Raw genomic sequence first — 71,423 nt, 5'->3', positions numbered from 1 at the left:
CACTGAAACTCTCAGGTCAGCAAGATGAGGCCAGAAGCCTCAGTTTCCAGGATTTCTCACTGACACCTTAAAAGTATTCCATTTGAGAACAGTCTGTTTCACATAGCTCTAATATCTAACCTTTTCCACACTCCAGATATTACAAAAAAAATAGTTGAGGAAATATTTAACTTCCAGTAATCCCTAATAAGTGGCTTAATTCAACCTGTTTGAGACAGAGCGACCTCCTATTTTAGCCAAATAAAATAAGTGATCACCTTGTGCTACACAGAGGGAACGTATTTCTTGCTAACAGAAGAAATGGGAGAGAATTCTCATACTTATTCCCATCCCTGTTATTTAACAGTAAATTTAAGATTAAATATAAATAAGGGAGAGAGGGATCCCTCTAGGAGGAAGGATCTCATTGGTCCTCACCTGAAATACCACACGAGACTTCTCCAGCAGGTACTGGGAGATGGATGTTCCCACCACGACGCCACTGAGCATAAGACAATAACAGATCCTGTCAGAAGCTAGTGACAGGTTTTCTGTAGATCCACTTCTCTGAGGATTTAGCAGAGGGAATTGTTGCTTAGAAACAAGGATATGACCTGACCAACTTGGTCTGAATTTTGAAGCTTTCCAGCACTGGTGTTTTATTACAGAGAAAGCAGCTATAAGACATACAGATTCAAGTTTGGGTTCTGAACAGCCTCCGGAGTACAAAGGAGCTGGGACTTGAATGATCCTCACAGAATGTGTCCTGAAAACAGTCCAGGGAACATGCCATGCCTCTTCCCTTCAGCCATATCTGATTGCTGTTGCATTATGACTCCCCCATCTGACCTTACCCCACCATTTCATATGTCATGTTGATAGCCTGTGGGGACAGGGACTACTTTTTTGTTTTGCAATTTAGTTGTATCTTGCACAAAGTGATCCTGGAACAAAACCAGGATGTCCAACTACTACAGCAATAGTGGGCCATGCAGCCAGCAGCCTGGAGTTAAGCTGCGTGCAAGGATCTATAGGCCTTTAAGCCTGTTTTGTCCCCCATGCAGATTAGGCAGGTGGGTAACAAAGGGCTGGATTAGTGGCCACCTGAATATATACAATGATTTGAGAAGAGACAATATGGCTTCTGTAAAAGGAGATCCTGCCTCACGAATCCCCTGGAGTCATTTGAAGGGGATGACAATTTTGCAGATAAGAATGATCTGAGGGATATAGTCTACATGAATTTCAAAAAGGTTTTGACAAAGTTGTGATAGTTTTAAGGAAACCAAGCAACCACAGCATAAGAGGGAAGGTCCTGACGTGGGTAGGAGTAAATGGCTAATCCTTTTAACAGTGGGAGGCAACCACTAGAGTTCCACAAAATGTCTGTCCTCTGACCTATGAGCATTGCTCAAGGTTTTATGAGTGACCTAAAAGAGGAGCTGAACAGCAATGTGACAAAACTTCCTGATTTTATGAAATTATTCAAGGCAGTGAGGATGAAGGCCAACTGTGAATAAAAGCAGACAGACCTCACAATACAGAATGAGCAAGAAAATGGCACATGAAATTTACTGTAGATAAACGTGAAGTGATGCATACAGACTGAAACAATTCCAGCTTCATGCATAAATTGACAGGCTCCAAGTTAACCATTACTGCTTAGGACTGAGACCTTGGGGTTATGATAGACAGTTCCATGAAAATATCAGCTCAGTGCTTGGCAACAGTAAATAAACCCAAACAAACAAAACAACACCAAAAAACCAGAAGTTAGAAAGGAGGCAGGATCAAAACAAAAAAGGTATTTTTCACGGAACTGGTTAGACCTGTAGAACACCTGCCAAATACTATTGCAGAGGCATGAAGCTTATATGAATCCAAGAGGAAACTGGAAAACCACAAGAGTCTCAGAAAAACTCCTGAGCTGCTGCAAATGGTTAAGAGCTAACAGAGTGTTAGAGAAAAGCATTATGGGTATTTGGCCTGTTCTTACTGTTGCCTCAGTGAATGCTTGTGGCCAGTGTTGGAGACACAACATTGTATTAGGTAGCTCCTTGGTATAAACGAGTTCAGCCATTCTTATGTTCTTAATTTATCACCCATCTTGAGAGGTGAAGTTCTACTCTTTTGTGGAGGAAACCTAAAAGCAAAATAGGGGTGTGAACTCACCCTCGACCTATCCTGATGATAACAAGAGTGTAGGGGAGGAAGGGCTATTTTATGAGCTCTAGGCACTGCTAGACCTTTTCTCACGCAAGCACCCCTTGACAACTGGGAAGGAGAGCAATCCAAGATGTTCCTTTAACTCACTGTCGCAGGTGGACATTCAGAAGCTTTCCAAAACGGCTTGAGTTGTCATTGAGGATGGTTCTGGCATTCCCAAAACTCTCCAGGATGGGTAAGACATTGCAGGGCTTGAAGAAAAGAGGGAGAGAACACTTCAGTAGCAATCATGGGTTTTAAAACCCCAAAAGGACTTAAGTAACTGTTAGCTTGAAAATCCAAGAAAAATGGGGCTTCACTGAAATAATTCTTGCCTGACTAGAGAGTCTCCTCTTAAATTTATCTTGGTGAGTTGCCATTGGTGAGTTGCTCTATGAGCTCTTTACCTTCACTGCTATGATCTTTCACTTCTGCTCTGTGTTTGTTCAGATTCACCTCCCAGACATTACTATAACGTCTCTAAGGCAGGTATCACCTCTCTGTTCAAACAGATACAGCACTCTATACAGCATCAGGGCTCCCAGATACTAAAATACAGAACAACAAATACATCAGCTGTCCTCCTGTCTTTATGGAAGCTTCACCTTGAACCACAAGCCATCCAAAGTTCGGGTCAGTTAAACAGGAACAAAGAAATAACAAATAATATGGCTTCTTTACCCTATCTTTGGCTTCTACTTCTTGCCTGACCATCACAGCTTAAAGTCAACCTCAGTGCCTCTTACCTGCCTGATCCTGTGGCTGTCTGTTCTCTGGTACAGCATGGTCAGGTATTGCACAATTGCTTTGGCAGCTTCTGTTTTACCTGATCCACTGTGTCCACTGGAGGAACAAGAGGTAAGGAAGCTGGCATCAAAACAGAATTACCTAATTTAGACATATCAGAGGACCCGTTACAGTAAATGAGTGGAGCTGTACTGATTTACAACAAATGAAGATCTGTCACATATTGCTTGAAACTTTGAGACAACTTGACAAAATAGGCCTACTCCTCCAAACTGATGTGATGCTAAATTCAAACTGTATTTGTACAGAGTGAAATAAAAATCCATCTTATTCATGTTCTCTACTGACAGCCTTCACACAAGAGCCAGAATGATAAACTCAAGGACCGTGAAATATAAAGATAAAAGTCCTACATAAATAAATTAACAAGCCTTTGAACAAGTACCTTTATTTCCTACCTGATGATGACACACTGGTCTTGCTCTGATGACTGGGATAGCGTGTAGGCCATTTCTGCTATGGCAAAGATATGTCTAGATGTACAGAAAGAAAACCTCGGTTAACTGACCTCACAAATACAGCACCAAAAGGTTACTCATCAGTGATCTATATTAGAGATTGGCCAGTATTTTGGTCTGAGAAATGTGAGGAAGCAGTGAAATCAGAACTTTGTTCTTTGCTGACATCACATTAATATCACTGTTACAAGCTATTGCAAAGTTCAGGTTCCTCCAGGACCTCTTCAGCCTAACCTCAGTAATGCTCTACCATGGTGTTTAATGTAAGGGACACCAGCAGTATTATCTACACTAGAGGAACCTGCCTACATTGCTAGCTCTGGTGGGGCTGTACCAGCATTAGCAGTGGGGAGCACACACTGCCAGAACTCCTGAACGGGCACATCTAACAGTCCCAGCAGGCGTTGAATTCAGGAGCTTCAAGCAATACCTAAGAAAATCGATCTGAAGAGTTTAGCTCTGTAGCATTACAGGTCCAAGCAACTGCCATTTTGCCACATGGATTGTTCACTTCTTCCTGATCTGTCAGACAACTGGAGGGAAATCAAATACTTTCTGGAGCACAAATGGAACAGAGTTTGGGAAGTTAATTGAGAAAGAGAAACATACGGGGCATTTTTTGAGAGAGTCCCTTGGTGGTACCGGATAGCCACATCTTCAGAGTAGATACTGAGGTCTTTGAAAGGATTCACAGAAATCAAAATGTGCCCAATGTAAGTCTAGGACAAAAATAAGAAAGGGGAAAAAAAGTTAGTGGCTTCTTAGAATTTTCTCAATAAGGAATACATCAGAACACATAGATTAATACAAAGATTAAAATTACCTTTAAAGGAATACTGTCTATTCTGACTATACTGCCAGCTTATTCAGGGCATAGCATAATTTTTCAGTGGTCATTTTCAAAGCTCTGCCATTAATATTTTGGACAAGTGGGTACTCACTGGTCCATGGTCATCTTCATTGGTCACTGTCTATTCTTCAAGCTTCATGGGAAATTACGGGCACAGGTTTGAACACCTGAGCCAGTAAGTGAAAAAGAGAACAATTAGCCGTCCAAAATTAGCTCTGGACTGCAACACTGTGAAATGTTTGCAGAAACTCTGATGTTTCTTCTCAAGATCCACAATTTTTACTCAGAACTGCTTTGTTAAGACAGGAGGATTCCACTAGGAGTAGCTGAGGCTAAAACTGAACCTAAGTATACTCATGGGTTGACAACAAATAACAAAATTAGAAAGAAACTCTGGGACTTCTGGATTTTACTGCAAATATTTCATGCTACCGATTTTCTGAGCAAAAGCAGTGAGTATCCTTCTTATCACTGTTCCCAGTAATGAGTGAGCTCTTGAGCTAGTTGATGCATTATTAAAGCTTGATGGAATAAAAGAAATTATTTTCTCTTAAAGGTCAAAATGAATAAGCACTGAAGAAAAAACAAAACAAACCACTACCCATACATAAATAAGATTGCGATGGAACCTCTTCTTCAGACACAGCAGAACTGAGCTCTCGCAGACTTCCCTAAAAACAGAGGAAAAGACTTGTTAGCCATAAGCTTCCCTTGCATGTGTTAATATTAACCTTTCTGCCTTCCCAAGGATTTTGTAGGAGGCTGGGATCTGAAACTATTCACTGCCTTCGCATGGTTCCAACGTGTCTAGGATTAAACATACCAGAGAATAGAGCAGCCAAAGCTCAGAATATCCAGCCTGTCCATCTCTGTGTGCTCACACCTCCTTGCACACAGCCGTTACAGTTATTATCTCAACAGGATGGCAAGGGTAGAGGGTGCAGGACAGCGTGTGAGTTAGGTGCTTCTCTTTCAACAGCAGCAGTGAACCCACGATTTAAAAACTGTTAAAGATGTAGGGCCTCAGTTTGCCATAGCTGAAGGCAACGGGAGTCACTAAAGCCAGGTGCCAGTGTCAGTAGACAAACAACACAGAAACGTGCCCTCTCATCCTGAAAGTCTTCCTGACTTACCACTCACTTCATGTAACAAGAATGGTATGTCAAATTCCCAGTTCTGTCCCTCTGCAACACCACAAAAGTCACATCAGCCTCTAAACCTTGTTTCCCCTACCCATAAAATATACTTGGGGTTTTTAGAACCCATTTCAGGACTGGGAACCATTTAAAAGGGGAGGTAGAGTTCCCTGGATGCATCTGTAAGAAAGTCTGCTAACTAAGATGAGCTGCTCTCTCTGGTGCATGACTCAGAGATTCAATGCGCACTCTCTGCAGCAGAGCTTGGGGACACGCTATACACAACAGTCAGGAGTTCCCTCTGCAGCTGTGCTCCTCCGCATGTGATTCAGTGTAGGTCCATAATGTAAATAATGCAACTCAATCTTTTACTTAGCTTTACTGAGGAGCATCAGTTACTCAGCTATGATATGCTCAAATTAAGGCTATTTTCTCACATGGTAGTCAGGGATCTATAACGTGCTTTCTGTTGTTGAGCCAACAGTAGCTTCAAAGGATAACAAGCAAGCCCCTGTGACCTTGAATTAGCTGCAGAATACCACTGACAACACATACTCCAGTCTGGTTAGATCTTCAGTCTCCTCAACTTCTACACAGTGGTCTTCACACACGTACACCTGAAATGCACAGATATATTACTGAAAATCAGGAGCAGTTCAGCTTCACTCCAACACTGGAGACAACACCTGTACCTGTTTCTGCATGAATTCCATCTCTAGTATACTGTCAGTGATGTCTTCTGCCTCCCACTGATCCTTGCAGACCTTCATCACATGGCTATTGGCCAGATGTGGGTCCTTGTAGATGGCCCATTTGCTTAGGTTCTCAATGGTTAGTCGTGGGAGCAGCAATTCAGAGTTCAGCCATGCTGCAGGATCACATTCCTGAGCCTGCTGCTGAGACCAGTGAATACAAGGTGTGACTATGGATCCTGTAGTCTCAAGGACACCTGAACCCTCTTTGACATCTACCTCACTGGAATAATTTGATGTACGTATTGGATCCTCTTCTTGATGTGAAAGGAAGCCCTGGTCACTGTTTCTCTGAGGGCTTTGATCCATCAAAGGTCTGGGAAGGTCACATTTGAATCTGCAACCCTGTTGCACAGGCATCACAGATTTTCTGTCTGATAGACATCCGAGTTTCTCTAGGGAATAACCCCTGGATAAGGAGCTCTTTGTCTTAACCATGCTGTGGACTCTGGGGAATACTATAGCAAACTTGGCATCAGTAGCACTGTTCTTCTCCTCATCCAAGCTAAGTAAGTATGGAAAGGAACTGGTTCCATGAAGAGCGGAATCACCAGAAGGCAAATCAATCTGCCCCACTTCCTCTGCCATTTTAGGACCATCCTTCCCCTCCACTAATGGAGGAGAAGATTCTTTGTCACCCAACTCAGCCCTCCCCAGCTCTCTGGCTGCACCAGGGAAGGCTTTACCTGATCGACCAACCCACCCAGCAGTGCTTACAATCCGGATTGCCACTCTACTTCTGAATCTAAAAGGTTTCCTGCTCCTCTTCCTCTTCCCAAATTTTTTCAAGAGCCATCTTGAAATACCAATTGCACGTGCCACGCTCAGAAGACGAGCTTTCAGGCTTGCTTTCTTGGCAGGTTTTTGACCAAGCTGTCTGGTGACTTTTCTAAAAGCAGAATGGGTATGCAAGTACTTGGATCCTTTCCCATCATGCACATTTTCTTTTTCAGAAGGTGCATCTGCAATCGCTTCTTCTGTTTTCTCTTTTTTTGCCTCTAAAGTGTGGTCTGAACTCAGTTTAACTTTTCCAATAACTTTTCCAACTTTCTTGTTCTTGCCAAGGAGCTGCTTATCAGATGATTTTTTTGTAATAGTGGAGCAACTTGAAGTATTTGAAAGATTTAATCTTTTCTCTCCAAAACTCTGAGCAATGTTGGGTTTTTTCGGTATACTGTGGGTTTCTAGAGTTGTAGGTTTTGAACAGACGCTTTCAACATTTTTCAGGTCAGAATTGGTTTCCAAAGCCATCTGGACAGGATTTGGTTTACAGCTTGTTAATAGTTTGGTCTCAGCATTTTTATGTTTGTTTTTCAGATTGAGAAGGATTTGAGATTGAGAAGAACATTTCTTTGTAAGCATTGTCGCTGCTAACTCCTGCTTGCTGCAGTCTGATGAACTGTCCCTCTGTATATGTCCTACCACTTTACCTTGTTCTGTAATCTCACACCTGCTGGGTTTGTCTTTCAATGTCATCTGTTGCTTGGAGAGCAAAGGGCTATCTTCCCGTGCAATGCCTTCATCATTCACCTTCTTTTCCTGTCCAGTTCCTTGAAGTACTTCGCTAAGGCGAGCATGGAGTTTTGCTTTCACAGCACTACGCAGTGGTTGTTTCATTGCATTTTCTTTTCCTTTGTCAATGCTCTTTTCAGTACCGTTCTCCCCATTGCTGTCAGAATTATCATCTTCATCTTTTGATATATCTTGAACTTCATCATTTTCTAATATATTTACCTGTCCTCCTCCATTATTGCCATTTTCTCTGTTCTTAAGAGTTTTAAGTTGGAATCCTGAAATGCTTACATTATCATCTTCCTCACTGCTCTCAGCTAGAATAGATTTTGGTTGTCTTGGCATGTCATCTTGCTTCTTCATTTTCTCCTTTGCCTCCAATCCTGCAAAGTCAGTGCCTTCATCCTCAGATTCTTTCCTTCCATCTGTGGTCACCTGCTCCCTTTCAGTTTCGTTAGATGCTTCATTGCTTTGATCAAGCAGTTCCTTGTAGTCTTTTCCTTCAGCCACAGGAGGATCTTCCAGCATGGCTTCTTTCTCACTGACACCATCTTCCTCTGAAGAACTGCTCTTCTCTTCACTGTTTGCAATGCTGTCCACTACAGTCTCTTTTGTACCTTTTTGAGTCCAATGGCCTCCATTGCTGGAGTCAGAACAGGAGTTAGCTGAGGTTTCCAGGATATTTTCTTCTGCACTTTTGGTGACAATAAACCTAGTATGTTTTCCAACTTGCTTTTTCCCAGTTCTCTCACCTTTTCCTGGTGCCATACTACCTTGGGATTGAGAACCTGACTTCTGCTCAGAAGCTTTCTTAAAGCCATGATTCTCACTGTGCTTTTCCCTATGCCTGGCATTATGTGCCTTCTGCAGCAAGTCATGTTTCTGAAAAGAGCCTTCAGCTCTTTGAATTGCAATTGACTTTACAGACTCTGACTCGGTGACTTTTTCACTAACAGCAGGATGCTTTCCATACATCTTTTTAAAACTGTGTTTCTTGCTGCTTGTGGTGGTCTTTTCCTCCTTATCACTACTGTCCTCACTTTCTTGTCCTGATGTCATTTCCTGTTTCTTGCAGGCCTTTCCTTTTTTCCCCTCCACCTTGAACACTAATTGTTCTCCGTGTTTCCTCCCCAAACCAGATTCTCTTTTATCATTTCTCTTGTAGGCTCTTTTCCCCCGGAATAACTTTTTGTGGCCATTTTCTTTGCTTCCCTGAAGCCTCACCAACCTCTGGCTTTTTAAGGGGTCCTCTTCAAGGGTGTCATCTTGCTTGGGCAATGACTCTTTGCCCTTCAGCTGGCCTTTACTCTTACCTTCCCACTGTCTCTCACAGTGGATCTTTGAATTTCCTGGGGAGCTTGCCTTTTTCTCACAATTCAACACTTTCTCTTTTTCAACCTTCCTGTGCTGAGTCTTAGATCGGGAAGGAGGCATTTCACCAGTGTTTAGGAGTACCTGAGGGCTTATCTCAATTCACCTGTGAAAGGAAATATTGTGCATTTTGCTGTGAAATAAGCTACAAAGAGAGGCTAGATTGTCCTACGTGGCAATTTACCTCATTTCTATAGAGCCAAACAAACTTTTGCAGAACCATACCTGTGCAGCTGAGGAGTGCCAAACCAACTGTCCTGTTCCAGGTTAATCTCTGTTTTATTTTGTCATGCATCACTGTTATTTTCTTTTTTTATTAAGACTCTTGCCAGAGGCCAACCATTACAGGCAACTGAACAAATGTCCGTGGTTTTCCACAGTTAACAAAGGTTTGGCCACACTGTAGTTTAAGAAATAATGATTATATTATTTTAGTTTTTGCTTCTCCAATAACCTTCTTTGTGATCCAGAGGAACACATCTAATGATCTACATCAAATGAATGAACAGTAAATAGTTAATTCAGTTTCCTACGTATCTAGAATCACATTTGGACCTATATAAATAACACTGGCTTGCAGGTTGAAAATACACAATACTGGGTAGACACTGTATTGCTGAGTAGAAGTGAAAAGACCACAACTGATAGTTAATCACAACAAAAATTAACTCAAATGTACAAGCTGAATTGATACTGCAGGTCTAGAATCTGTACAAGCTGAGCTGATACGAAATTAAGTAGAAAGGATGCAAAAATATAAGCCACATATTTTGTGTTTATTATTCTTCTCCCTTTTATTTCAGCACTTGTCTCTTAACAAGCAAATAAGTACTCAGTAAATTTAAATATATATACGAACTACAGTTAAATGGTATCTGGTTTTCCAGGGGATAACATTTTAAATTTTCTGCAGTGCAGGAGAATGACATTAATGAACAGATCATACTCAAGATTTGACCTGTCATGAAAACAGTTTAGCCCAAATAGCAAAATTTATTGGAAACCACCTCTTGTAGCAAATCATGTCTGTCCCTGAACAGCTCTCTTGCAGTCCTATTGGAGAGAAGGGAATTAATGAGGAATGGGAAAAAGAGAGAAGCAATAAAGTGGTAGAAAAATAAATATAATAGAGTGGACAACAACAATAATCCAATGATGTAAACTGATAATGTCTGCAGGAAAAGGCAGTTGAAACTAAGCAGGTTAGTTTGTAACAGAAGTCTACACTTCAGAATTGCTTCTGAAGACATAAAATACTGACAGAAGATTGCCTTTTCTCTCTCTCTTTTTTTTTTTTTTTTTTTTTTTAAGGCTAGTGTACATTAGTTGCCCACAGCAAGAAGATTTTCAAATCAATATAACTGATTCTTCATCAGGATTTTTGTTGATACATAAGTTTACTGCAAAAACACATTGCATAAATCCTGGCAAGTGTTTGTACGCCAAAGAAAACTCCTAATACAGACCCTGTGCATGAAATTGCCTGATGCCATCTTTCCTTTTAGCATGATGGGGCTGGATTTGAATGATCTGTTCCATGAACAAGTGTTCAATGCCTTCCAGGATCTGACTAAACTAAGCAAGAAGTCAGAGGCAAATGTACATAATGGCATTGCCACACATCTCCTGAGTGCACTGCTATTAGCTGACAGTCTAGGAAATGTCCAGTATTCTAAGTGCTAATCATCACTACTTATCTCTTTACCTTTCCTCTAATCATAAGCAGGAAATAAAGGATGCAAAAGTGCCCAAAGGATTAGTCCTGACCTTTCAGCCTGCTGGAAAATATCACTTCTATCCTTTCCAGTTATAAAGATCCTTTATTTTATGAGTCAAACTCTTGCTGCTGCAGGCAGACCAAAATACCACTTGGGCTCCAGACTCCACTTCTACCCATTTGTCTGAATGAAGTGCTAATGGCAGAGCCTGGTTTTGATTCCCCAGTTGCTAAACACTTCAAGGCAAAGGTCCAAACCAGAAAACTATAAGGGCATAACTCAAAGGAAATGATGGACCGGAGAAAGGAAAACTTGGAGGTGAATAGAAGAGGAGAATGGGACTAAGGAAAAAAATCTTACAGCAAGGAAACCAAACAGTATGCAGCATCTTTCCACAGGAAAAAAGGTAAAAAGCCTCCTGTTAGGAGCATTTGTAACTATCTTAGATATTGCATTAGCCAGTGATGGGCAAGGAACAAACCAGGACACAGGGAAATTTTCTTTCATATTTTCCTCTCTCACCTCTTTCTCTGTAAAAATTCTTCTCTCCCTTTGTTCCTTCTTTCTCTTTGTTTTTCAACCAACTCCATAGATTCTCTGTAGGCAGAAGAGAAGCTTCCACCCATCAATTTCTCTCAATAGGTAGCAGATGATCTAGCAGTCAAGATTTTGTTACTAATTCCTACCATCATCATAACTCCCAAAGTGTTCACTTATTTATTTAAAGGCTGAAACACAGTGTCTGGATGCCTTCAGTCAGATGTCGGACTATTATGGGATGCTGGCAACATACTTACCTGTCTTACAGCTCTGAACCCTGTATCTCAGTGATTATGGTTGCAGTGTACAAGCTCCAACAGCCATACCCAACAGCAATGGGAACTGCAAAGACACACAAGGGCTGGTGGGGAATTCTCAAGAGATGGGAATGAGCTGGAAGGATTGGCTATACTATATGGTACAAATGTTTTCTTCCCCATAATGAAAAGTTAACCATTGCTGGTTACTGTACACACACTGCGAGCCCAAAAGAGTTCTGGCCAAGCTTTGTTGAAACTTGCTTCCATCCACAGGCCTCTTCTTGCCCTAGGGTAGGGGCATGGGGGAAGAGTACACAGTCAAGATTGCAATTCAGCATAAAGCTTTAAGTCTTCGAAGCTACTATAAAGTATGACAAGGAATGAGAATTTTTAACATTCAATACCTCAAGAAGGCAGCCTACTCTTCTGGATAGAGATCCATCCACTCTCCAGAATACCTTATGACATGCTTGCAGACTAAAACATGTCCAAGCATCCTTACAAGTTAAAAAAAAAGGGGGGCGGCCATTAAAAAAATACATTCCAGTGCTCTGGGAACAAACTAGCAAAGAACAACTCCGTGAATCAAAGCTTGCCTCACCTCAATCATCCCAAGGAGGGCAGCAAAACCATATTTGAGATTTACACAGTCCAGGAGGGCTGATGCTCTAAAAAAAGCACACTAGGCATATGAAAAGGATATGGGTTTATTGCAAATGTTCTTTTGTGTAATACCAATTTCCTACTCTTCTGCATGACAGAACAATCTTCTGCAACTGGAAAAAACAGTATCTCCATTTTCCCCAGTTGCAATGACACTCTGCAGAAAGTTGCTGCCCTGAAAGCACTGTGACGTACAGTTTAGGGTTCCTCAACAATCAGTGTCTTTAGTGTTCCCTCTGAACTTGCTTTTTTGCTCTGGTCTAGAGTTGACACAATTCAAAACATCTTGGATACGTATGTTCCGTAGTACAGAGTTTATCTCTTAACATCAAAGCCTCCTCTTTTATCCCTCTCTTTAAACAGTACTCTCTATAATATGTAGGTGTCTGGCCACCTTATTTCAATCCCCTCCTCCCCGCTTAGTTCACCAATACTAGTGGCCTAGATCTCTAAATCCTGCAACAAGACTTTTGTTACTGAGATTAATGGTAGCTGAATTAGACCCTAAATCCCCAGTACAGAATAGTTGTTAATATTCTATCCTCCTGGCGGCTTAAAGTTGATACTGCTTCTCTACAATGCCAAATGCAGTAGAAAAAAAGAAAAATTTCAAAGTCTGCATTTATGCACTACTGCTATATAGTAATGTGTCTGGAAAGCTAAAGCCTTCTGCAGAACAAAACCACAGCAATACTTGGATGAGGAAGACCAGGAACAGTGCCCAATTTTGTAGGGAGCTTACACACAGGACTTCACTTTGACTCATTGTAAAGACAGGACCCCAGACTCTGAATCTAGGTTAGAATGTGAAAACCTAGAGTTCACAATTCTTCTGAGACAGGGTTTTAGAGCAGATTGTTTTGTAACACCACTGTTATTACTTGGAATAGTAAGATGAATCATCGCTTATATAAACAATTCCTTTGACATCAGACCTGCTTTGATTAATTGCCCTGGACCATCTGCTTCCTGGACACACTGGAACAGGTGAAAGATCCTGCTCATCAGTTTTTCAACTCCTCTCACTACATCAACTTCATCTAAATCACTACGGGAAAAAGAACAATTCATTTTTCTTCTTCCTTTTTAGAAGAAATAAGAATACTTTATATCACAGAAAGGAGAACCTCAGTGCTATTAGGAAACACAGCATGCACCTACAGACAAAGAGAAAAGCAGATAGATCATGCTGTTATTTTAAGACCAGTGGAGAAGTGAGTCTCATCTTCCCTGAACACAGTGGTTTCTTCCAACTCAGAGGAAAAAGTACAGTCATTAAAGGGAAATATTTGGAACTTAATTCTTAACAGTTTCTATTTTCATTCACATGTATAAATTGCTCAAGCTCCTTCTTTATCACTCTGCACAGTAACTTTTTCAACATACCTACGCTGTGTGTCCTGATTCCAGCAAGCTTCTCAGTTCCACGTATCATAGGTCATATTCATGTATATGGTAACATATTCACGCTCCTGTGCCTTGTTTCCATACAGCCTGGAGTCTGTTCCAGCGTCCTTGCAAGCCTGCCCAGCTGTGGAGTCTAACATCAATTCTGGCTGGGCTGTGCCCAAACAGCAGATGATTACAGGCATATGGAAGGAAAGTGGCATCAATAATTCAAGCTTTCTCATGGTGCCTTTGAACTTTTCAACTAGCAACATCACCAGCTGGTTGGCAGAGTTTTGGAGAAGAGGTGGGATTTCACCTGGGTGTGAGTCAGGCTCAGGCATGGTATGACTAGTTACATCTCCAAAGACAGACAGAAAAGGAGAGGTCAATTCCAATACCAAAACATGTCTTATGATCCAAGAGGCTACCAGACAAGGTACAGTGAATACTATCTAAATAAGAGCTAAGGCTAGTGAAAAGGATTAAATCATAGGCTTCTTTCTTCTGCATCCCTGGAGTTTTATTTCAGGGAGCCAAGCATGGATAGCTCAGCCTCTGCCCTCTTCTCCTTGCCAATACTAAGCTCTCTGCTGACAACAGGAAAGTAGTTTCCAGCTCAGCACTGAAAAGACAGCAAAACTGGCACCATTTTTGTCCTCAGAACTCAGTGCCTGTGCCTAAATCTCAGTCCAAATGAAGCAGAATGACTAAATCTCCTTTCAACTTGAATTTCCAAATAAAGCCATGGTTCCCTTTAAACAAAGCTTTTGCAGACAGGTCGCGGTTACTCGCAGCAGATGATTATGTCCATGCAACATTGCTGTCTAATTCAGTGATGGTTTTCCCTTTCCTAGGTTTTTCTCAAGAAAGCAGGTAACAGGGCAAGCAGAAATGCATACAGTCTAGTCTGTATATGCAGTCTCCCTCTGCACTCACCAGGTTGTGAAGTGACAGGATAGTTAGTGCAGGATTTAACTACTCTGAGGATGACCCTGGTTCTTTAAGGCAAAGTTCCCTTCTATCCCCTACCTCCTCCCAAAAAGGCTTTCCAGAGGAGCTGGAGATTGAACAAGATAAACGCAGGTGTGGCCAGCAACCAGAACAAGTGACCCTAACATAAAATGTGATGAGTGCTGTTAAGATAAGATATTAGATGCTTAGCAGCATTAGTTTGGGTGGGGTCTGTTTTCCTATCTCCTTCCAAGAACCCCCTGGCTGTTATGTACTGTACTTTGAGGGCTCTTCCATCAAGAGGCAAAAATAAAACCTGGATGCTGAGCTGGAGAACTTAAGAAACGCACTTTACTAAAGCTTTCTGCAACTGGATGGTCCTCTTCTCTTAGCTCATAAGAACGAGGCTGTAGCAAAAGATTAGTTAACTATTTCATCATGTTTTATTATTCATTATTTAGAAATAAGTCTCTGTCCTTCTATGCAGAGAAGAGAGATCCCTTTTGTAAAGCCCAGAATGACTGATGTCATCTGGATCATGAATTCCTTATCCAGACTTGGAAAAAAGCCTCGGGGCTCTTAGCTCTAAACTTCTAATGTGTGCGTGGCAGGGGCAGAAACTTGTCTGAAAAACCTAGCTCTTCACAGTTCCTGAGGAGGAAGTGGCTCTGACAAATTCTATGTTGTTATCAGCTGGAGCCTCTTCAAGGCTCTGTATGTCCAAGGCAGAACTAGAGCCCTCTGTTTCTTTGATTTCTTTGTCAGAAGTCTCAGATGGTATGATTGGGTTTTGTCTGAGGAGGATGGACAAGATGAAGGTGCTGATCATGTTCACTGTCTTATCAGACTGCTATCTGCTTTGAGCTACACTGAGATGAGAAAGGCTAAATTGATGCTATGCAAATATGCCCTCTCCATTGCAGTTTCAAGCCTATCTGCCTCAGCACCTCTAACCTGAATTCTTTGCACAGGCTAAACACTGCATTTGTTGGCTTTTTGAAGTGCTCCAAACAAGATGCTGGCAGTTTGTTCATATCTTTTTAAGGGAAGGGGAGGTAAGCAGCAGGAAAGATAAAACATTTCCAGATTTCAGCTCCAGATTCCTGACCAGTCTGGACAGTGGAGTTTGTGCCCCAAGACTTGGGTTCAATGCCCACCTCCACCACTGATTTACCATGTAGTTTTGCCCAAGCCATTGCTTCAATGACAAGACAGATTCACTGCAGACAAGAGTATGAATACCAATACAACTTGCCCTTATGTACAGCACCCTTAACACGGTACATGCTATGACAACTGAGTCATCTTTTGAACTCTTGTTTGCACTTTCCCAGTTTCCCTGCTCTTCTCTCCTCTGCCCATTTCTGTCTAGACACAAAGGGCTGAGAAGGCAATGCTGGCTGTAGGTAAGGAGCTAGGAAGAACATTGTCTTTGCCAGCTATGTGCTACCCAGGGATACCAGTACCAAGAGAAATTTCCAGCTGGCCAGCTCCTTTGAGTTAAAAGCATTTTTACCTTGGAGAAACTTCTTTGACTGGAGAATCCAGCAGCAGATGGAAGGAACAGAAGGCATTAAGAGGCTACATTCCTTGAGAAAGTACATGGCTTCCCAGTTTCCTAAAGATTCCTTCATTTATGCAAAATATTAGGTCTTTTCAGCTAGTATTCAGCCACTATTATTTTCAAATGTTATTAGAGAGTGATAACACATAAGACCCACCTTTTCACTGCAAATTCTTCTTAAGTCAACTACATAAAATAAAAGCATTGATGCCATTGCAGAAAAGAGAGCTAAGGAGGTAACTCAATTTAAAAAAAAATAATGGTTCAATCACATGAATAAAAGAGCAGAAAGTGGTCATGACTGATCAGAGAAATCACACTGTATACATTCAGAACAACCTTGTTTGTTTAGTAGTAGTCTGGGTAAGGGGGCTAGTCAATGCTGTTCCATTTTTAAGATGAAGCTTGATAAATATACAAATAGGGTCTCCTCTTGGTTTCATTCTATAACAAGCAGAATTGACAATCCAGTCAGGAACCTGCAGCCTACAAGGCTGTTTAAAAATATCTTCCTCTTTTTTGTGGGTTTCACACACACACAGGTTTCATTGTCTTAATATAAAATACCATTAATATAAAATATCTACTTTGTTCTTTCTATATCAGATGCTGCCTCATATTGACAGAAAACATTCTCCCTTGAGCCTGTACTCCAGGCTATTGAGAGAGAATTCCTGGCCTCTCACTGCTTCAAACCAGTAAGGCCTCTACTCCCTTCTTCCGCCTATTTTAAGGCAAGCTAGAAGGTCTCCAAGGTCCTCTTCCCCAGCAATAACCTGAGGAAGCCAAATAAAGTATTCATTACTGCAAGAAGAAACCAAAACAATTAAGTTACATACGTTTGAAAACAGGCTCCTTGAATATTTCAGGAGCACTTTGTTGCCCAATTGTCTGCCATTCAATGAGGCTGGATGATCCTGTTACACTGGAAGCCAGCGTCCCATGGCCTCTACTCAGAGGTCAGCCAAAACAACAGACCAACACACTGAACAGATGGTATTACACCCTACTAGAGGGATGGACTTTGTCTGGGTCTGAGCCGAAAGACTCTGCACTATGCTAAGACACAGCTTGGGCTTCCTCCTTTTAATCCCCTAACCTACCTCTGTAGTTAGTGTCTAAAAAGAGCAAACTGAAGATGCAAGGCCAGGCAATCTTCCTGGTTTTGTAAGCAGAGCAGGTACTCTTCACTGTTTTTAATGACAACAGCAGGAACTGCTGAGAGCTACAAAGATGATGAGGGGACTGGAGCATCTCTCGCATGAGGAAAGGCTGAGAGAGCTGGGTCTGTTTAGCTTGGAAAAGACTGAGAGGAGATCTGATCAATATTTATAAATATCTAAAGGGTGGATGTCAAGAGGATTCCCCTTTTCTGCATAGCTGGAAACCATGGGTTTGACACGGAACTCAGTTGAGACACTGAAATCCCCTGAATTTGAACTGGTTTTTAAACCAATTATACATGAACGCAAGAGACTTTCCAATTGTATGGCCTACAGCCCTGGTGCATGGCTGCCCACAGGGCTTGTTCTCCCATGAGAAATGACTTCTCTACAGAAAGCATCACAGGCCCTGAAGTATATATCAAAGGATCAAAGTGGAAAGTTAGATTGTCCAGACTGAAATGATTACACCCAGGTATCTGAAAATACCCAGCAGATGCTAATAAGCTCACAGAGATAAAAGTAGAAGGAATCATGCAGCTATGGGTGAGCGTTCATATTACAGCTAAAATGACTTTATGACTGCTATCTGAAAGGGGCCGCTCCTTCCTTCTAGTGTCTTCTGTATTCCTCAGCTGATTCCTTGCACCAGTTCTGGTGGTCATCTTGGTGCAATTTGACCTTACAGGTAAGTTGATCTAATGGTGAGCTTCCTCTTAAATGAGTGGGCCTACTTGCCTGCAATTGCTCTTGCTGGTTATTTCCTTACTCCAGATCATAAGGCAAGATCATAAGGCATTGGTGCAGTTGACTGATACAGCAAAATTTTAACACAGTTAAAAATAAAATTGAAAAGCACAAGTATGTACTAGGAGAAGAAATAGAGCAAGAACTAACACAGGAGGGCAGAACAGCTCTTAGCAGCAACACCATAGATGTGAAACGCTTTTAGGACTCCTAAGCTCTAGGAGGGAAAGAGGAAGAGAGTACAGGGATGTTATAATACCTAGAAGAAGGCTTGGTTTTGAACCTTTGACAGATGCTCTGTCTAAAGCAGATTATTCTATAGTGGAACAACAGAAACTTTAGTGTGGTATTTGGCCATTCATGCTTTTTGTGCCCTGTTATGTTGTCTTTACAGTTTTGCAAGAACAGGCACTCTTACTGTGCTTTGCTACCAAATACCTGGGGCAAACTGGGAGTGGTTTGCCTAGCCAGGCATTATAAGACACACTCAAGACTCTTCTCAAGGGGAGCACCTCCAAAACTTGCCATTTATTTTATAGGATGATGAACATTTTCTCTCATTTAACATTAACAAGCCTGTCAGTATCTTGTGCTCTATTCCACCGCAGATATTTAATTTCCTGTAGATATATCCCTATTCACTTTATGAGAGGTCTCATCACTCCCCTATACACAGGAGATATCCTCAGAAGAAATAAATATGTCTCAATAGATATCCCTTTAACAAGAAAATAGTTTATAGAATTTGAGTCTCTTCCATGCTGTATACATTCCAATGGAAAATTCCCTTTCTGTGCCTAAGCAGTCCTAAGACACCAGCGAGCAACCTAAGATGCTGAACCAAATCTGTTCAGCCTTATGAAACAAGAAAAGATCACAGCTACTATCTGCTGCTTCTCATCAAAGACAACATACCAATGTTAATTCGTTATTAACTAATTAGTTAATAACTAATTAGTTAATTAACTAATGAGCACATGGAACTCTGGTACATTCATTCATGACTGTGATGCGAGCTACTGAGAAATTAGCATTTTTCTTGTGCACTAAAAAACCCCTGCTAGATGAAGATCTTATCCTCAAACAGGGTTTTCTAATGGTTTAACAAACCAACCTCTAAGTAACAATTGAATGGGCACAGAGAACAGTAGGGAGGAATCTGCCTATGCAACATCATTAAACAGAGTTGAAATAGAGTAGGAATGATATCCGTCCAACCCAAGGTTAGAGTGTTTGAAAGTGCAATCCACTTCAGAGAGATGACATGATAGTATTTCACTTTGAAATTCTTATGTCCCACTTACCATACTCAAAACAACCCTTTTTAAGGATGGATCGTTAAATGTGGCACAGCAGAAGGCATAGAGCTTGGACTCTCCAAGTAAAGGCTCTCGGTGCTTCCTGAGCCTTTAGGACTGAGGTGTTGCCACCTGCTGTGGAGTCTCCAGCAAGTCAACTAAGTATAAAATTAAACCAGTCTTTTTTTTTTTTTTAAAGGTTAATTCCATAGTAGGTGACTACTACTTAGTGCTTAAATTTTATTATTTCCAGAAACTGTGCCTCATGGGCCTAACTTGACAGAACTGAATTTCCTTGAGGTAGATTTTAAAGTCCTCATTACTGTTTATTTGCATTCAAAATATCTTAATATACTGAAAGTACAGGCAAAAGTCTAAACACTGAGCAAACTGGCATAGCCATCAAGCCAATTGAGCCTTTGGTCACAAGCCTGCATTTCATCTGCACTTACCTGTGTCAGAATAAAGACAGGAGGATGTACTTGTCTGTAGAACAACCACACCTCTTCTAAATTCCACTCCTGTGGCTAACAAGACAGACACACTTCCAAATCCAATAATCTTTACAGTTTGGAATAAAGCTCCCTCAGCAACAGCTTAAACTGCTTTCAACTCAATATACCACCTAAGCTAGCAGGTTCTCCTAAAATAAGGCTACGCCTTTACTGAACATGCCATATTCTCTGCTTCCTTGGACTCTTACCTCCATCAGGACTTGAGCTGTAACATCTGACTTTGGGGTGGCATTCAGCAGCTCAGAGATGTCCTTGTGTAGCAGATCTGGATTTTTTTTTTAAGAGCTCAGCCTGTTTTTCAAGGGCTCAGCACAGCAATCTGATAAAGCTAAGTTCCTTTCAAGGAAGGAGAGTGTGAGCAGAATCCAAGCTTCATTTTTTGAAGTCCCTGCCCTAAGCACAAGCAGAGAACAGGAGACTGACTTTAAGCAAATGAATGACATTCAGAGTCTCTTTAGGAATAAGCACCTAATATACAGACTCATTTGCCACAGGAGCATACAGGAAGAAAAGATCCATATCTTTGGAAGGAAAGTCAGTGACAGGCTGGGCTCTGCCCGTGGACATACAGATCCTTCCTATCTAGGTGACTCTCCCTGACTGCTGTCAGCACATGTTTAGCACCATCCATCTTAAAGAGAGCTTCCTCATCAAAAAGCCATTTTAAAATATAACTTAGCTCTAGACACAAAAGCTATGCCACGAAGAGCTGGAGAGCAGCAGCCTCTATGCATTTAGCTGGGGAAGAGGTGTGCAGTGGCAACAGACACACAAAGTACCTTTTTAGCTACTTTCTTCTTTACTGAAACAGGCCACAAGTGGAAGGAGCCTTTTAGCTCTCCTGTCTGCTGTGTTCCCAGCAACTCTCCTCCTGCCATTCCCACTGTTCAGTCAAAATTTATAAAAAGTGAATCTTCGTGAGATTCAAGAGGAAAATGAGGAGCTTGTTTACACAACAGTTTCATTACAAGAAAATCAGTCCCTCTGGAGTCCCTGGCAGAGCTGACTGACATTGCAGGGTATGACTTCCCCCAGCACCAGAGCAGTCTCCTTTTCTGCTCAGAGCTGGTGATGGAAGAGACCGCACGCTTGAATTTCCCATCTCCCACTTTCGTTGCTAACTTTTGCAGTCCTATTTCAGGCAGCAAAAGCAGAGGCTGCTAGCAAAGGCAGTATAAGGAACAGCATTGCTGACCCTCTGCTCAGCAGGGGATAGACATTCGGGCCCAGTCTGAAGGTAAAGTATTTTATGCATCTACATCATGCTCGGAAGGCATTCAATGGTGGCAGAGATGAACGGCATCTAAACCTCAACCAGGACACTTCAGCGTGGTTCTAAGGGACAAGGAAAAAAACTTTTCCCTAGTATACCTCTGGGGGCGGCAGTGCCTGGGCTAGCATGCCCGGAGCATCTGTCCTACGGGCGGGGTCTTCCTTTGAGCCGCCTGACAGGAGCAGCCATTGCGGCCGCGCCCTCTGCCACCCCCGCGAGACATGCGAAAGGGCGGGAAAAGGCGCCGCGTTCCGCTGTGGTGAGGGAAGAGGGCGGCAGGGAGCAGGGCGGGCAGCACTCAAGGCGAAGGGTTTTTCCTAAGCACCGCCAGACCTCCTACCTCATGGCTGTCACGGCTCAGAGGCAAAGCAGCAGGAGAGGGCTGAGACCCTGCAATAGCTGTAAGGGCAGGTTCAGCCCTTCCACTCTGGAAACACAGAGGTGGAAAATGAAAATTCACCTCTCAGGAGGCTGTGGAGCACCCAGCTAGGAAGGGAAGAAACTCACCCCTCTCCTGATCCCCCAGCCATGGCCTTTCCCAACATGTAAGCCTTTGCAGTCTTGCAGCTACACGCAGCCAGTCAGTGGAAGATGACCACTTGCACTGAGAAGAGCATTTACTTCAGTTGTTTACTTCCCACACCATGGGGAAGACTAACTAAAGGATAAACCAGTTAAGCAGAGAAAGCAATCCCCTTTCCCTGCAACCATTTACTATTATCATCGTACAGCTTGCAACTGCCACCAGTTGCCACCTTAGCCTACCCATCTCCATGGGCACAGCACAAAGAAAAGGCCCTTCCCTTGACCAGAAACCACTACCCAGACATGTTTGGCAAGGGGCTCTGCTCGAGAGGGACCATTTCTACCCAAGCAACAGTTGGAACAAATTAATCAACAGCAGAACAATCTCAAGGACCATCCCACCAGCCTTTTCACATAGGATTTTGCTGGTACTCTTGTAACTTGTGCCTAATCTGGAAAGCTTGTCAAACACCCCATCATCATCATGAAGAGGTCAATGTGGAAATAATCCAAGCACTTGGGGCTTGTGGCTGTTAGTGAACGTATCAAGTTTTCTGTGACCAAGGGCTTGTGGCAGCTATTGAAGGAATCAGTCTTCTCCACCTGGTTTACCTCAGGGAATCAGCTACAGTTGCAACAGAACCTTGGCCTTTACTTGGGAGAGATGACTAAGTCAAATAATGTGGCTTAGTAAGGACTGTTGGGCTTTAGAAGAAAACTTCCACTGAAGTCTGTGTCATTCTTCAGCTATGCCAATTCAACACCAGATCCCATGTCTTTAATAAAAGACATCCCAATTCATGAGGCCACACAGGCAGTGACGTGCTTTGCAGGCTGAATTAAGGACTACAGTCCAGGCACGCATTTATTCTAGCTGCAATAGATACAAACCATATTCCAAGAACAGATGAATTAAGCTGCAAAAAAATTTCATTCTCTCACTAACCAGACATGCCCCAGGCCTTATGACTAAGATGAAAAGTACTTTTCCTTCCAACATTATGTTGTTCTAATAGAATTGTTAGACAAATTCAGCAAATATTCAGTTGCTAAACATCTGAGGAAAGCTTGCATTACCATTAAAAAAAAGCCTCAGGCCAAGCTTTTGTAGGACTAGAGAATTTTGGCACCAAATATGCAAACCCTAAAAGAGCTCACATTACAAGAAAGCATTTGACCTAAAATTCAGGCCACTATAAAACAGCATCTCATATTAGGTACCCAATATGTGTATTCAGATGTGGAAAAATTGGGCTGTTCTTTAGTTGTAATCCAAGACTTTCCCCTCTGCAGAGAAACAGGTCTGCAAAGGGTTAGGGAACATAGTGCCAGCATAACTGTAAGAAAGGATTATTTTTTTTTCAAGCAGTGGCAGCCAGTGCTCACAGCAGTTCAGCTCCTGCAGCAAAGGGGCACTTCACAGTGCCAGACCCCAATGAGACTGCATAAAGCAGGAGAAGGGGAGAGCACTGCCAAAGCCTGACTGGCAATAACGTTAATAAGGGCCAATGAGCCCTCAGAGTGCTTCCAAGCATTAAGCATTAGCTCTTAGAGACAGCAAGCTTCTATTAGATCCCAGACAAGGGGAGTTCAAGTGAAAAGTAGAGGTAGGCACAAAACTCAAGGAGTTTGGCAGCAGCTGAATCCTCTGATCAGAAACAGGCTATTATTGTTAGTGTCAGCTGATGGGCAGACCAAGGGTAAGGGCAAGGCTCAGAAAGCAATTCCTGAAAGGGAGAGATGCAGGGGGATTTTTTCCCATTACATTCAAAAGCCAATTACAGACATTCATTGAAGACTCCATGCTTCATGGACACCTCATCCCATCACTGATTTTTACTCACTAGTGGATTTCTGACAGCACAAAAAAAAAAATAAATACAGCCTAGTTCTGAATGTCAGGAGCCTTTCCATCCACTCCTGCTTAGCTCAGAATATAACTGAAAGCACAACACAAGTTCCAGTCCTTCCTCTGCTTTGCCCCTTTGCTATTTCTCCTGTATTTTAGGCATGGCAGCTCTAAAAGGATTCTTACTGCCTCTCTTCACAACAATAAGCTTACTCCAGTGAATGCTTCAGGTTTAGGTTTCAAAGCACTGCTAGTAAAAATCTGCCATGTATCACCACACATCCTAAACTGCTCAATCCCATTAATAGTCTGGCTTGTGTTTTCAGCAAAATAGGAAGCAGCCTAGATAAAGTTTTTTGTTTGTTTTTACATCTAAATTAAGGTGTATGAATTATGATAGCATTTTTGTGACTTGTCTCTTTCAGTGGACCTATTGGATTTTTTAAGTTATGTGGGTGAAAATGGGGAGAAGTTATAAATTGCTTCTGCCCTTTCCAACCAGGACTGCCGTCACTTACTCCAAACCTGACAGTAAATGAAATACTCAGAAAAGGCATCAGAATCCGTCCATCTGCAAGGAGCAGGAAAGAAGCAGCTGGGTGCACCAGGATGATGCACATACACAGGATCACACCAGCTCAGGAGCTGCTGATTAAACCATAACTTCCTGTAAATTTGCAGCATCAGTGCCTGGCACAAGAGGTGGAAAAACAGCAGGCCACCTTTCTGTTAGCCTCAACCCTGCAGCAATAGAAACAAGGAAATAATGAAGCTAGTAGAAATAATGAAATGGAAACTAGTTTGTCAGACCACACTGAGTAGGAGAGAAGGCTCTCTAAACCCTCATTAGCAATAAATTAGGTCTCAAAGGAGATACTAATACTTCTAGGAGGAAGGGTGCCTGAAATGCCACCGGAGCAACAGCAACTCTGCAACCATATTCTCCTGCAGAATAGGAAGTGCCACCCTCAGGAAAAAAAGGATCCCTCTGCCTCGCTCAGGAAGATAAAGACAGAGCTCAAAACAAAAGGGCTTGCAAAGAAAGGTTTCCAAAGCATGCCAAGGATGACAGCTCAGCACCCAGTCTGGGAGGATTTAGTTCTCTCTCACTGACTCTCATACAAGCAAGTTACAGGAGAGAAATTGGAGAATACTCTGTTCTTTTTCTTAGCTGGAAAAGAAGAAAGTGGTATTAGGGACAAAAGAACCAAACAGTTTAAAGAGTAACAAACTGCTCTACGCAGAGTTTCACCAGTTTCAATCAAAAATCCATTGGCTGACAAGTAAGCAGCATTGCCAGATCAACTGTTTCTCCTTTCAGTGTGTTATCACCCAAGCTATTTCAGGATAAGCTAGCAGATGACCTTCTGGGAACCATATTCTGAAACAGTGCCCTTTCCTGGCAACACGATGCATGGATTGCAGGAGTGATACAATCAGTTTGCTTGCCACGTGCGTCTTCTCCAAACCACCACCTTGCTTAACAAGGCCACTTAATCTCCAGGAGCGCTCTTTGCCTTTACAGCTCGGAGAGGGACAGCTTCATCTTCAAGGGGTAAGTGGGCATGAGCCTGTTGCCAATGTGAATGAAGCTGCTGATGAAAAGAATAGATATGAGAACAGACAAGGATCACAAAAGGGAATTCAGAGTTTTATTTCCAAAAAAGAGCAATGCAGTGTTGAAACAAAAATCAAGTTCAATTAGTTTTCCTCTGATTTGAATGGCTACAAAAATAGATTCTACCCAAATCCATAAAGCCAGTTAACAGTACCATAACAAACAAAAACCAAAATTACTCATTCAGGTACCATATACAGCAGTCACAGGAATCTAGCATATATTATTTAATGTTTCTTTTTAAAAAGTAAATTTCTAAAATGTTTCTGTTAAAACTGAAATACCCATATGATTTTAAAAAATTGTACAAAAAATAATTTTAAACCAGTTGGAGGTAACAGTGTGCGTTTATTAAAATCCTGCACCAAGGCAGTAACATTTATAATTTAAAACCCAGCCCAGTAGAAAAGAGAAATGTGCAAACATTTAAAAGTTAGATGTACTCAGAGGCTTTTGGTGCATCAGACCTGGCGATCCACTTCTGTCCTAATGCAAGGCGGGCTCCAAGAGGAGATGTCTCTAATGAGGCACTAAAAGGGGAGGCAGAGCAGACGTGCATGCACATTGCAGCTCATAGCGTGCAATGCAGGAAGCAGTGGTGTCCTCTCCCCTGGGACGGTTTGCCCAATCAGTAGTGTTATGGCACTCAATCCGACACGAGAAAGTCCTTTGATGAATTCTGGTCAATCTGCTTTGGGATAAAAGAATGCAAAAGCCATTTTAGAAAACAGAAAGTTGAAAGCTAATGAGAGCTAGTGAGTTGATATACTCAACAGATTATTGCTATGAGCTTTGGCTACCTCTCCAGCTTGCTTTATGGTAAGGTTAAGAGTTAGGCAGGAGCCTTCAAAGCATTTTTAGCTCTTCCTTTAAAACTGATGCAGTATATTTACTCGTGTGGTACATAAGGTGCTGACCAGTGCTAGTACATCACTCAGCCAGCAGATTCCCATCCTAAAAATTCAGATCAGAGATCTGCACTATCAGAAACCATTTAAATAAGCTGAATTTTATAAACTCCGTTCTACTTTCTGCTTCCTTTGGCTACTTCACTGGGCCTGAAATATCTTTAGCCTCACCTACCTCCTCCGTTACTTAGTCCATGTCCTAATGGACTTCTTGCCAAATTTCTTTCTGCATAGCTCCTGCAATGACACAAGAAAAGATTCATTACTGCAATGCAGCATCATCCCATCCACTCCCAGCTGCTGACAGAAGACCAGGATTAGGTAGTGTCCAGAGGAAGCGCGCAGAGCAGAGCATGTCAGGCAGTCACTTATCCTTACACACCAGCAGTTACCAATCCCACCAAGCTTCCTGCATCCGTTGCAAACAGTAGTCCTTTGTCTACACTTCCGTAGCCCCTGTCACCTGAACATCAGTATTCTAGGGAGACAAGATAAAGCCCCGCACCCATGGTGGTAGTTTAGCTCTATTGTATAGACAGAATGGGAGCAGAGATACTAAACACGTCCAAGTAACAGTGTCAAGCCAGGATTAAAAAACTCCAGAGTCCCATCCTTGACCAACTAAGCCCATGTGGCCTGCCCTTAGATCAGTATGGGTTGACACAAATAGAAACCTGTATGCGAATACTCAGAGTCCTGTTCCTTTGGGATGTGGGAATGTGATCTCTCCTGCTTTTCGGAGAGAAAGAGACAAAGCATTATTCATAAAAAACGTCAAGGGACAACATGTGAAAGAGAACCTGCCTCTCTCTTACTATTGCCCTTTGGTAGTTTGTGGGACACATACGTGACCAGATTCCAGCACAAGGATCCCTGCCATCGTGTTGGGCATCCCCCTGCTTTCAACTAGAAATGCCCTCCCTTGCCAGCCCCACCCATTAGGAGCAGAAGTTGGTTGATACTCACCCTCTGCCCCCCTCCAGAGTACTCTGGATCTCCTTCAGGACTTCTGGAAAGCAGAGGGTTAAAGCAGTGAGTCAAACCAGTGGAGATCTGCTTTCAGGTAGCAGCCTAGCCACATTCCAACTCCCCTCAAACAGCCTTTAAAACCTGCCTCCCACAACCCAGAGGTCAGACCTTATAATATCATTGCCAGTACTACATTTATACTGAACAGGCTGGCATAAAGGACCAAAGCAGTCATTTGCCAGAGGAAATGTTGCCAGTCCCAGTATGCCAGAGCCCCAAAGGAACAGTCTGTTCGAGCTGTCATTTTAAACAAGTCCTGTTGGAAAGTAAAGATCCTTCTCTTATCACAGCAGTGATTGCAGCTATGTGGAACAATGCCTGCCTGAAGGACTATCTGCCCAACCCCTCACTTCTACTGATTCATGAAAACCCAATATTTCTACCAGTCTTGTGCAATTGCAGATCCCTTGGAACTGAGCACTGGAGCCCACAAAATTCCCAGCAGTTTCTTCTTTTCCCACCCAGAAAGGCACCTGTCCTGTCTGTAGCAAGACTTCATTTCACTCACTTTCGTCATTGAGTAAGGCATGTTCCATCAGCCTCCCAGACTTCCTTTCTGGAAAAAAAAAAAAAATAGGAAAACAGCTGTTACCTAACAATATTTTCCCCTTTTCATGAAATATGTACAGTTTTGAAAACCCACAACAGAACTGGATTATTTTTTTTCCTCTTAAGTACCTTTTGACTTTACTGAATGCTTCACAACTAATCCTTAAAGCCTCTCATATACTGAATTGTATTTTCCAGCAATACTAGTTTGGCTAACAGAGGATCTCATCTGTAATTTCAGTCCTGGTCTTCCCACAGTCTCTTCCTTCCAGCAGAAATTACATTCTATCCTTTCAAGGCAATCTTGCCACATGCAACTTGCTTCAGAGCTAGCAACTACTGTGTCCATGCAGGTCACAGTGTTTCCCTTGCATCCCTCCTTACCTTCCCCTTTCTTAGGCAGAAAATATCAACTGTAGCAACAGAAAAGATACTTCAGGGTTTACACATCACTGTGCTACATTTAGTACAATTATTTTTTGCTTACCATCTTCTCCATAGTCACCTGAACTCCTTCCCGATCCCCTAGAAAAGGAAAGCAGGCAGAAAAAAAACCATCACTGACTCTGAGGCATAGGGGTGCAGAGAATTCATATATACTCTTGGCAGCTCTGAGAAGCTCCAGTGCATGCTAACTAAATGGGTTGTTGAGCAAGAATGTAGGAAGGGCTTCATCACATGTTGGTGATGCAGAACATTTCTAAACTTTTGGAATAAAATTCCTACGGGATCTCCATGAGTGTCAGATCTACTGTTATTTGTTGATGTTCTAAGAGGAGAAGGAGGAACACTGGATTTCCCTTCACAGAGCAACAGTTCAGCCTCATCAGTAGCACACAGCCCCTGAAATATGCAAGAGTCAAGTGTCAGTCAGACACATCATTAGGGAACAAGTAAAGCAATCCAGAGCTTACAGGTTATGGCTCTGTCTTAGGGTTACCAATTTCCAATGCTTCACTACTTTGTCCCACCAGCTGTACTGCAAGTAGGAAAACCATCAGGGAGAAGGTTACATTTCCTCATGCCAATCTGTCTAGGAATGATGTTAACAGACTTCAAAGTCGTCTTTTTTTTTTTTTTTTTTAAAGACTACATACTCTATAAAATACAAAACTTTGTTGGAAACAGTTGACTAGATGTCACTACTCAGACACAGTCAGTGCGCAAGAGTTTTACAGACTTTACCTGGATTTTCTTGCAGCATTCTCCATGCCAGATTTGTTGTGTACGTGATTGTTGCTTGTAACTTCTGGCATGTCCACAATGCACCGGGGCTCTACCAACCATTTGGTAGAAAGGGAAAACCTCTCAAACTCCGATGGTGAGATCAGATAGAAACCTACAGATGATTGGGAATTCATAAGCAATTCTCAAGTCCAAGAATAGAGTTCCAGAACTAAAGGTGATCCAAACAAGCACAGATCTAAGCATTGTCTATGTTTGGCAGAAAGGGTTTGCATTTCATCTTATCTAAATCAGGAGGAATCATTGAGGAAGATATTACCCCAGTTTCCCAAGGACTGGTTAGCCTAGAGACTGGGCAATTTCAGATTATGCTAAGAGGTAATTGTACTGTCCTGTGTTGTCACTTATGACAAGCAGCATAGAAAGATGTAAAAACTGAACTGCAAAGCAGCGATTTCCCCACTGCCTGCTGCTTAGAGAGCCATCCTCTTGACTCCAGACAAGAGGAGGGCAGTCAGATGGAAGCTACCATCCAACCTGTCAACCAAAGACCCCTGTGTTCATTAACAATGATGGAATAAACTCACTTCTGCTTCTACTAATTCACGTCAGTACATGTTGGCAACTGGTACTGGCCAGAAACATATAATGGACTTATTTATGTAATATTCACATGTATACACAGCCAGTTCTTAACACTAAGCCCTAAAATCCCTTTTCCATTGTCTCAAACGCACAACAGAGGTAGATGATTTGGGAGAAGCACACCTTACCTTGGCCATATTTGGTGAAGACGCAGGATGCAATGCCGCTCACATCCTCTTTACGGATGCAAGGGTAGCGGATCTGTAACTTGAGGAAGGGCAGTGAGATGATCTGAATGTCTCCCAGGTTAGTCAGAACAGCCAGGTCGTTTTCACTGTAATCGTCAGTCTTGCAGCTGCCAAAGTTTGCAACTGTCACCTTTCGTACCCTACAGCCTTCCAGGGCCGTCAGCTTGAGCTTCAGTTTCGAGCTAACCTTGGGTAATGTGAATACCTGTCAATAGAAACAAGACACTGACAGCTCTTTCCTGCACAATGGCAGCACGCAAGCCACAGGGCATCTGCTGCTCCCTTCTTTAACAATGTTTTTATTCACACCAAATACACACAGGTGTAATCCGAGTCAACCTGGCCCCCTGCTCATGGGACAAGTAGTAATCAGCCATAGTCAGTGTTAGAATCTGTTTCTGTTCTGACATCAAGCAGTTTTACCCTTCAGGCTGCAAACTGCATTTCTCCCCTAGTTCTTTCAAAACCCCTCCATACCTGGCTACAAATCATTACAGAAAGAGAACAGGGTTTACACTAACTGTGTGCTCTTCCGCATTAAAAAGCCATGGCCAGCCTACAGCAAGCTACATTAAGTCTTCTCTTTTATGCTGACTAGGTTAGTGTGCAAAACAAGAAGCTTTTTAGTTGCTTCGCAGAAATGCCTACCAATTCCTGCTTCTGTACTAACCACAGCAAAAGGTCTGTCCCAAAAGCAGAAGCAGCCTTGTCCAAAGAATATAATGTAATATAGGAATAAAATTGTGTTCAGCATGGGCATCGCTATGCTGAATACCCAATTTGTCAGCACACACCTGATTTATGGACTGCACCAAACAGAAATGCTGTCCCAGGGGTGTTATTCAGACACAGAAGAACAAGCACTCCCAAGAGTTATCCTTCCACTGAGCACGGCTCTAGCAGATTTTATGTGCAGTCCATATGCACCTCCTGGTTGATACTTACCTTAAATTGCTCTTCAGACACCACCAACAGCTGATGGCTGCCTTGCATATCAGGACTCTTAGAAAGATCATGTGCTACTTCTAGAGGTTCTGGGAGGGGAGTACTGCGTCCATCCAAGACAAGTATACCCACAACAGGAGCCCTGTGCATCAGCTGAATCTCTTTGGCTAGACAAGCAAGATGAGGAGAATAAACAATCAGAAAAACCAAACAGGTGTCCAGTCAGAGACACTGTGTTAGCGCCTCACTCGCATCCCCTCAGAGCTGGAGACCTACACAGTGTGGCTGTAGAAACCCTGCCTAAAATGATTTAGTAGTTAAAGGGTATTTTGACTGAACTGGTTCATGTTAAACAGTAACTATTATTACATAAAGATAACAGGTCCAGCCGTCAGAATAAGGTACATGTGCACTGAGGCTTGACGGTAAACTTCAGTGACAGCTGATGCAAATTTAGATTTCTGAAGTCAGTAGGAAATGAGACTAAGGGATGTGAGGCAGTGCTGGAGCTCACTCACTCTTCACTTCAGTTGCTGCAGTTAGCATGGCTTAGCTCAGACACTGCTAAATTTAGCTCCACTCACTGATAAACAGCAGCAATTGAGCTACCTTACTTTTCTGTACATAACTCTTGGATATACGAAGGATAGCTCAGATCCATTAGGTCCTTGCTTTCACAAGGCATACTTACCCTGCTCTGCCCTGACAGGTTCATCCATCCTCCTCTCTGCTGGAGGAACACGTAAACAGAAGGCGTAGACTGTCCCTCCATTGGTGCCTGCCCACAAGGACGGGCAGTGGCGGGAGCCTGGAGCAATAAGAAGGCTCATGAGCAAGGCACCACCCGTAACATCCTGGGATGACTGCTTTCCACTAGCTATACACATCCTCCCTCTGTTTGCATCCTAAATATCTTCTTATTAGGGCAGAGGTGCCAGGGAAACTACAGGTTCTTAGCACTTCTTTTCCCAATATGCATCCATCAGCAGCCCTGATAAAGGACATGGCAGATGAATAAAGAGAACAGAGTGCTGTTTCCATTAGACACCACAATTGCTGCATCCAGTTTTCACATATTTATATTCCGTATGAGCAGACTAAACTTGTGCATGATATCAGTTTGGTCTCTGATGCACAACCAGCCACCATCCTCACCAAAATTAAAAGGCTCTGCTGGGGGCAGCAGGGAACTTTAGAGTAACGAGACCAGGAAAAGCTTATACCAAGAAGTCAGATGTCATTCCAGCACATTTGAAAGCCATACACAAAGGCTGAATCCAAAGATGAACTACCACTTGCCTTGGACCAGCCAGCAGCCAGAATGACTAAATAAGAATTCTGCATGACAACATATGCTCTTGTTCTATATTAGTTTTTCCAGCATAACACAAAGTAGGACACAGAAGGTGCTGAATTTTCCTGGCAGTAAATCCTAATACATTCCTTGGCAGAAGGAGGAAAAATCCATTTGGAAGAAAGGAGAGATGCCTTTTCTACTCACTGTCTCTCAAGAAGGTATCAGCAAAATATAAGGTGCGCACAAAGCCAGTGAAAGAGTCTTCTGCAGACCGGGCTTCAATCTTCCGCTGGACTGGAGCCAGTTCCATTTCCTGCAATGCGTCTTGGTCAAATTTGGCGTTTGCTTCTTGCACCTTCAAAGATGAGGAGACATTTTGTCAGTCAGGCAAAGGCATAGGGGAGAGACACAGATAGTAAAAGTGGCAGCAATGCAATAGAAAGGGAAAGCACCATCATACCAGTGAACCGGTATATTCTGCATCATATGTTCAACTATAGACAGTATGTTTTCTCTAAAAATGTGACTAATTTTATCTAACAGCATCATCAGAATTTGCCAGTTTTGCCCTTATACCAGTAGCTAGTGATACTATAGCAGGACTGCAGACCACCTCCTGCTCTAGGCAGTCTAATAAGGACTCTGCATGCTCCAAGCTGTAAACAGACAGGACCCCAAAAAGGTGAACCTCTCACCTCTGAGGCATTTCCACTACCTCCTCGTCGCTTCCTACTGGACACCCGGCTTCTTCTGATCCGCCTAAATGATTGACGGAGGGACTTCTTCAAGGATTTCACCCGAGACAGTGGGCCTTCTAAGGCCAATTGGTCACTGGGATGCAGTGTACACCTGGAAGATGGAGACAGTAGGCACACGGTCACTTTCTACTAGGTGGCAATCACTCCCAAGAGTCCAACAGGACACGCACAAGCGTCAGAACATGCTTATATATTCTTGAAGATCTGCAAGGACAGAGGCAGGGTTTCTTGCTACACTGACTGCTCTTCAGAAATCACTTATCACTACTTGCTTTGCTAGCAATTCCAGGCCATCTTTAACAGAAGATTACCATAGACGTCCTGGAAAGAAGGTACGTACTTGACAAAGACCAGTCGTTTCTGCTGGTGGTCAAAAAGCCCAAAACCATGACTAGTACCAAAGGCCACAAGCTTCCATTCAGAGTGAAGGGCCAATGAGGTGACCACAGCTGGTGGCTGACACTGGACAAGGACAAATGGCTGAAAACCAGCTTCAAATCGAACAGCTCCATCTCGAGTCTTTAGTTTCTCATGACCCTTCCATCGATAGCCTTCTTGGTCCTGCAGGAGATCTGCTTCAGCATGGTCTACAACATGTTCTGCATCTTCATCATTCAGTTCCATCACCAGTACCTGAAAGGAAGAGGACAAACTTTGCTACAGCTTTTACAATTCAAGCAGTCCTCCAAGCTGCAGGCCACTCCAGCAGATGCAAAACTACAGCATCTCTCAGGGCTGATAAATAGCATTAGATAAAGTCTAAAATGCAGATTAGAGAAAGCGGATAACCATGAAACAACATTTCCAGCAACTGGATCAATTTACCACTATAGAAATAAGTATTGCCGATTTTAACGCAGTTGCACTGTGACAACCTGAACTAAAAGCAAGATTTCTGATGACAGTTTATATTTCAATACCTGTCCTGCTGTACCAGCTACAGCCAAGTATCCACTGTATTTACACAGGTAGATCTTCTGGATCCCAAGTCTAGGATCATCACTATAAGGGTCGAAGGTACCAACCTAGGCAAGAGAACACACAGTGGCTGGTCTTTGCAGATGCATTAACTAGGACAAGAATCAAAATTCCTCAGGTTTTCAGAAAGCTTCCACAAGGAATAGCTATCTTACCTTGCGAAGTGGAGGCCAGTCGTCCTCACCCAGGGTGTTCATATTGTCATTGGGATCAGCATCGGTGAGAAATACTCTCACTGTGCTTAGCTTATAAAGGAGATGTAAGCAGACACCAGATGCATCCCAAAACCGCACAGTGCCATCTTCATGCCTGTATGCAGGAGGGTTACAGAAACACTTATACGGGAGAACAGCAGATCACCCAGAGGAGGATTAAAAAAAAAAAAAAAACCAGGAGAAAACACACAACCAAAGATTAAATCACATTGTTTGCAAAGCCCTGAGCTGTGGCAACTTAGAGCTTCAAGAGAAAAGTTTGGGGATTTTTTTTTTTTGTCAGTGGTTATTTTTTGGTTTTTTTTGGGGGGGGTGGGGGGGTATGTTGGTTTTGTTTTAGGTTGGCTTTTTTAAATCCCATTTGTTCTCACACAATTTAACATTACTCCAAAACCACTGAAAAGGAAACTAGCTTAGCATACAGAAGGAACAACAACTGACAAAAATACTATTACTGAAGAGGTAAAAGGGGAAGAAAGAAATCAAGCTTTCATCTTAGTTCTACAGGTGAAAATTGGCAACATTCTACCAACATAAGGATAAGGACTTCTAACAACTTGCTGCATCAAGAATGAAGTCTGAAGAACAGCCCACAGAAATTCTTAGAAATACTTTGAAAAGAAAATTATACATTTTTACGGGATGAGACAATCTCTCACTAACTACTTCTACCACTTAGCTAGATCTGTTCATGCTGATCAAAGCAGACAGGAGTCCAAACTAACCTCTTTTTTGAGATTCATAACAGTGCAAGGTAGAGGGGGAAAAAACCCCTTTCAAAACCTGCAAGACTAAGTTCCACTTTTACATTGCTCCCTTTGAACCAGTCTGGATTACTGCCTGCACTTCTACACTGATGTTTGTGGGTGGAACGGTTAACACATCAGAACTATATATAAGCCAACTTTATAGGTTATCTGTGGACATTATGACCTGTTTGCAGTACCAGAATGAGTAGCTTTACAAAGCTAGCAGCCCAGCCTTGAGAAGTTGTATTGTGCAGTTGCAGCCTTCTCCCTACAAGATGAGCAGACTTTAATCTCACGGGAAAGCCTCAGTTCAAAAGGAAGAACAGAAACTGGAAAGTGCTCCTTGACTGTCAATCAGTTAAGTACATACCCTGTTAGAAGCAAGTCCCTCTGTGGAGGATCTGGAGCTATGTTGGTGCCACCATCAATCGGCCACGGCTACAAATACATTAAGGGAAGACTGTGACTTCCTAGGCAGTGACAGTGTGAAGAGAATATGCAGTCAGCAGGAGAGCATGAACTTCAGTGCCAGTGGCAGTGAAACAGTCCATGCTGTTAGCTTTTGTTTGGATTAGATGTTCCTGTTCTGACACCAGCTGTGCTTTTTAGAAGATATTCTACACATTTCCTCAAGAAGCTGTGCCGCAAGTTTCACGCTTCTAAACGAGAAGTTTGTTACCACTGACAGCTGGGAACACTCAGACTTTCCTTCTAGCTTGTCAAAGCCTGAAAAAAATATCACATTTTAATCCCCCAGTGTGAGTGACTGTACTGGTGGTGCTCTGGGAAAAAGCCTTTCTTGACCCTATTAAGAGGCAGAAAAACGTCTGTTGGGACTCATCCCTCCGCACGCGGTCAGCAGCACAGACCACCCACATTCTGAGCAGTCATGCTGTTCTTAAATGCATGGGAACACATGTACATTTAAAGCTGCCGTACCATATTCGAGTAGTGAATGTTCTGCTTGCTCCCAGCACTGATAATCCTCTCCCACAGTTTCAGTGGGATGTTGGAGACGTGGTGTGAGCAGGTGATGGCTGAGCAATGGAGGGAAGCCAGGTACGGAGGATGGACTGCTGGCCAGCCTGCAGTTTTCAAGTCTATAACTACCAGCTCTTCTTCTGCCAGCACCACCATAGCAGAAGGGTCATCAAACTCTGCAGAAACAAGATTCATTGAGGCTGACAAAAATGACCATCCAAGGTTAACAGAAACAAGCTTCCTGGAAGGCTTATTTGAAAACTGTTATCACAGAGCTCTACACAAACATTTTTGTTGGCAAAACCTCTAAATGCTTCTGTGTTAACTGTGCCTACTGAGGCACTAATATTAATAGATTTTTAGATACTAACAGATACACTGCAAATTAGTGTTTTTTTACACCACTCCTGGGACTGTCAGAGTGACTTTTTATAGATTCCACTGCAGAATAAAAAATTTGTTAACAACATACATGGCTAAATAACCCAAGTTCATATTCACCATTGTAACAGCCAAAACTCAAAGGACTTTACCTACAGCTAATTAACAGCATGGGGTGGACAGACATGCATACACCCCAGCAGTGACCCATTTAGTACTGTGAGGACCGCAGTCCATCTAGGCTAAGCTGCTTAGACACAGTAATGCTTTGGGTTCTGCAGAATGCTCCTCTGCTTGAACTGACAAGTGTTTACAATTCAGTTCTCTTATTTTTCATTTTCCCCGCTTTTCATATGTTGTGACACATCCTCTGGACTTGCTTTTTTAAAGAGTGTCAACATCATCTAACTCATATGTATATTAGACAAGATTACAAACAAAAGAAATATATTAATGTAACTTTACAGATGACACCTGAGACAATCAAAAAGTTTCCATTGTAACTAGAATTACAGTGGGAAAAAAATTAGCCTACAAGGACAGCATTGCAGTAACATTCGCAAGACAACCACAATAGCAACTGGTGGGGAAAACCAAAACCACAAAGCAGTTCACACCGATAACGATTAACACAGCTACAGAAATCTAAGTGAATGCATAGCTGTAATGTGTCACACTGGGGGGAGTGTGATAAACAGTGAGCTGTAAACAAACTAGCAGCTTTTCACTACCCTTCCCTGCTAATCAGTACTTTTACTCCCCTTCTTTAGTTATTTGATTACCTGGAATATACCTGCAAGAAGGCACGTCTATAAGCAAGCACATACCAAGGCTGTTCACTCAGCAAAATTAACTTTGAGTAATTAGTACTTGGCACCACTCTAGTTAGACACCCCAAGTTTCACCTCTGACTAGCCACAGCCATAGCACACCAGTAATCAGTTCAGTTTCTTCATGAAAAAATGTTTTATATTCAGTTTTACTTTGCTTTCTTATATGCTGTCACTTGCAGTTGCCTACAGAACTTCTGAACAGAACAAATATCATACCTGTACTACATTATGCGTGATCAGCCCTGCACTCTGACTGCCGCTGCCAACATTAACCAAATATACTGTTTTAACAATAATTCTTTTGCCCTGCAAAGGCACACATCTGAGCTCATTGCTTATGGCAGGAATCTATTTTAAGTTGCTCAGGTAGCAAGCGTACTAGAATTTGTCATGACTGCCATACACTCATCCACCTGCTAATTTAAAAAAAAAAAAAGAACAGGAAGGGCTAGCCTTTTAAAAATTGTTTCCACAGCATATTCAGGGTAGTGGAAAGTCACCAGCTACCACCACGAAACAACGCATAAGCTTTGTGCTTATTAAATTAAGTGGCTTTGGTATACAATTAATACCTTCGTATTGCCATTGCAGGAAAGACTGCTTAAGGGCAAACAAGGCAAGCTACGTAGATCCACTAAGCTTAGGCAATCAGCCACAAGGAAGCTTGTCAACCACAGAAACCTCATTTTATTGTAAAAAAACTTCCTCATCTAAGTGCAAGAGCTTCAGCTTCCTGTAGCAGCTCCTGTCTGTACCCACTAGAAGTCGTGTTAACTAGATATTTCAATCCTTGGAAAGTATAAATTTAAAGCCTGTTAAGTTCAGTTACTTCATCCGAAAGGACTTCTAATCATATCCAGGAATTGTATTTTAAGTAGTCAATCTCTTACCTAAAACCCTCAGATTTCTTTCATCCTTAAGACTTCTGTTCCATCATCTAGAATCACAGCTCTGACAGCTTCATAGAAAGTTAATAAAAGCTAATAAAGCTAAACAGTACCTCAAGTTTAATGGTATTGTTAAGCTTGACGGTTTAGACCTATAGGTTCTGCGCATTTGGAAAGTGCAAAAGGCAGTGTTGTGTAGCAAAAATTTGTAACGAACATATACAGGCACTCATCTCAGTTACGTTCTGCCTATTTCTTTATTGTTTTTTCAGTCACTTGAGAGGGTCTGGGAAGGTCTGGAGAGAGAGGCAAGGGTGAAACCAAAAGCTGGGTCTTTATGCCTGCTCTCCCAAGATGGTCCTCCCCCAGATCTTTGTGAATAGGCCAGAGGGAGCCAAGCTTTATCGACACACTACGTCTACGCGCAGCGTGTAGCTGGGAGCTGTCACCACCACCACCACTGGCAGTACACAAGACAAATAAGTTTGGGAAGTAGTCTACTAGGTAAATCAGAAACTAGAAATCCTGGGAAGATTCAGTAAGAGAATATTTGCCTACAAGCTTCTAAAAAGCATTTAGACTTCTGAGATTTGGTCTGACCCAACTTCCAATACTACACATTTGTGGAGCTTGAAATAGCGTTTTATACTCAATTCAAGTTAACCAGAAGCAAGAACTACACCAGTATTAGACAAACAGTTCTTGGGGAAAATCCTGTACAATTCCATGAAAAGAAAGAACATTACAGCTACTGTGGAAGTAAGGGCAACAAAGCTCTTCAACAGAAACAACAATCTGACAAGCTCTAAGCAAGCCGTGGAATGAGTGCTATTCAGTTTTAGAACTGTTTACATTCATGTTCACCAGCAGTAAGTTAAGCTCTCTATATACTGACCCTTGGTTTTATGTCACCCTTTGCTGATTTACTACCCAGAGCCCTAATCATAAATCCAGGTAGTAATTAAAAGAAACAGTGTCTCAGTGGGAGTAAATTCTGGTTTTAATTATTACCTCTTTTGAAGTGCTATTTCCAAACAGCTACATTCAGATCCTCATTTCACAACCTGGTTATGTCCAGTGTCCAGCTTACACAGACATGAGCTTAAGAGATATTTTGTCATTAATGGAGTAGCTTAATTTTTTGAGGAACGTATGGCATTTGTTTACCAGCCTATTCTTTATACCAGTATTTTACACTTCACTTTTAAATGGCAAATCCCTTTTATTGTTGGACTCAATCTTAAGGGTCTTTTCCAACCTAAATGATTCTATGATACTCTGTTAAAGTCTCAAAAAACCCCAAACAACTGACCTCCTTCATATGTCATACACTATTTATACCAGGCAGATTTCCACATGCGAACACATCTATTCTAATTCCTCAGCAATGCCGTTTCATCACATACCTGCAGTAGGCTCTGAACTGAAGATTATAAAGAAGTCTATCACCCGTGACGTGAAGTCAAAGGCCGTTTGCTGACTGCCATGGACAACAGAGATACTATGCCGGTCACCATAGCTAGCCCGGGGCATCCCTCCTTGGAATATAATGTAAGGAACCCTTAAGAGAAAGACAGAGTTAGAGTGGTGTGTGCTGAAGCAAAGAGTAAGGAAAATTTCAAAGACATGAAGCAAGTCAAACTTTGACAAAAAGTTCTTATCATGTTACTCTAATGGGCTCTTAGGATACTGTGCGTTGCACCCTTTCAATGTCTTTAAACAGGTGAGAGTGAAGGGATACACCATGAACTTACCCATTTTTTGTTGTCTGCCAGTAGACCTTGGAGATGGCCTTGCAAGGAAAAGGACCTAAGAGAACAGAGTTATTTGCTGTAATTCAACAAGTGCGCCTTTACATTAAATTTCTTATTCTGCTTCACCTGGGTCACCTCAGCATCCAAGTCAAGGGGAGCCACCTGAATTAGTAGGCACCGCCACCTCCTCCCCAGACCAAGGCACATCAGACAAGTCTTCTGAGATGTATTGAACACAGTATTCCTCAGCAAAACAAGGCTTAGACTCAGGGGAAGTTTTGAATCATGTTGCTGATGGCTAACAGGGAATAGAAGTGCTGCTGTAGAAGCTGATTAACTAGAAAAGATTGTTAAAAACACTGGCATTCCTGAAACTAATGTAAAGGTGATAGAGCTTTAGAAGCTTCTATATGCTTGAAAGATGAGGTCATCCCCATTTGATGGGTTTCAGCAAATCAGAGGCATTATTTCATCACTGCTCAGGTCAACAAAAAGTATACTTAGCTCACTATTAATTACAGAAGATCCAAGCAACTCCTGCTGAACAGGACACTTGAACTAAAACAAAGAGCTGAATCACCCACCCTCTTCTTCATAAGGGACACTAACTTCTTCAACAAATTTTCTCTCCGTGTTCAGGACAGACCTCCACATTGTAAAGAAGTTTAAAATCCAAGAACAAAAATGGACTGAAAACCCTTAGTCTAGGCTCACGACCCATTCAAAAGACAGCTCTGCATTTTGCCATTAGGATTAAACACCGGGGAGAACGTGACTTAAATATCCCACACAAGCTCAAACGAATATACAACAATTAAACCTCACTTACTGACCATAAGGCACAAGGTTTTCCAGAGGCTCAGGCTGCCTGTTGTCACTGGATACTGGCCACTGGGTGTAACTTCCATCATAGTGACAACTAATGAATTTACTGCCATCCCTCTGCCAGTAGAGGTTCTCCAGTTGCTGAAGAGGAAGACACACAATGACCGCTCTCCAGAGAGCTGTTAACCCCCGCCAATGCGTTCTTACTAAAAAAAAGAAGCTTTATCAGGCTCTCCCTGCACCCACTTGTCTTCCGAGTGCTCTGAGAGGAGAGCGCCCTTCCTCCCTTGCTGAAGTGACTTGGATTGAATTAATACCTGGCTGCCCAGGAAATGGTGTGTCACTTTGTTATTCTGCAGGTCCCAGAGGACAATCAAACCCCTGCTGTATCCAATCAGGATCTGGTCAGGGTTCTTAGGATGCTCCCGAAGGGCTTCCACCAATTCACATGATCGCCTATTACAGTAATCTTCCGGTACCCTACAGAAGCAGAAGAGAAAACCAAGAAAAATTTATTCCAGATACAACCCAATATGGCTGTAATAACATTAAGGTATAAGAATGAGAAATTAAGCAACAAAAAGTTCAAACAGATGAGAATAAGAATGACTATTTTCACAAATCCTTCAAGCAGCGGAAAAATCTTATGTAAGACATCACACCAGGCCTGCCACATGAACATGCATCCAGTCCCATTTTCTTCAGGGAAAACCCAAGGTTTACAACGAATTCCAGGACTGCAGGAGTGTAAAGACAGTCTGAATCACCCACCCTTTCTCTTGTGACCATTACAGAATAAACATGCAAATGTCAACAGGAAGCAACGACATGAAGTAGGACAGTTTTCAGCAGCACTTGAATCTCCAGAATGACAAAATTGTCATTTGGACAAAACAGCATCAGAAGTTCTACCAATGGTCAAAAAAATAAATGGGTCATTACAGCTAAGCGTAACATATTTTTTTCACAACTAAACACAAGGGACAGGGCATAAGGTTTGCAGATTTACTCCAAGTGTCATCTGTATAGTTACGCCTATACACTGTACCTCCATGGTGACAGTACTGGGTTGATCGTAAACTGTTACTTAACACGTACCAGGACCAAAAGTTACTTTCACAGGAGTCATGCAGATTTGGACAATGCTTAACACAACAGTGATGCCCCAACACATGATCTAGGGTGACATTTTAACAAAGGATGTGTCTGCTAATGGGATTCCACCTCTACACAGCACTGCCTGTCTGCTCACTCACCGCTGCAGCACAGCTTCAGAGGTTATGGTCCTGTCCTCCAGCACTGTGAATGCTGGAAGCTCTACTACAAAGATGTTGCCACTCTCCGTGCCAAGATACAGGACTTCCCGTGAGGAATGGGGAAGGACAGCTGTTATTTGCGTGGCACTTGGTGGAGACCTGGGGATGCAAAGAGACTTTTGTCAGCTGCATGCAAAAAGACTATCATTACTGAACTTGAGAGAACTAACAACTCAACAGGGATATTTACAAGTGTCATTTGTTTTATAGGCAGAGATATTGAGTCAGGCATGATTTTTTTGAAGGAGGAAAACACTAGCTTTAAGATACATTATGCCTATGCTGAAAAGACTTTTGACAAGTGCATGGACAAAGACCCAGATGCCTTTTTACAGCAGCCTCTCTTAAATGTCCCCAGAGGAGCTAATAATAGGTTGCCCAAAACTGGCAAGATCAAGTGAAACTAAATCAATAGCAGTATTTTAAACTCTGACTTAAGAGATGCTTAGGTTTACTTAACCTTAAGATTTACATCTCCTGTACACACAGAAGTGGATGCACAGTATTAAAAAAAGATGCCACCCTTTACATTGGTACAAAACTCTTAAAAGGTGGTCTCCCAGGCCCTAGCCAACTCCTGTTTGGTTTCCACGGATGCCTCTTTAATGGGTTCACAGGAGAGAGGGTCTGTAAGAACAGGACAAGCTCTGTCTGGAACAACAGCAGAGTTTTCTTTCTTGCTTATCCCAAACTAGCTCAAAAACACTCTTGCAGATTACCCTGGTGGCCCTTTCAATGTGAAGCGGTGCTCCTCCCGCAGCTCAGATGCTCCACTGTGCTGCTTCAAGCTCCAGAGATGCAAGCTGTTATCATCTAGCAATGTCACCAGCTGGCACTACAAAACCACACAATATGCTTTTTTTCAGAATCACAGTATTAAATATAACACAGTAAATCTAGCAATAAAGTTGCTGCTGTTCATAATTCTCTGCTAAAACAGGACTGCAGAGCCAGCCACAGTTCTTTATAGCAGTGGGTATATACTACAGCAATGCTGTTAGCTAATAGCAAGGGATCTGGGGGGAGACAAGAAGTAGCCTAAAGGCTGAAAACCCTCTTATATAGAACAAAGGCACAGGTTATCACTGAGGGGGATGACAAGGATTCAGGCTCTTTTTGAAAGAGCTCAGCCTATGCTGTAAAGCTCAGCAAGGCAGCTGCAGGCTGCTACCTAACCACCCTCTCGCTCAGCATGGTTTGCTACAACACACCCCAGCTTTGGGTGGGGCTGATACAGTCTACTACACCACACTCCTTGCATTCTTCATGTCCAACCTCATTCTGGAGGGTTGTGTCAGAGCCCTTTTATGAGCCCAGCCCTGCTGGCTGTATGTTCAAATTGAAGCATTTTACCTGCTGAAGCCACACCTGGTGCAACACTCCCCATGGGAGTTTCAGCATATACCATTAGTTAAGCAAACAGACACCCCAAACCGCCTCAAGAATTACATCCCTCTCATAAAGAGGCCACTCGTGCTATACTGGGGGCGTCAGGCAACAAAGTACATGGCCAAGACGCCAGTCTGCCAGTCAAGGGAAGGGAAAGTGGTTAGACAGCCACCAGACGTTTGGAAAATTCTACCTTCCTATTTTTAATTTGTGGCAATAACTGTTCAGCAGTCCCCAGGAGCAAGATTCAATACCCCAAAACACACAAAGGCAACAAGCTTAAGAGCAGGCAAGGTTAGCTGTACAGCTTTGAACTCCTGAAAATAATTAAGCAGTTCAGCAGCAGCTACTGTTCTAACTGTTCTGCAGAAGAAAGACCACCCAGTCCTACTCAATGAAAGGCTGCAAAAGGAAAAGGAAGTTCTCACTTCTGCAGCAGATTGCCTGAACTATTCTGGCCTTATTACCATTCCCAATATGTTGTTTTAGATAAACAACTAACAGTTACAAACAATAAAGCTTAAGTTGTACCAAGCAACTCCACAGCAACAAGTGCTGCTGAGAGCACAAAATACACTGTGATAAGCATTCCCAACCAAGTAGCATCTGAATATACTTGATAATAGAAGCCCTGTTGCCTGGAACAAACTCAGCACCAGTTTAGGAGAGGTCTACATAAGTCACAAAGGTACTGAAAACACACTTACCTGATCAGGTATAAAGTGAATCTGCATTACAGTATTGTTTTCTTCATGTAAACCCATGAACTCCACCCCAGGAGCACCATATCTGAAGAGTTTGTTGAGGATCTACAGTATTTAAGATGACCTACAGCTACAATTAATTGATAAGAAGCTTGCTAGCAAGCAAGATGAAAAGAGATTAGTTTGAAACCATGCTAGTGATCTGGACTGAAAAGAACCAATGCAAATCTCCTTTGATTTTATATGCTTGTGGCAGGTTATGCACGCTACAGGAGAACATGGAAGTTTACTTCATCCTTTGAGCATATGCAGAAGAGGTGTCTGGACCCTGTTTTTTCTCAGAGATGTTTAGTGGTTTCCCAGACACTGCAATCCTGCTTAACTAATTTGTAACCAAGAGACAGATGGCTACCGCCCGCATGCGGAGTTCAGCCTCTGAACACAAACACCACCAGGAATGAATGATTAAGCAGGCAGAGAGAGCACCAACTTTTCCTTTCTGGGCTGAGTGATACGCCTGTTTTACAGCTTGCCTGGCTGGTACTGTGCCATGGGAATCACCTCAGTGCTTCACATATACACTAAAATCGGACTGGACATCATTAGCTATAAAAAAAGTCACCATCTTCAATGTTTAGGTCTTTAATGTCTGGATGGTCAAAAACTTGGGAAGCTAAAAGCATCTCTGACTCCAGTTTTAACCTTTGAAATAGATTTGCTTGGGGGGGGGGGGGGGGGGGAAGAACCCTACCCCAAATGTTTAAACCACCCTGGAATTTACAACATGAAAGATTGCTCAACTTAGGCCAGATCTAGTCTGACCTCCTGCATAGCAAGAGCAGAGAGTCTTGTCTAATATCTGTATCAGCTCAGCTTCTGTTTGAGCTACAGTTCAGCTCTTGGCAAGATAATCCCATTCTGATCAGACTGAAATCACTTCAAACTTAGGCAAACTGTTCCAACGTTCAGAAACCCTTGCTTGCAAATTTATACTTAGCCTAACTTTTTACAGTGTCTTCAAAGTTGCACATTCTGATGAGGTCAGAGAAATCTAGCCAAAGTTGTTCAAAAGAATACAGTTTGATGGCTCCCGATCGTGTTCCAATGGCCATAAGGCGGAGAAATGGGCTATAGCCCAGTGCACTGGGTTGATGGGGAAATCCATGTTCCACAGTCTGGTAAAGAGAAAGAAAAATCATGATCAACAGTATGTTTCACAGGCATCGTCGTATACAGATAAAAACCAGCAGTTAAATATGGCACGGCAGTCTGAAATACCGCACTTAATGGCAGCTTTTTCTGTTGAAAAGTATTCAAACACAGGTTAAATTTGCTGAACAATAGCCTGAGGGTGAATCTATTCCAAGAACCCCTGGCTCTGCAGAAGTGTAACAGAAACAAGAGAGAAATACTCTGAAAACAGTAACCCAAGCAGCTCTTTATGTTAAGATTATAAATAATTCTGCATAAGCACAGCTTATTCAGTCACCACAATACACTCCGTCACTCCACATCAACTTTACTTCTGTAAACCAACTGCTCAGCACAGTTTCAAAGTCTGACACAATTGCTCTGTATTGTAAGGTCAGCTTTATCTGCCAAATTCCACAAAGGTCAGCCTTCATGACCTCCTCTTGTTGACTGACACCAAGAAATGGTGCAAAGCTATGAAGAACTATTGAGTGAACATCAGTGCTCATCAAGAAAACTAAACAGATTTCCTACAGGGCAGTCAGGAAAACTAATGCAACCGATACCCATTTTCCAGAGGTAGCACAAGGAACACTGGAATTTAATGAGAGCAGGACCCTGCTGGGCCACCTCAGACTAATTCAAAGCCATTTGGTAATAAAAAGATGTCAGTTACTATCATGAGGAGCAGTATGTTGCTCAGCCTTAGTGGCTTCCCTAAAGTACAATTCACACTACACCAAGAGGAAGATTTGGACCATGTTGCACACACCACACTTAGCATGGCCAATGCATTTACACACTACGGAATAACATTCTACCATACTTACAGGATGCAACCAAGCTGCTTGTAAAATAGTTCAGTCAAGTTTTTAGAAGTGTTTGTGTACAGCTATTATCATTGTTTAGAAAAACATGCATGAGCATTCAACAACATATAGCTAAGCAAAGAGGGATTTGCGTGCCCAAAGATTAATAGGGCTACTTCCTGGAAAACATTGTTATCCTTACAGTCACAGCTTCTGGAAAATGTGTTCTTCTAAGGCAAGTTGGTCAGCTACAGAATATGAACACGTTACAAAACAGCCTGAAGACCACTCACGCAAAATAAGAAAAAACACCCCCAAACTGGACAAATAATCAGATAACCCTCCATCTACAGAAGTAAGCACCTCACTCCCATCCTCATTTCCATCATGTCTTTCAGACAGAGTTACCACATCACTTGGCTTTATGGTTTATTCAACCTAAAAGTAACACCTGGACTTTATTTCCTGTATAGAGATTTCCCAACTTAATTCCTTGCAGGAGAATCAAATAAACCCAGTTTCATTTCTGTGGTCATGCCATTAGCTTGAGGTGCTCCCAGCTCCTACAGGGTAGTTTAATGCCCTTTTACTGTTTCTGCTCAAAGACACAGGCATAGGAGGATATGGCTGACTCCACAGTCTGTCAAATTGCTTCAGGTTTTAGCCATTTGATCACAATTCATAAATTGTAAAAATAGATCTCCTTCCTCTAAATCATCAGTTACTCCAGTCTGAGGTCCTATTAGGGGAAGATGAGCCATTTTAGAAGATATAAAATTGGAAATATTGGAGCATTTCCCAATTTTCTGCTTGCCAACTCATAAGACTGGGAAAAGGAGTAGTTACTAATTTTTAACCTTTTAGATGTAGTAAATTAAGATTAGTACTACTGGCTCCAAGATCACTGAATTTATTTCCCTTCGTAACAACTTAATCTCCAGCCTTACTTATTTATATTCTAAAAAGTTAAGTAAGTTTATATTATTAAAAACAATTTTTGAGAAGTCAGTCTTTTTAATGTCACCCTTGAAGTTGTTGCTAACCAACCTTTGCTTAGTTACACATATAAAACTTCCTAGAGGAGACTGTATGAAATTAGGTACTTAACTATGGACTCAGAATTGAAACAAGGCGGTTTTCTAATCCAGCCCAGGCAAAGAAGAATTTCTCTGTACCTTGATAGCTACTGAGAAAACACACAAAAGCTTCCTAGTCATCAAAGTTGTGGGAATATGTAGCTATGGTATACAATTCTGGGAAGAAGATTCAAGGTAACATGTTATCTTAAAAACAAATCAGACATCTAATTGAATCGGATGTAGCATGGGCAGTAGACACCATTCCACTCTGCCCCAAAACAGAGTGAGGAACTAGTATAATTCCACTGTTAGTTTTAGTTTCAACTTGTTCACAGTCACCATCATGTCATCAGCGCAACTAGGTGTCATTTTCAATGAAATACCAATTAGAAACTATGATTATTCTGAGATTTCTTCCAGCCCAGAAGATAAGGCTTTAGCCATAATTCTTATAATACAAAACTATGACTTATACAATACTGTACTGCCTGGTAGGATGCTGTCAATAGTAGCCTTAATATTGCCCTAATTATATCTTGGCTTTGATGTGTTAATTTGTAAACACATTAGACAAGTCAATAAAAACTTTAATTTTCAAGTATGAGACCTATGAACTGCATAACCGTGTGTACCATGCAGTAATACTAATAGGAGGGTAATTTTCTCCAGGTTTTCCATCAAATTTGAAAATTTGAAGTACCTCCCCACCCCATAGACAAATTTGCAAAACCTACAGTAACTATTACATCCAGAAGTAAATGTTAGTAACAGAAGGCCACAGAAAATAGTACCACATGTAAAAGCACAAGAAGAGAGTATTAGTAACAACCACAGTGTGTTACACAACTGCTTATGCACAAAAGTCAGTGTACTAATGGTTTCTGACAGCTTTGAATCTTCAACCAAGATGCCCATAAGACCTAACGAAGATAACTCCCTCCTACGTCGTTCATTTGTTTCCACATCCAGGCAAGAAAGGCATCAGGGTGGCTTTGTGGCTGTATTTGACACCACCAGGGCCAGGCATTCACATTCACTGTACTGATTACTCAGATCTTTCTCTAGTACTTATTTACACCCAGTTGTTAAATCACATCAAGTCAGCTTTTCGGCTGGCCTCCTTTCCTCCCCTCTCTCTGGCAGCTCCCATCAGCCAGTCCTTTCACCTGCTCAGCAGGTAAACCCAGCCAGGGGGGCAGAAGGCAGTGGAGGTTACAATGGAGCCTTTCAGCAGAGCTGAAATAAGAAACTAGAGTGCCCACAATGTGCCCTCCTGTTCAAAAGGGCCTTTGTCTCTTTGTGGAAAGGTAGGAGCTTTCGTTTTCATTTGCCTCAGACCACAGATTTGTCAGACTCGGTAAAAGCAAGCCTGATGTCAGCAGCATTAACTAACAGAAATGCTTCATGTCAGTCATATTTACTGCAGAAAAAATGTGGCCAAACTTAACAGTTGTTCCCAGCCCACACTAAAGCTGTGCAGATGAAATTCAGTGCTTCTTTCATTTATCTCCACTTCTCTCAAATTGTTTTATGACAAAGCAGAGACAAACCCAACCACAGGCAATACAAACCCCATAACTTTGTTAATATGTCTTTTGAAGAAACAATGAAGCCTATGCGTGTTAAATCTACTTTGCATAGACACTAATTCAGATTTAAGGTAAGCTATCCATCACACCCATCAGCAAAGGATTAGGAAGACTGAAAAAGGGGGGGGGGGGGACGGGGGGGGGACGACACAAAGCCATAAATTAAATGCAATGTTCCCAGTTTGGTAACATCCAGCTGTAAGACAGGCTGGTTCACCTGTGTGTTACCCATCATCTAGTCTGACAATGCCAGCCTGAACATGTCTGTTCTGCAGGGCTTGGACTGAGCCAAAGGCATCCAAATACTACTTCCAAAAGCAGGATAAACTTAAAGTAGTAGACTGCCAAGTCCACATACCTTATCCTTCATTCTATCCACTGAGCTAAAAACAGATTCTTGCAACAGGTACACACAAGTATGGGAAGTTCTTACTCATACAGAGAAAGAGATATGCAAAGCTAAGAGACTAGCAGAATTTAGGAAGGTGTTTTTTTCTGAAACAAACACAAACTGTCTGAGGACAGTTTGAAAAGCTAGTCCAGTCCTTTAAAACCATCTGGACCACCTCTTATCTGGAACAGAAATGCAAGAGGGAAACAGTAAAAGGATCACAACCTATTCAGACTTGAGGGAGCAAACAAAACAAAAAAAAATCCACCACCAATTAAAAAGACTTTTTTAATTGAAGTCCATTACTAGGTCAGCATGGCCAAATACATTCCATTATATTAACACTAAACTTGCACGGCATCATGCATTCATATGCAATTTCAGTGTAAACAATGAGGGCAGGAATCCCCAGGACTTTTAAGGTACAGACCTTCCATTTAGTCACTACCAGCATCACATGCCGAAGAGGTGCAAATACAGCATGCAATTTCCCTGATCAGCAACTTTATAGTCCCACAAAATATTTCCCAAGCAGGTTCTTAACTAGAAGTGTTTCAAAGACCTCAAATAACAAGCGTTTAAAAACTTGCTTACCAGCACTAATGTGCTTGCTTTACTAGCGCATCAGACAAGGACAGTCTTGGCATAGAAAGTACTGTGTTTCTTGGCTCCTCAAAGCCACAACCTTCAACAGGTCAGAATTAAGGTCTGACTTTCCCAGATCTCAGTCTACCTAGCTGTGAGTAGATGTTATTGTATCAAAGGCTACAGACTTTCAAATGATCTGTAAGTACGGGAATGGGACACACAAGACTGGGGAAAAAACCCCCCAATTTTATGCAAGAAAATGTATAATGTAAAAGACTCTAGTATAATATAATGGTATAATGTTCATTCCCTTTCCGATTCTTGTTAGAAAAGAACAAGATACTGCGGCTTAAAAGTGCAAATGCATTTTTGCAAGGCCTTTAATTACCAGGTTGTTTATGAGAGTAAACCACTAGGAAGTGTCCAAACTAGTCACCTCCCTAGAAACAAGATGCAATATTTACCTTCAGGACTGAATCAAATGGAGTGACAAATCCTGATGCCAACTTCTAATATGTTTGGAAGTTTCCCTCTGCTGCAAAAGCTAGTTCTTTCAACCCTGTTTTGCATCATCCAAATTAGTCTGTCTCTGGCAGGTAAAGTTTAGCCAAACATTCTCATAAGAGAAAGGCATATTCAAGGAAGAGACATCCCTGAAACAGCAAAGGTTTTTCCAAAGTATATGCAATTTTATACACTTAAAAGCAATTCTGACCCAGCTCTGGGATGTCTTTTCTTTTTAGCTGACATTGCGTTCAGCTAAATGCAAGCATCTCAATCCTGGTCTTCATTTACTGAACTTTTTACTGTATCTGCATTAGCATTTCCTCATGGTAGCAAGCAGAAAATAGGTCTGAAGCGCTCGAGTTCCTTTTGTCTCCCCAATGGGAGGAAGGTATGCAATGGAAATGGTGTGGTTTAGTACCAAATTACATTAAATCATTCATCTCAAGTATCTGAAGTTCCACTATAAGTATATATCTACACTAGCATTTTAATGAATCAAGGAGGTTATTTCCTAGTCTGACTTCATTTATCCATTATACCTTTCAGCAAAATTCCATTTAAACCTTGGAAATACAAAACCTACAAATAAATTTCTGATACTCAGTGAAGGTGTAAGTAGCCATTAGCCTAGCAATGAATTAATATGAGGCATTTACAAAGATGAAAGCACTGTGTTCCTGGCCAGGGCTCAAACGAAAAATGCCCAGAGTGTTGGATAGACAGCACAGCCATTGCCCTTTCCTCTTCACAGAGGGAAGGAAAAAAAAAAAAAAAGATACAGATTCAGACTAAGATAATAGCAAATTCATTATTAATAGCCATCATGCTGCCTAGGTGCTACCACATTTCTACCACAGACTCAAATTCACATTTAAAAACAGAGGTATACTTATCAACCCAAAGTATAATCACAAAGAACTCTGGCTTCAGCTGCATCACAAGCTGTGGCTTATGCATATTGTTAGAAAAACATTTACTTTCATAGAGGTACTGCAAAGACTACCTATAACATAAGTAGTCACAGCACATAGCAGGACAAACTACAGAACACTCAAGAGTATATAAAAGCTGCTGTGAAGATCTCTTCTTTCAGCAAGTGCCACTCAACAGCATGACAATATCCTTTTTCTTAAAAACGAAAGCCAGAATTGAGAACATGCTCGTGAGCCTAAAGAAAACTAGTCAGGCACATCAGGAAAAAAAAAAAAAAAAGACAGAATTGAAAAAAGAGAACAAACCACCTCTCCTAAATTTAACTTTTCCACCCACACTCAATAGTTTTTCCATCTCTTTACACTGTGCAGTAGCTCAGGATAGATTTGCCTTGCACACATATGCCTTGAAGTTCGAGGAAAGCACTGTACCTTGTTAAACTGGAAAAGATCGCGTTTAAGTCTCTCTCTCACTGGATCATGTCCGGGTCTTAAGAACCTTCTCATCTTCCTTGCTGTAGTATCTTGGCAGCAAAAATCCTAACCAAAAAAAGCAGAGTCATATAAGCAAAAGCAGCCTGAGAAGAGAAACAAGCAGAAGTAGGTTATTTATTTTGGTTTAGCAACTAACACAAATCAGCCAGAGCAGCAGGAGACAACATCGCTATCGAGTAACTAAAACCCGATACCACAGAGCGGCACCTCTGGTGCAGGACTTACACAATACCATTTTCACACTGCTAGAGCAAAGCAGTACAGATAAGCCAAGAGGATTTTAGAAGAGTTTTTACACTTGGACATTTTGCGATCACTTCAGTTGATCTCATCCAAAGTAGCAGCAAGCAAAACTGCAGCATTTGCATAAACATTTAGACAAACCCAATCTAAAGGCTAACTCCCAAGCTCACAGGCATTATTGACTAGTATCAGTTTTCACCCCAGGTAACCCTCCAGCTATTGAGCTAAAAAGAGAAAGAATCACATTTTCAGCTAGCTCCATGGGTATGGCAGAAAGGGCACTGTGCTGCCTGCAGGGTAGCTACGTTAATTATTAACTTGCTTTTGTAAAATATCAAGCCTAACTCCCTGCTCAAGGTGGGGGTAGGGGAGGGAAATCTTGCACCTGCAGTTCAATGTGCAGCGAGAAGCACAAGCCTTTGGGTATATCTCACTTCCTTGTCTCTCACAGCACCAGGATGATCCAAGCAGGGCAAATTAGACCTGACTTGCAACCTAGCAATCATGCTGGGGATACCAGGCTACAGCCTCATATTTGGTACAGCTCAAGAGATTCTTTGTCACATCTCCCCTCTGCAGAGGTGCTAAGCGGCAAGTAAAACCCTGCCAACTCAAGAGCAAAGGTTTGAATCGCATCCTGACAACTTACCTTGGCATAAGTGTTCCTGCCTGCCCTGGCCATCTTTCACAAGCTCCACTTTCCAGTGTACAGGCAGCTCAGCTGTTCGCAAAGCAGCTACTGGACACTCCAGTCAGTATTTTATTTTAATTTGTTGGACAGGAAATTACACCAATTTACCAGCTACTCTGCACACAACACACATGCACAGCTGGGGCCAGAACTTCTGAGATGCAATGAAGAATCAGCATAGATATTCTATATTAACGAATCATTAGAAGAGGTACATACACAGGCAGAGGGAGAAGGCTAGTGTTGCCAGGGAAAAACAGGGACCAGGAGCACCAAAGGGACTGTCAAGTGAACACAGAGCCTTGGGCCCTTTTTAAAACTGTGAGGCTGAAGGATGATTGAGGGAAGAGAGCTTTCACAGCCTATCTGTACAGATGGGAGTAGCAGAGCTGGCAAACACGGTGGCTGTGTGCTCCTGCCAATAATGATGGTCTTTGGTCTTTGACTTAAATCAGCCAGCCATTCCTGAGGAGCTTGAAATGTTTTTCAAATGGTTTCTAGCAAGGCCCTACCAGCTGTGAATGACCTAAAAAAAGGAAATGGTATTATAAACAGGATGCTCCATAGCCAAAGTTTGAGAAGTCCCTTTAGAAACTCCCCGAGCTACAGCTTGTACCTCTTTGTTTCATCACCCTCCTTTTACCTTTCCTGCTCACACTCCAAAATCTCCAGCCACCTGCACAGTACTGTCCAGAGCTTGCTAAGAGGACTGCAATGCAGTCCTGGTTCAGGAGACCAGAAGATCACATCAGCACCAAGAGCCTGAGTCACTCAGTCCCCACCTAGAATCACTAGGATCTCCACTCACCACAAAGAACAGTGGCTTTGAGCCACAGGCATCTGTGTTTGTGAACCATGCCATCAGCACATGCAGGGGTGAAGAATCTGCACAGAAATAGATATAGCAGGGGACTCAAAAAAAAAAAAAAAGAGGAAGAATAAAAGTGTAGTTTACTTGGAAAGTATATCCTTCTACAATGATTTAGGTACCTCAAGTGAAACTTATTGTATCAGATCATAAGTCTTCTTTCACCAGACACTCCTGAGAGAAAGGGGGACATATTTACACAAGGCTATATTTACTCTAAGTTAGCAAAAGCTGCAGAGCAGTGACAAGCTGCTGTGCTATGCAAGGAGAGCACATCACACCCATGTATAACACAGAGTTTGCCCTCAGCCAGACAAGGAAAGGAAAGTGCCAAACAGACACACCCTTTCCCAGTGTCAATCAATATCCTGGACCTGTTAAACTAGGCAAACCCACAAAGAAACTCTACTAATCATCCTCCCCACTTTAGAAAAGAGACCTCCTCAGCTGCAACAGCAGAGACAAACTCACAAGCAAAGTACGGAGAAGAGTGGGCTTGATTTGAGACACAACTTTATATTTCACACCCTGCTAGAATGTTTTATCCTGAAATATTAATTGCATCTAGAAGCATGCTGTTTTAACCTGCTTATGCAACAGATCTAGCATTCACACTCCAGCCCACGTCAACTTGCTCAACTGGCTAAGGAACATAGTAGTTCAGAATCAAGCAGTAACTCACTTGAAGAAACACCATCCTGTCAAGCTGATGTGCCCATTACGATCAGAGAAGGCATGCTACAAAAGTCACCTTTCATTGACTCGTATCTGGGTTTCGTGCCTGACCAAAGAATTCCTGAGTGTCACAGCATGGGAGGAGATGAGAGGAAAAGGAGTTTTGATCCAAGGCAAAGGAACAGCAAAAAGAACGGCATCCACTGTAGCACACGTTGTCCAAGCGGAATTATTACAAGTTTATAATGCTCTTGACAATGAGAAGAATTTTCTTTTTAGTACAATAAGCAAGTGCCTTTTCCAATTCTAGAAAAACAAAAAGATTCCACAATCTGTATGATCTTATCTTCCAGATGCACATTTACATATTAGCAGACCAGCTTCTCTCCCACACACCTTTGGTATCCTACATAAAACTCCAATCCCATGTGCTCTGTAGTTATCTGCCCGTCAGCATTTACAACCATATGGTAACAGTTGTGGCTACCAGTAGCCAGAGATGAATTCTCCAGTAGCCTCTGAAGCCATGCCAGGACTGCATGTATCTAATGTTCTTATTTTGCAGGGAAAAAATTCTTTAGGCTTTCAAAGATGAGCCTTTTACCAGAAACTATGTTCAACATTCTCTTCTAAGATGCATTGAGGTCAGCTGTTTATAGGCAACAATAGCCCAAGGCTGAGTCAGTCCCAATTTTGTTCACATTCAGTACATGGACACCTGACAGCAAAGTTCAGAGTACCCTGTACATTGAGCTCCTGCCATTTCGTTAGCTGAATGCTTAGCTAAATATGATGAGGTACCCTTTTTCACCTTGTTTGATTAGATCCAGCCACAAAAGTTCTTCACTATTCATACAGAAAGGCAATGAAAGCATGAATTGCAGGATGATCCTGTTTCCAATCACAGGCTAAGGAGCAGTTAACATCAAAACCAGATTTCATTCTGGCTTCCTTGCTCAGCTCCATTCATTTGAGATATTGAGAGTTATGGCAAGTACACATGCCACGTCTCATGACGGACCCATATTCAATAGAAGGCCAAATGCTTCTTCCTAGGAAAAGCATTAATGGTTCCTCACTGCTGTGTGTTAGCAATCCCATCAGAGCTCCACATTGTGCTTTGTCTTCATTGCTTTTGCACGCAGCAATGTGTCTTGATGCCCATGCATAGTTTGCCAAGACACTCTGGATTTTCTCCATCAACTAGGCATGGGCTGGGGAGGGGATCAGCCTTTGTAAAAGTTTATGGCAATTTTTGTTTATGTCGTCCCATGATAGTGGAATTTCCAGCCAAAAGTATAAAAGAATCAACATTGTAAATCCCAATCACAGAAGTTAATCCAGTCTTACAAGACGAGGAAACCCAGATCAGAAGTTTTTACTACGTAGACAGTATTAAGTGCGGATACGGTCTCAAGTTAAGCCCACAACACAAACATTTCCATAATGAGTTTATTTGGCTCACGCAGGAGAGTTGCAAGGTACCATCTGTGTACTTCCTAGGCAACCTTTACTCAACTTGAACAGGTTTTCAATGGGATAAGGTCCAACAACTTACTTTTCAAAATGCCATCAAGTATCTCAAGAACTCTTAAATCTTGCCTTACTTTAGGTCTCCTTTTCATTCCTTCCTCGTCACCTCTTCCTGCTTACAGATCCTAAAAGGGAGAACTTCTACCTATGCATCTGATAATACTTTATCAACCCTGCTAAAATAAAAGAGGGCTTATCAACAAGCTTTGTTTGAACTATGAGCAGTTAGTGCTCCTATAACAAGCAGTCGCCGCCATGGCCTTGTCTGAACTAGGTTTCCTCCTGCACTCCTGTTACCAGAGTCAGCAGCAACAGGCAGACTAGATCAATTGCACAGGAAAAAGCTATTCCTTAGCACCAATGATCTCACAACAACAAAAATGATCAAAGCATCATTTAAATACTAGTCTTATCAAGTTTATTGATTACAGGAGCCATCAGACATGACTCACTGTGAAATCACAAGTTTAAGAACACTTTCTGCTTGAAATCGATGAAACAACCCCAGCTAATCTTTAACTGGGCCATCACTGTAAAGTTCATCTCTATAATCCTGCTCAGCTGTAACACACTATCAAGACAGATACTAAAGAAGAAAGCAGAAGCCAAGTAGAACAGCTAGAGCAAGTGAAAGAACAGTTGCAGTATATGGAAAGCTTGGAAAGGTAAGATACCACCTCCTTTTCCCAGGATAAGGCTTCTCCAGGAAGATGCACTAACAACATTAATCACAGTTTAATGAGACCATGCAGATCTCCCCCTTACACAACACAACTGCCGATGAACTGCTAGCCCCCCAGTACTCGCAGTTTTATAAATAGGAGAGCATTCAGATGCACCTTGCACACAGTAGTCAGGCACTAGCAGAGAGGTAAACCAAAAGATCCTCCAGTAAAAAAGATTTATTTTTGTGAACCTTGAGAAACAGACAGTTAAACAACAACTGAACAGATTGTGTAAACACTATGTGCAGGTGGCCACCCTCCCAAAATAGAGGAAATATTAAACAAAAGATCAGAGATAGATTCCCCAAGAACTCTTGGAAAATAATTGAGAATCAATCATACAAATCAGGCAAATTCATGTACTTCCCACAGCTTTGTGCTTGGAGTTACCAGGGACCGCCCACTTGCAATGAATTTACTAATTGTGCAAACCTTGTGTGTCATTATGACTCCTATTGTGTTCTCCTTGTCATGGGAGCATGACAACATGAAGTTTCAAAACGCTACAGCAGAACAAAGTCTTTGCACTGAACAACATTATTGCACATGATGCAAAACTCTTTGTACGCTTCTACTAAGAAGTGTGATTCAAATGGGAGAGTGGCTTGTAACTTCGGAACAACATTTTACACCACGCATAGTGGGTCAATGGAGTAAACCACGAAAGCATTTTCTTCTTAAAGCAACGCAAGCAGATCTAGCTAAAAGAAACCTTTAGAGGAGAATTGGAGTCTCCATAGAATTTCTGCACAGAAATCAAACTTTTAGCTACCACCAGTCCCTTCTTTGATAAACCATTCTAAAGAAAGATCAGGCTACTAGCAGTATCACATACCTTTATTGCCATGTACTAACTGCATTACATTATATACATTTTAAACCCCTTACTCTGACATCTCTTTAGTCTCTACGTCAGCCAAGAAAAAAAATACACCTCTTCCATAAGCAATTCCCAGTAATAACCATATTACTGTACCAAAAAGCCACTAGAAGATAGAGGAATCTCAACTGGTTTAACTCCTCCACTAATGTTCTTCAGTCAGTAGTTACAGCAGATGCAATTTGTTCAAAACCAAATAAAAGATGTTCCTCAGCACCATCCATCAAGATGTTTGAGAACTCTTCTCCCTTTTCAATATCATCAACCAAATAGAGGCCCTCAAATAGCTACAAGCAGCACCGAGCAGGATTAGGGACTGCTCACTACTTGCACAGATCATCCTTGTCCCCTCCGTAGGCCAGGCTGTCTTTACAAGGAACGTGCCAGAATGCACGGAGAAGCCTTGGGACGTACCACCGCTTTGCATTCCACTTGCCAGAAGCACCAGCTTCCCAAATCAAAGTAAAATCACCAGGCAGCTGCTTTGGGCATACAGCTTCACCTGGGACTTGGTAAAGCAAGATATTCCAGTTGACTGCAGTGCTCGCAGATGACTACAAAGAGTGGCTTTCCCCATCAAGTAACATGTTACAATGGACAACTTTTATTATCTCAGCGAAGCCATCCTCCTATCTTGCCATTATCCTCACACCAGTGTAAAGCTTCATACCACCACACTGCAGAAACACAGACCCAGAAGTCTACTTCAACTGCTGTACACCATTAACACCACTAAATACAAACACACAAAACTCTCTCCAAAGCCAAGGTTAAGCCTCACCTCGGGGGGGGGGAGATGTTAGCAACCAGCTTGTTCCCATGCCACGACTGCAGGGCAACCTCAGACAAAGGCTAAACAACTTGTTTCACCTTCTACTTTCACCTGCTCGCTGCCTGCTAGAAGTAACGTGCTCCTCACCCATCAAGCTCTTATAACTTTAGGGAAGGGGGAAAACAAAAAAAATAATCCCAAAAAACAGTAACACAAAATACTTAATATGGGCAGTGATTTGAAGAGTGGGGGGAATGGTAACAGAGTGTCCCAGACGTTGCAATCCTATTAATCACATCTGCTTGGAACCAGTCGTAGCAGACAGAGACCCCCACGGCCAGGTTGTGGGCAGGGACATCTCCCAGGGCAGGACGGGCAGCAGCAGTGGAGGGGCCGCTCCGGGACGGCCCCCGGGCAGCCGCGGCTCTTGCAGGAGCTTCTGTGACGGGGCCGTTCCCAGCAGAAACCCACAGCGGCTGAGCGCCCCGGGAGCGGCCCCGGCCCGGACCCACTCGCCCCGAGGGTTAACCAGGAAGTTACGGAGCGATCGGCCACGGCCGCCAGGAAATCCCAGGATGTAGGAGCCGCCGTGCGATACCCCCCAGCTACAGGCTCCGGCCAGAACAAACACAGGACATCAAACTTGGTAAGCGAAAAAAAAGAAGAAAAAAAAAGCAAACAAAACCCCCGAACAAACCCAACCCCTCAGCGCCAGTGCTTGAAGTTTTATGGGCGAGCCAAGGCCGGTGTCCCGGGGTGGCTTCAGGTGTGGGCAGCCCCAATGCGTCCGGGCCGGTGCCGGCAGCGCGGAGGGCCCGGGCAACCGGCGACGCGGATTCCCCCGGGGCGGGGGAACCGGCGAGCACCTGCCAGCCCCGCCGGAGGGATTCCGGGAGCAAGCCCGCGGGGTGCCTCAAAGCCCGGGAGGGGCGGGCAGAGTCGGCTGCCGCCCCGGGCCGCCGCAGCGAGCCCTGCCGGGGCCGCGCTGGCCGGACCCCCCAGGAGAACGCCCTCCCCGGAGCCTATCCCGCCAGGCCGCCCCCGGTCCTGCACCCCCTCCCTCGCGGAGCCCCAGCCAGCCGCCCTCACCTGCGGGGCCTGGAGCCGGACCGCCCCGGCCTCGCTCCGCTCCGCGCCCGCTCCCCCCTCGCCTGCGCGGCGGCGGCGGCGGCCTCCCTCCCTGGGCACCTCCGCGAGGGGTGCGGCGGGGCGGGGCCTCGCATGCAACCCGCCCTCAGGGGGTGGTTTCCGGGATGCGAACCGCCCCAGGGGCGGAGCCCCACGCTATGCAAACCGTTCTCCTGGGGCGGGGCCTAGCATGCAAATTAAGTTGAGCGGCGGCCTCTTCTGCCTTTCATCCGCCGCGCTCATGAATAATTCAGCACTCCGCTCGCTCGGAGCCAATCAGGAAGCGGCCACCGCCACACGGGTGGCTGCGCTGCCGGGCTCGGGGAGAGCGCGCCGCCATCCACGGCCCCGGGAGACCTGGGCACGGAGCGCCGGACACGGCCAGGGGCTGCGGGCCGGGAAAGCCGGCTCCCATGCCGTGTCAGGCCCCCTCCTCCTGGCCCTGTTCCGCGAGGGGCAGGGACTTAGCACGAAGCCGAGGGAAGGTGCCAACCTTCCTGCAAAAAAGTAAGAGATGGAAAGGATTAACAGAAAGTTGAAGCCTTACTTGCCAAAAGCCACACAACTGCCGCTATCTTGCCGCACTGCTCCGCTGCAGACAGCCCATGCCCTGCTGCAGGGAACAACAGCTGGGCAAGGCAGCAGTAGTTGTGTGGAGTACAATGGCAGGTCAAAGTCTGCCAACCTCTCTGCATCCATGCAAAAGCTTGAAATTGCCTCTGACTGGACAGGGCCAGTAATGGCCAACATTTCAGCCAAGCTTCCAAAAATGATGTTTTTCAATTAAAATATTCAGTTCTGTCATCTTCTTGCAACATCCAGCTAACTCTCATTGCAGGCCAAAATGAAGCAGTGGTATCAGTCTGCATCATAATCCCATCCTGGTAAAGGCACCGTCAGATGTTGTGGTGCTGAGCAAGGCAGCCACAGTTTCTCAATCCTCCCTCCAGTGGTTATTAAATTGTAATTGTTTTGTGCTGAATCAGGGAGTCTCTGCCCCAGCGAAACTCACTGGGTGGCTCTTGTAGAGTCCATCGATACAATTCCACCTTGGCATAAGCAGATGAGACTGATTGAAATCAACATGAGTGAGTTTGACCTAATTCCAGGATGAACGTGAGCCCTGTGGGTCAGACCGGAGCTCTTCTGGCTGCACCTGTTCTTAGAAACTCTCTTCCCACTGCCTTTAATCTGTAAAACAGTCTGGGAGAATGCTGAGGGCACAGACCGGAGCTGCCAACAACCCTGGTGTTTGCAGAGGACTATCAGAGCAAAGGCACTGCTGGAAGGAGGGAGGAAGAGGAAGGGAAGGGTGCGTGGGAGGGGCTGTCAGACCCTCACCTCAGCAGAGCCCTGCTGACTTCCAGCATCTGATAACAGGGGCGTGTGCATGGAACAGGACCAGGCGCATTGTTTGCGGCAGATCCTGCCACCTTGGGCTACGATACTTCTGACCACGCAGGAGGAAGATGGCAAGGCGTCATGTGCTGGTAGAACTGCACGCGGACATCGGGACTCCTCCAGGCTCTGAGTCACACTGTCCTCTCAGGGAGCAGGGCAGCAGCTGGATGCAGATACAGATGGGTGCAGGAGCGGGGTTACGCAGCCACGGGGTTGTACGACCACGAGCAGGCACTCACCAGCTGGTGCTAGTGGGGTCCCAGTAGCCTCCCCACAGTGTGTCTCTGCATAACTTATTAATGTTTCTGGTGGAATTAAGAACCACACTGAGGAGCTTGCACTGTTGGAAAAGGCTTTTTTATTGCTTAGCCTTCTCCCCATCTCCAAAAGGAATTAAAAAATTATCAAATAAAACACATCTAAACCAGTTGCTATTACAGTTCTGAAGAACCTCAATACCGGACATAGCCATGCTCAGCACACTTCTATCCACTGAGCAGACTTTCTGGCACCTGCACTGACATTCTGGCATAGAGGCTAAAGCAGATTTGGTACCTGGATATCCCGGTGGAAAGCTCCCACAGTAGGGCCTGGAAAGCAATGATGTCCTCAGTTTGGAGCACAACAGCCATAGGACTCGAAGGCTCATGAGGAATTTGTAGCTTCTTTCTCTCACTTGCAAAAAGTGATCTCAGAGATCTCCCACTTGCAAAAAGAAAAGACAAGGATCCACAGCCAGGAAAGTGGGTATCAGGCTGAAACAGAGGGGCCTGCAGTACAGCCCTGGTGAGACTATCAGATACAGCGTGCCAATACCACTGGTCAAATTTTAATATGGCATAACGCTGTGTGGCCACGACACATCTCAGCACAGCCACTACAGCACGAGGCTGGGGTGCCATCTGCAATGCTCTGGGGCTTTGTGACCTTCAGCTGACGGCAGGCAGAGTTTCCTGCTCTCAAGTGCCTGGAAACTTTACTCCAGGTAGCTGAGTTTTATGGCTGTGCCTTTTTCAAATCAGAATCTGATCTGATGGTTGTTGGCACAGCTGAATGACAGAGGGTCAAGACATCACCACTGATCTGATCAGCTTATTCTGTCCCTGATTGACCTCAAAGACTCTCTGGCCATTTGACTGGTGTAGCACAGTGGTTCTTAACATGCAACAAGAGGATCACCAGCAAAGTGTTTTCTAATGGTCCACAGGTCAGCCCAAGGTGACACGGAAAAGGCAGACTAGTGGTCCACAAGATGAGAAAGCTGTAGAACCAGTGGCCTCAAGAACAGAGCAGCGTGTATTCCAGTCCAGAAATGCCCAGCTACGCCATACACACTTGTTTGCTGTAAATTTTGCTCTTATGCCTGAGCCATATGGTTGGGTGAAGTCTGTAACAGTGAATAAAGTGGTCAACTACCCAGGGTTCCAGTTATCACAGGCTCTATTTTCTATAATATTTCATTAATCAAGAAAAAAAATCCTGAGTAAAGCTTCATCCCATGCCATTTCTGCAAGTGACAGCAACTTCAGTGATCAACATCAACTGGCAGCTTGAATTCCTTTAGTGAATAAAAGGCAATTTCTCCATGATCCACCAGTGCAAAGACGACCGGGACATCCCCGCTCTGATACGTAACCTGCTTCAAAGCCCGAAGGGATGGAATCTGCTCGTCAAAGCTGCAGAGAGAGAAAAATAGCCTGTTGTTCTCAAAGCAAGAAGAATACAGAGACAAAGCTGTCCTGGCCAACGACTGCAACAGCTCACTTCGGCCTTAGGAGCTGCTGGTGACCCTCCCCACCCCTTTGAGTCAAAGCAGGAGGCTGCCAGCCCTGAGAGAGTACACTGCATGCCAGGAACTGGGAGCTCTCAAATCCTTTGCCAAAAACAAGGGCAACTGCACACTGCTCCACACTGTGCCTATTAGATGTGGCTCACAGGGCTACTGGCAAATTGCCAATCCAGTGCAATCTTAATACCTTTATACTAGGAAGATCTTTAGGTTGCTGGGATCAACACCTGACCTGCTTTTCCCTCCTTTTAATTCTGCAGAGTCTGCTTGCTCATAAATGAAAATATTTATACAGCAACCATCATCCTACTTGCTCATGACAGACCTTTGTAAAAACTGCATTACCACCTCACTTGCTCTGGCTACTACAGCCACGGAGAGTGGAGGAGGAACAGTTCTAGTATATTGACATTACAAAAGGCAGAGACTGAACTCTGTACCTGCCTATGGAGTTTAAGTGTTAGATTCTGGATCCAGCAACAAAGGGGACACCTATCCTCTGTTCGTACTGATCTCAAAGTTACATATGACAAAGATCAAAATACTAAACCCACAGCCCTGAGCCTGTAGCGAGCTCTGGGGAGGTACGTCTGCAGAAATCCATAGGGATCTGCACTGGCCGAGGATTCAGGTACCACTCAGCTCCTTGCAAAACTAAGCTCTACATGAGTTTCCCAAGCACTGCATAAATACAGCTGTGGCTTCTTATTCCTGACTCCAGTAATACTCAGACATGAGCAGCAACAAGATGACCAAATAGTGTGGGCTGAGTGCAAGGGCTGGGGGAACCGTCAGCCACAGCCTCTAACAAAGGAGGAACTGAAGGAAAAAAATTACTTCTGGGCAGGACCACCCTCAAGGGATGATGATCTGTAAAGCTCACAAGATGCTGGGTCATTTACAGATCATTAGGACTTGATTTCTGCAACAGCAACTGCTGTGTTCTGAACACAGCATAAGACCCACGCGTACCTCCGAACACACATCCTGACATATGGCTTCCCAGGGTTTGTCTTCTTAAACTTGGCCACAGCATCTGCTTGATACACATTGAAGTCTATCTTCATGCCCTCTGGATCCTCCTGCAGCCTACAGAAGACAGAACACATCCATTTGTGTACGGGATTGAAACATTGTAGGGTATAGATACAGCAGAGGAAAGAGGGAGCAAAAGCTCTTGAAGCCTGGCTAGTTTGAGCCCTTTGAAAGGCTTCACTCCTCAAAGGATTGATCCTGCAACTGTTCCAATTACTTTCCAGATCTTTCTTGCAGTCAGACCAGAGCAAGTTCCTGCCCTGCATCTGCCACACTCCCTTCTCTGCGGACCCCCTTGCAAGAAGCACCACTAACAGATGCAGAAGCAAAGCACTGTTCTGCCCTACAAGGACTGCACACAAACACCACACAGATTCTTTGAAGCAGGAGCAGAACCAAAAGTCCCAAAGCCAAGATTTTATAATCACTGCAGCAGGGATGGCAGCACATTCCAGGGATGAGGCACAGGTGAAACCCAACCCAACCTCTGGGAGAGATCACCTGGCTAGGGTGCAGAGGGAACTGCAGGAAAAACCAGCAACCCCAATGTTTTAATTGGTCTGAAATGCCCTAGCTCTGTTGCTGCAGGACCCGGTACTTCACAGAAATGTCAGCCCCTCACTACAGATGCAACGGGATCATGGAGCAGAGCACTGGATTCTCTCAGCATCCTGGATGCCAGGCGGCTCCCAAGCTGCTGCTGTGAGCATCTCACAGACCTCACAAGTAGGGACAGTCACAAGACACCCCCACTCCCCAACAGCTACAAGCTGGCTGCTTGGATACTAACCGGGAGGCTCCATCCAGGATGTGGGAGGGCTGCAGCACGCTGATCTGCTGGAGGAGTGCAGCTGGAGGGAGAAGGAACAGGAAAGGATCAGACCAGCTATTTCTCTCCCAGGGCACTCTGAGACTTCAAGCAATCCACCACCACCCACGAGCCTTCCTCCTCCAACAATGGCTGGCAGCACCACAGTCACCACTGGCTACTTCAAAGACCTCAACTTCCTCATCTCCTCCCAGCACACAGCCCAGAACACCCTGCAATTGCTTTGCATCTTGCCAGCCCTGATTTCACATGCCTAACAGCTGACCAGGAAGGACTGCAATACAGCAGGACATGGGGAACTGATTAGAAGACCTCCCAATACCCTGTTTATCCTGGCACTTGAGTGGGCTATAGAAAGAGATGGAAAATCAGAGGACAAGCTTTCTTCTCTCTCCCTGTGTCCATGGCTGGGCTTCTCAGCGCCTGCTTTGACTAGGCCTTCTAAAGAGATTTTCCTTCTCACGGTACTGTCCCCTAAACTGATGTTCAGCGTGTCTGTGTCATCCCTTTTGCTGTTGCGTACCAGGCAATCTTTCACAGAACTGAGGGGGAGAAGGAGGTCCCTGACAAGCTCCTAGAGCCATTACCTGATGAGGTAGCTTCTTCTGGACGCAAAAGTGGTGTGACAGCTTGGTCCCAGAGATGCGGTGGTCGTTTCCAAACCCTCTGCTGGCTCCTCAGCTTCAAAAGGGCTTTGTACTCCTGCCAGTTGGAGCAGCGCCTCACCTCCCAGTCAGCATTGACACTGCTCTTGTACCTGCTCTCCCTCTCTCGCTGCTCCCTTTCCTTCCGTGACAGCTTCTCCTGTTTCTGATTGATGCATGCACACCAGCAAGCTGCATCAACCTCCCTCCCTGGCACATTCTCTGGCAGGAGCCCGTTGTCAGGTGAGGGCAGATGTGTGCACGGCTGGTCTGGGGCCACGTTTGGCAAGATGATGGTGGTAAAATCCCAGCGGGGTGCATGGGTGCCAGTGCTGTTCTCCTTGTGGTCTCCAGCCCAGCTCCTGGAGGGCCTCAGGGAGTCCTTTTGTCCTGTATCAAAAGGAACTGGATTTGACTCCCCCTCTCCACTGCCAGCCTTCGATTCCTTTGGCTGCTCCGACAAGGGCTCTTCATCCATGGGAAGGCAGCTGGTGTCTCCAGAGTCATCTCCAGCTTTTTCAGAGGTCCCTTCAGCTTCTGGAAGGTCCTCAGATACCTTATGTTTCTTCTCATGCGACCTAAAGACAGAAGCAGCAGCAGAAAAGACAGGGAGAGTGTGGGGGAGGACTTTATTCCCTTTGAAGCCTGCCTCCTCTCTGCTAACAGGAAGAATGCAGCCTGCCAAGCCTGAAGAAAGGACAGCAAGAGTGGCAGGAATCCCAAGACAGGTCTGCAAACCCTTGACAACCACCTCTTTGCTAGAAGGAGGGTGTTTGCTTGTGTGACAAAATGAGGCCAAAAACAAGCAGTGAATGCCAAAGGCAGAATAAACTTCTCAGCAGTCCTGCATGAGGTTTGACTTCAACGACCATGAGAAACCCAACCTTGATTTGTACAGACACACACTTCCAACCTGCCATGCAGCCTCCACACACCTCATACATATACTGACCCAAACACCTTCACACAAACATGACAGGCTTCAGCCAAACCAGCACAGGCCTGGCAGAAATCTTCCTGCCAGCACCTGTTACTGGTGTGAGATTCAGTCCCCGGCTCCCAGAGAAGATGGGGCAGTCTTTAAACCAGCAGTTTTATCTCCCAGTTCCTAAAATTTCCTAATTCCTCAAGCACCAAGTAAACAGAAGACAACTTGCAGACCAGTCTCATCCTCCCTGTTTCTTAAAGGATGACGCCATCTACTGGAAGCTATCGTAATTATTAGCAAGATTAGTAATTATGCCAGTTTCTGTTTGCATTTGGGCAACTTCTAGAGGCTGTTTGCAAGGCCAGGACCCAACTGTGCTCTCTGCTGTACAGTCCTAGCATGTAGGCTGCTTTGAGGGGGTGGCTAGGTGCAGGATGGGCACTGCGGTGTCCACAATCCCTCTAAAAAAGAGCAAGAGGAGACACTTGTCACGTGTTTCTTCTGCACTGACCTCTCTACCCTTCTATTTTGGCATCTCACCACTGCAGTCAGCAAGCTCAGGGGCACTTTTCCCCTATTAGCCCTGCAAGAAGTACAAACGTGACAAAAGGGCACACTGCGAAGAGTTCAGAAAAGCAGTGCACTGCTTGGGGACAGCCAAGAGCAGCAGTGCCAGACAAGTCACCCACAGCACAAAGGGCCAAGGATGTTGTTTCCAAGCCGCAGAGCCTGGAGGAAGATGGAACAAGGCTTTGGGCCACATCCTTACCGGGGGCTGGAACTCCTCCTCCTTTTGCGATGGTGTTTCCCAGACCTCTGGCAGTGACTTTCCAGGTTCAGTTGCCTCTCATAGGGCGACGGGACAGTGCTGTAAGGAGATACCAACACAGAGGCTGACAGCAGGGGCGGGGCAGTGAAACTACCCTTCTGCTCAGCCCCCAGAATACAGCAACAAAAACCTTTTCTTCCAGGCACAGAAAATCCACAAGCAGGACCAGGATGGTCCTTAGTTCATGCCCCATTTCATGTTCCCAATCATCTCCTTAAGAGGGAGGAGCAAGGAAGGGTAGAGTGCCATTTTTAGCCTTTAATCCTCCCAAGAGACGGAATGCAGGGTCAAAGTCCTCTTCTCTGCCGTTCCACTGGGGCCATGCAGTGGGCACAGAGTTGCTCAGGGTCTTCAGAAAGGAGAAAGCAGCATGGAAAGGAAAAGCTGGTTACCTGGGGTCGAATCTCAGTACAACATAACCCAGTTGCTTCAAGTGGCTGAACACCTTAGAGCAAAGGAAAGCAAGAGGGTTAAATGACAACCCTAAAACCAATTTACTCCCGTTCCACTACAACTAAGTGAACACAGCATGGCACTGGCAGAGGGGAAAACGCCAGGGTTAGGACCCAAACCAAAGGTGGAGAAACAGGAACTAATTATCTGGAAGAAGGTGAGTGGGAAAAGCTGAGAATGACTGCCCTTCCCTCCCTAACTGTCCTGCTCTGCTCTCAGCCACTGGAAGAGGTTGTGCGGCAGGGGCTGGGCTCTCTGCCATCATCTTCCCTGCAATAGCTGGAGGTCCCAACACACCTGGTAATGTGGCAGGCTCATTGTCTCCTGGCACAGCAGGATCTCGTAGGCTTCCTGGATTGACAAGGGCAAATCCCTGTAAAAGAGCTGGACAGAGCCCTGCAGGGCAAAAACTTGGTGTTTAGAGAATCACAGGTAACAAATCCATGCAAGCTCACACCAGCCTCTTCCCACTAGTCCCAGCACCCTCCTTCACATGATATCCACACCTCCCCATGTGCTACCTGGATTACCTGCAGTCTCTCTCCCATGCCCAGCTCCCCTACACCACGGTTTTAGCAGCCAGGTAAGAAGTTCCCACCCACAGCTGTCAGCTCCTGCTCCAGCGCTGCATCTGTTTGGAGGATGCAGTTGGGAGCATGATGCTCAACTGTTAATCATTGCTTTGGGAGATCATTTTCTTTAACTTTGACAATCTCAGTGATTCAGGACAAGCAAAAATACAAAAATATTTAGGACCAGCACAACTGAGAGAGCTGGAGCAGAGGAATTGATGACATCCTCAGATGTCATCAACTGGCAGCTTCTCAGAAGTATTTTCTGCAGCCCCAGTGATCCCACAGGTAGCTTCCCCAGGCAATAGCAATTAACATCCAGGAGGCAGTTTTAGGCTAAGCCTCTTTTTCCTTTAAATGCATTTACTCATAAACAAAGAAAACAAAACACTAGGAACCACACCTCTCCCATGGGATTGGCTGAAGGCATCTAACTGGTCTTTTCTGCTTCTGGGGAGAGATTTTGTACTCAGCAACTAAATTTTATTTTCATCAATTTGTTTACAATCTATTGTTTGTCAAATTGCCAAAGGTAAAAAAGCCTTACCTTGGCAGGTGGGATTTAAGGAATGGCATCAGACATCCATAATCTGATTAAGTTTTGCTAAGGGAAAAAAGCTCCCCTTTAGATCGATGCACCAATTCTACTCATAACATGCTTCAGTGGGGAGACAAAAAAAGCCCCCTCTCTACAGCAAAGAAATCCAACTGAGCCCTAACCAGCATTTCTGCAAGCAGAGGAGCACTGAAAGCAACCTGGTCTCACTCCCCTGTCTGCAACATTTAAATTTCTTTCTGCCATATAAACTAGGAAAAAATGCCAAGTAACAAACCCACAGATCTCTGTTTGAGTGTAAAGCATGTACAGCACTGTTGTATATAACTGCCTCCTGTGCCAACCACCTTCAGGTGGAAAGATCTGATTTGGTGCCTAAACATGGCCCTACCAAGCTGGATAGTTTCACTATTTTCACTAGCAGCTTCTTAGAAAAGCACACATAAACTGCGCTAATGAACTTATGAACCCTGTCACTGCAAAATATGTAAGATACACTGGATGAGGGAGGAAGTCAACTTATGACAGAGAAGGCACCGACCAGTCTCAGATGTCCTCATCAACTGTACACCAGTTCTGAGGAAAAGGATTTCTCAGTATCAAACCTTTTATTCCAATTAACTCCTGCAAGGAACAGAAGATAATGGTTTGATCTCATTTCCAGAAATTCCCAGAACAGTGAGTTGTCCTACACTGTGGAATTTCAAGGCTCTATACCTATAGATTTTGGTAGAGAAGTAATTGACATATAACTGTTTTGTCACCCCCAGAGCAAGAAAGTAGACAGAGATCTCAATAGGAAACTTTGTAACATGCTCCTCACACTTCTCTTATTCTGATAAGAGCTGACTTATTAGCTGTACTAACAGAAATTTGGATCAGCTAAAACTCTACTAGTCTCTACTGTCATATTTGACATAGGGGGTTTTAAACACAATACTAGCTGGATAAACTGGCCACCAATCCAACACGTGCTGTCAACGACACAGACCCTGCTCTGGAGTACAATGTATGAACCCAAACAGCTCCATCAGCAAACAGGCTAAAAGAGACAATTCCTCAAGAACGAGGTGTTTATCAGCTGCTCAAACTGCAGCAGTGACCAACACAAGCCAAGTGATTTCAGACTTCAGTCTAAGGCTGCTGCAGTTCCTCTGATCATTCAGGAAGGACCCAATGCCGCCATCCAGGCACAGGTATCCTACTTACACACTCCAGCAGGTACAGAGCTTCCTCAGGCAGCAGGCACTGTTTGCCACGCTCTGTGAACCCCATGGTGTGCCAGAACTTCCCCTGGAACAGAAGCACAAATCTGTGATGGGATCTGGCTGTTCCCTGCTGACAACCAGGCTCTCTGCCGTTTCAAGCAGCAAATTAAGGAATCTGCAAAGGCCAGCAGGAGATGATAGCACTGAGCACACTCTGCAGCAGACTCACCGCAGGGGACTGCAGCTCTACGATGCCCTGTCCTGGCTTCCACTCAGCTTTCACCAGACTCCCTCTGAGAAGGTTAAAGATTAGTTTGTTATTACTAACATGTCCTATGATCAACTCCTATTGTAGCAACACAGCAAGCTCAGGAAGGTATCAAAAGGCAGCAAACTTCCAGGTGGCATTTTTATATGTAAGGCCTTAGAAAGACACCTCTTCTGGATCTAGCAGTACCAGCTGAAGATTTTATCACAACTAGTTAAGAGTGTCTTCAGTCAGCATAGCAAACGTCTGTCCACAGCAGCCTGCTGGAGATGTGCGGCCATGATATATCATGATTGTTTAGATGCTGCCAAGACTCTCAGGTCACTGTATCGCACCCACGTGGTCTCACAGGAAAAATTTAATAGCTGACAAAAAGTGGAGGGCAACTTTGTAAGAGTGCAAACATGCATTTTTAGCAGCTGGCTCAAGGAAACAGAAGGTAAGACCTGTAGGGTCCACCATGGACTTGCTCTACATCTTTAGTCAGTACTGCAATTTCCCCATCTAAAAGGAAACCTAAACCTACCCAGTCGCCCTCCCGTGCTGAGAGTCTCCACTGCTGCTCCAGACACACATTTACGGATGTACCTGAACAAACCTGACCTCAACAACAGTGGAAGATAACAGTCCACCCTGTCTGACCTGCCTGTCTGCTGGAGGTTGTCATTCTCTCTCTAAAGTCCTCAGTGGTGTGATTTTACGTGAATAGTTTCTGCTGCTACTAATCAATGCAGACAGAGAAACTGTTGCCAGAAAAAGAGCAGGACAAACAGGGAAAGTGTGTGCTGAGAGGTAGCGTGTGAAAATCTCCAGAGCAATGATAAGCTCCAGAGACCCGCAGCACTGTTGAAACCACCAAAACTGATAAACCAGGGACACCAAGAGGCAGCCGAATTTGCACAAGGCCACACATGAATATCAACAAGGGGCTGCATAACTCAGAGCATGCCCAAGACAGCGGCTGCTATTTGCAAAGGCTACAGGATTATGCACGCACCTGAGAAAACTAAGGGCCCTTTGAGGGGATTTCCGGACACCCACCTTGGAGCCACTGGTGTGCCAGCACGGCCCTCTGCCCCTGAGGGAACAGCCGGGTCCGCTGCCCTGCTGTGGCTCCCACCAGGGAGCTGTGGGTGGGGGAACTGAGGGGATGAGTAAGGGAACACACTCTGCTAACGCCTACCTGCTATGAACAGCTCGACTATACTCACACTAACACCTGAATGGACAGTAGCTGTGCTCTGACTCCCCGGCACGATCCCTCCCAGGGGAAAAGGAATTAACAGCCCCGTGCTCGGTGCCTTAGCACGGCCCCGCGAGGGCCGGCCGCTCCAGCGAGGCAGCCGGGCCGCCCCCAGCCCCGGGGACTTACAGCCGCTCCACACGTTCCTCCGAGAGGAGCTGCCACTGCTCCTCCCGGCACAGCCGCAGCTTCTCCGCCTGCTCGGCCGAGCCGTCGGGGATGAAGTCCTTCTGGCCGCGGGGGCGCTGAGGGGCCTTGCGGCCGCGGGCCGCCAGCAGCTCCGCCGCGCTGCGGGGCGAGAAGGGAGGCACGGTGAAGGGAGAGTGCCCCGACACCCACCCTGCGGCCGCAGCCGCCCACCCCCGGCACCCGCCCCCGGGGGCCTCCCCGCCCCGGCGGGCCTTACCTCAGGCGGCGCGAGCCGCCGGGCTCCATGGGCGCGTCGCGGGAAGCCGCGTCCTTCCGCCGCCGGGCCCTAGCGCCGGCAGAGCGAGGGCGACGCCAGTGCGCCGCCAGTGCGCCCCCTGGGGGCTCGGAGGGCTGCGAGCGGTGGGGAGCGGGCACGGGCGCGGCCGGGGGCTGGCACTGGAGTGAGTGTGCACCGGGGCTGGCACCGGGACACCCGTCATGCGGGCACCGGGACACCCGTCATGCGGGCACCGGGACACCCGTTGAGCCTAATTGCACATTGGGCTGCGTGCTGCACCGTGCACAGAAGTTGGGTGCTGATGGCGTGCATTGAGTTGTGCACCAGGGCCACGTGCTGCAGCTGTGCGCCAAGGGCCTTGCACTAGCGCGCGTGCCAGAGCTGTGCCCCGAGCTTTGCTCCAGGGCCGCTGGGGTGAGGTGGCCTTAGCTGCTGCCAGCAGCCCACCCAGCCACTCTCACTCGCCCACCTCCACGGTGCTGGAAA

At 44.1% G+C, this 71,423-nt stretch overlaps 2 protein-coding genes across 4 annotated transcripts; both read right to left on the bottom strand.

Annotated features, from left to right (window-relative positions):
* Positions 1 to 25,157: 25,157 nt before the first annotated feature.
* On the bottom strand, positions 25,158 to 58,842 carry LLGL2 (LLGL scribble cell polarity complex component 2). 3 transcript variants are annotated; one of them, XM_075770269.1, is made up of 26 exons: positions 58,717 to 58,842; positions 51,178 to 51,285; positions 44,737 to 44,834; positions 43,663 to 43,744; positions 42,286 to 42,401; positions 41,507 to 41,665; positions 40,568 to 40,730; positions 40,259 to 40,391; positions 39,426 to 39,480; positions 39,078 to 39,232; positions 35,529 to 35,746; positions 34,960 to 35,027; positions 33,781 to 33,934; positions 33,568 to 33,672; positions 32,988 to 33,280; positions 32,585 to 32,738; positions 32,094 to 32,244; positions 31,284 to 31,400; positions 30,593 to 30,759; positions 29,588 to 29,852; positions 28,815 to 28,968; positions 28,117 to 28,154; positions 27,589 to 27,636; positions 27,018 to 27,060; positions 26,227 to 26,288; positions 25,158 to 25,834 (listed from the first exon to the last, which is right to left on the bottom strand). In XM_075770269.1, exons 2-26 carry the CDS (start codon positions 51,250 to 51,252, stop codon positions 25,827 to 25,829), a joined length of 3,081 nt encoding a protein of 1,026 aa, XP_075626384.1. In that variant the 5' UTR covers positions 51,253 to 51,285; positions 58,717 to 58,842; the 3' UTR covers positions 25,158 to 25,826. The 3 variants fall into 3 exon arrangements, with proteins under 3 accessions (XP_075626384.1, XP_075626385.1, XP_075626386.1); XM_075770270.1 differs by having other exon boundaries at positions 25,158 to 25,831; XM_075770271.1 differs by lacking the exons at positions 25,158 to 25,834; positions 58,717 to 58,842 and adding an exon at positions 26,726 to 26,780 and having other exon boundaries at positions 26,235 to 26,288; positions 51,178 to 51,256.
* A 1,655-nt stretch (positions 58,843 to 60,497) lies between these two features.
* Positions 60,498 to 70,995, bottom strand: TSEN54 (tRNA splicing endonuclease subunit 54). The gene is made up of 11 exons (XM_075770272.1): positions 70,917 to 70,995; positions 70,640 to 70,798; positions 69,229 to 69,292; positions 69,001 to 69,084; positions 66,961 to 67,059; positions 66,603 to 66,655; positions 66,151 to 66,249; positions 64,397 to 65,031; positions 63,771 to 63,831; positions 62,918 to 63,034; positions 60,498 to 61,832 (listed from the first exon to the last, which is right to left on the bottom strand). Exons 1-11 carry the CDS (start codon positions 70,943 to 70,945, stop codon positions 61,682 to 61,684), a joined length of 1,551 nt encoding a protein of 516 aa, XP_075626387.1. The 5' UTR covers positions 70,946 to 70,995; the 3' UTR covers positions 60,498 to 61,681.
* Between the last annotated feature and the right edge of the window lie 428 nt (positions 70,996 to 71,423).

This window comes from Balearica regulorum, chromosome 18, assembly GCF_011004875.1.
Source record: "Balearica regulorum gibbericeps isolate bBalReg1 chromosome 18, bBalReg1.pri, whole genome shotgun sequence".
Lineage (NCBI taxonomy): Eukaryota > Metazoa > Chordata > Aves > Gruiformes > Gruidae > Balearica > Balearica regulorum.
Note: the sequence above shows the minus strand (reverse complement) of the source record. Positions and strands in the feature narration are given on the sequence as shown.

What these genes read in the sequence shown, in the direction of transcription:
- LLGL2 (XM_075770271.1), bottom strand. Translation starts at nt 51,252, where the DNA reads ATGAGAAGGTTCTTAAGACCCGGACATGATCCAGTGAGAGAGAGACTT. An exon ending in ACCTGTCAGGGCAGAGCAGG is followed by an intron (nt 30,760 to 31,283) that starts GTAAGTATGCCT and finishes TTGCTTGTCTAG; the next exon opens with CCAAAGAGATTCAGCTGATG. An exon ending in TGCCTTACTCAATGACGAAA is followed by an intron (nt 27,061 to 27,588) that starts GTGAGTGAAATG and finishes TCTGCTTTCCAG; the next exon opens with AAGTCCTGAAGGAGATCCAG.
- TSEN54 (XM_075770272.1), bottom strand. Translation starts at nt 70,945, where the DNA reads ATGGAGCCCGGCGGCTCGCGCCGCCTGAG. An exon ending in GTACTGAGATTCGACCCCAG is followed by an intron (nt 66,250 to 66,602) that starts GTAACCAGCTTT and finishes ATCTCCTTACAG; the next exon opens with CACTGTCCCGTCGCCCTATG. An exon ending in ATCCTGGATGGAGCCTCCCG is followed by an intron (nt 63,035 to 63,770) that starts GTTAGTATCCAA and finishes TGTCTTCTGTAG; the next exon opens with GCTGCAGGAGGATCCAGAGG.